Below are 72089 nucleotides of genomic sequence, written 5' to 3' on the forward strand. Positions count from 1 at the left end.
TCCCTTGCATAGTCTGTATTGCAGCTTGTCGCACTCTGATTACCAGAGTCTCGTACACATAACCTGTTGAGGATTTTTAACATTTAGAATATCAACATGGGTGCCAAGAATCGAGTCGTAGTGATGGCAGCCAACCGTTCAATCTGGGATGGAAGACGTCTTGATGGGGGGGAGTACTCTTCTTGATGTCCTTAATCCCCTAGTCAACGTCCCTGACGTCCTCATGAACTTTGTGCACACAGGTATTGCAAGACTTCTTGTCCTCGCGCAAGCTAACCAACAGATCGGACCAAACATTACGATGCTACCCGCCACCCTATCTTCTACATGCTGTCAACGTGGCAGTTGATCTTCCTAAATCAGATTGTCCTAGTGAGCTAACGGTGCCAGTGAAGATACTATTGAGGGGCGCAGTTCAAGGTGCTACCCGAGCCTTAATGGCATGCGCGATCAGGCCATTGACAATCGCTCTCAAGTCTTGCTCTTGCTCTCAAATGTTAGTCATTGGCATTTGCTGCATGCTCAATGGTGTTCGCTCACACATGTCGAGTTCTAGAAGAAGTACAAAATTAAGAATCATATTCAGGGGTTGGTCACAGACGTAGGAGTTGCTGCATCTTTGGTGCAGAGGTGCCTAGTCTTTTCATTTGCCAATGTAATAATCGAGCTCCATGATTCAGTTTCAGTTTTAAGGTCTCTTTCTTTGTAGTAGGTTTTTCCTAGTCTTTGTCTTACTCGATCACACCGAACCCCTTTATAAAGATGATGTATGTCGCAAAAAAAAAAAAAATCACACCCAATCCTTAGTCAGTCCTTCCTCGTCTTGTCCATTTCATTGGGATAGCGACCTAATGTTTGCACAAGCGAGATGTATGAGTTCCATGCCTTGATGATGATCGGCATGATGTCGAGTCTAGTCCCCCAAGCTCAGTTTCTTAGCCCCTAAGCCGTTGTATGATCACTCCCCCCGGATGAGGCGTTGGAGTTGATCCCTTCCTGTCGAGTCCCTTCCCAGTCCAAACTTGTAAAAAGATGTCCATCTTTTTTTCCCTAAGGGGGGAGGTGTGGTGTGTGGGTCTTGTAGGTGTGTCCGACCACCTAGTGTGGGAGGACACTAGTAGGTTCTTGGCATATGTAACCAACCTCTCTTGCTATAAGAGAGATGACGGATTAATGAAAGGGAGGTCTAGTTTTGGTCTAGTCTTTCTCCTGTAACAGTACGTTACAATAGCTTTTGATTTTTCGATCTTTGCAAAGTTTAAAATTCTTATAGAAAAACGTACAATTTCAATAATCGAAAGAAATATATAGCACTTCTCTTTTTATTTATGTATCATTGTAGATTCTCTACATATTCTAATAAGAGAATATGTAACTATGATGGTTCAGCTTTGCTTTCTATTTTGTAAAAAGCTACTTTATAGAACATTTGTCTTATCAATAAACCAACACTTCAAAAATCTTTTTTTACTCTAATATTAAACTTTGATGTAATAAATTTAATCACATATTTCAGTTAAATACGGATGCACAAACCATGTTGTATGGCTAGTAAATCATGCAAAAAACTGTTATAATCAGATGTACCTGATCTATGCACTGCCAGAATCCCTAAAGCATACAAGCTATTCTCTTAAAACAATCTTCCTCCTCCTATAAAGATATCCTCTAGTAAATAATAACAGCATATATTATAGATATAAAACTGTACAATCATCTCTAAACGCTTTTTTTTTTTTTTCAATTTTGTAAGAGACATTTTAAAACTTCTTTTACATATATTTCAAAATTTGTATCTATTTTCTCACCATGAAATCACTAAAATCCAAACCAAAAAGTTTTCTTCCCAATACTACCATATTAAAAAACAAATTACTTTGAAAATTCAATTGAGCTTCCTGAATATGTAAAAAAGTTATATATAATCACAAACCGTCGTTCCAAAGCACTCTAAAGATCTTGTCTCTGTCCACAAACTTATATTGCTAACTTATGTCCATATCAAAAAAACCATGGAAAATAAAGATGATGAAGTTTTCTCTTGCCTTAAAGATTGATGTACGTTTTCTTCAAAAGAATAACGGTATCCAAATACTCTTCTTTCAAGATCCAAAGAATAGCTTCAATCATTCCATATTGCATCACCGTCTGGAACCAAGAAATACAATTTTTATGAGCAGAGAAGCGATTTGAATTAGAATACATATAATGTTCATGAGAAAAGGCAACTTCGGTAGGGATCACGTTCTATAACTCTCAAATACAAATATCGAGAGAGAGAGAGAGAGAGAGAAGATCGCCTGAAATAATTGATCGTAGAGTGACACCTTATAAAATATCACAATTTGAGTGCCGACTCGTGGTAAGAGCCATCTTCAATTCTAAAGCATCTATCTTTTACTATGTCAGTATGTATCATGGTTGTTACTATGTGACGCATAACACTACAAAAACTATAATAACTCTTCAACGTTCATAAAAACGACAAAAGATTTCTATGTACTATAACACAAATCGCAATACTTATAACAAAGAAAATCACAGTACTTATAAAAAGTAACATTCTAGAGAAAGATTAAGGTAGGCTCGCGATATCCACCTCGAGAAATTACTCCTGAGAAAATATTTTCTAACCATTAGCTTCTCGTACATCAGATCCATGCTAAGCCGTTGCCGCTGCAATACATTGTCGATAGCTCGTCTAGCTCGATGGCCTTAATATCGTCGAGCATAAGAGGGTCCAAGATAGCCCGCTCACAAGCTACCAAAGGCCCTACCATTGGTTGACCAACATGAAATGTTGTTGTTGAGTGATGGGTTTTAAAGAGAGAGAGAGAGAGAGAGAGAGAGAGACGGTTTATAGATAGTAGTGATCTCTATCTTAGTAGTGGACTTTACATTGAGAGAGAGAGAGAGAGAGAGAGATGGTTTACAGATAGTAGTCATCTCTATCTCAGTAGTGGACATTACATTGAGAGAGAGAGAGAGAGGTAGATTCTGTGAGAGAGAGAGAGAGAGCTACTGCAGAGTCGAAGGCTCGCTCACTGATCAACCTTCTCTCGCAAGTAAAGTTGGGTTTACATCGGACGGCGGAAGGAATTGGAAAAGCTTGTAAATCAACAAGAAAGTGCTATGTGGACCTTTTTGTTCACATAGGGCGGCGAATAAGTGAGATGGAGAGTGCCACATTGTGGAAGAGAAAAAGGGGATTTGTTCCGACCTCCCCTCCCCCCCGGAAGCTCTTTCTTTCACCCTCCACCTTGGCAAAAAGTGCCAATGTTGGCACCAATCACATTAAACTAAACCTCCCACCCTTTTGTCCACACTTGCCTCCTCCTCTTTCTTCCGCCGCCGCCCGGCGTTCACATAAGACGGTGGTAGAAAATTGCCTCATATTTTCCTCCGCCATCAATGTGAAACATGGCCAGTGGAAGAGAACGTTTGTAAGCTTTTCCATCTGAAAGAGCTCATAAAGTGTCTTGTTTTCCGCTACCTCGATGTGAACCCAGCCTAAGTTTGCTTACTTTTAGAAAACACTATCTGGCCGCAACGGACCCTCATTGACAAAACAAAACATACATTAGACCAGAAAGGTGAATTATAGTAATAGAGAGAGAGAGGGAGGGAGGGAGAGAGGGTTTGGCAAATCACAACAGGCTGCATGCACTTTGTGCTAAAAAATCGTTCTTATACTTCCCATGTAACTTGAAAATGCGACCATCGATCCACGCTCCATCTCTCTTGCACCAAGTAAGCTCACGATAAGCATCTCTCTCTCTCTCTCTCTCTCTCTCTCTACACATACACACGCATATAAACAAACAAACAAACAAACTTGCACACAAGGTTAACTTGGAAATCGGTTTTTATAACAATGCTCATCTAGCCTATCCACGTGTTAGTCACTTTTATTATAGAAGCATAAGGCTATGAGAACCTTGTCTAGTCTCTTTTGTGATTAGCTATATTCAAAATTTCACAAGCATCCCCCTTGCATATATTTTTTTGGCCAAATTCATGACGGCATAAACGTAATGTCAAGAGAACATAATTCTTAAGAATTTCTCCTTGGCTTAAAACAAAGAACTTTGATACGTCAAGGAGATCAAAAATCAAGCTTACTTAAAGAAGTCTTCCTTATGGTAGAATCAACGAAAGAGATGATGATTCATAGCAAGTAGAAACATAAGGGTACCTTGTGCAAGAAAATTGTGTTTAAAGAGGAAGCGCTTGAAGCAAATTTAGATTCCAATGTAGCAAAAAAGTCTTGTATGCCCTATATGGTGAAGTGGAGAAGCCTGAGCAAGCTTGTAACAATGGAGAGAACATCAAAAACTCATGATGGGGCACTTGCTTGCCTTGTGTGCTAGAAAGAAATGGTCTGAGAACAATGGCTATAAACCAAATGTTTACTTCTAGCTATCCGCTGATAGCTGTTGAGCTACAAGAAATTGATGACACAAGCTTGGCAATGTTTGGTCATAAAGAGCTCCAAAATGCCTGAAAGCAGCACTTCAAATGCTCAAGTCCAAGTTTGGGTTAGAAAAGCTTTTGTCATATTCTTTCAGTGTTACTTCAGCATAGCCAGTCGGACAACACGGAAGGACCCTTTGCTTCATGAGTAGGATTTCCCTCTTGATAAGTGGGGGAGGCAAAGTCGTCATGTGATAGCCTTTGGTGGGCTCATCATACTTGATATATACAATGTTTGTTGAATGTAAAACCTGATATTATGACCCCTATGTACTCTTTCACCATCTCATCAATCTCTGCATAAATCTTCTCTCACGTCTTGCTCTTATCCGAGATTTTCTATTTTGCAGAGAGCTCCGTAATGATGTCTTTTTGAACAATGGAATTGCCACCATGTCAAGTTGTAAAGGAGGTATGGTTGTGTCTATGGGCATTCAAAAGAGACTCTTTGAATTTAGGTAGCACCCACATCTCTTTCGCCACCTCAGTTTTGCTATCTCATCTTATGATGTTGACTCTTTCTCATTAGCCACTTGCTCCTTCTTTTGCAACTACTGAGCCAAATTTGTGATCGTTTATTGTATGGTTTGTACTTGTTCATGAAGGGCCTTTACTTCTTCCTCATATAGTTTACTAGTGGATGACCTTGCTTCTTCTTGAGCTCCTTGAACATTCACAGACATATCACTGGGCTAGCAAATCATCAACCAATCTTATTGGTTAGGTGCATTTGGTAAATCATGTATCTTACCGAGAGCATAATAAGCTATCCTCGTGAAGGCTCCTCCACCATTCATGTACAATGTAGATCCGGCCTTCTTAGATCTAGCATATGTAATTGGATTATGCAATATTATTTCTAAAAAATCACATAAGTAAGACACATTTCTCCTCGCTTTTTTAGTCATAGCATGTGCAACCTTGCTATGTGGCATTGTATACATCTCAAGCTTTCCAAGAGCAAAGTGTTGTGAGTAGAGGTAGAGACTTAACTCGGTCTCCTTCTAGATGTCTTTGAATGTGCACTCTCGTCTCCTTAAAGAAAAACCATGGTTCACTTCTTCGCTAATATGTACTCGTCCCTTCTAGTGCAAAATGGAGCAAAGCACTTACATATGGCGTCCATTTGTCTAGAAATTGTCTATAATCATTGGTTGGTGGACTAGAAACAACCCAAGCTGGTCAAAATGGTCAAAAGACTAAGTCAAATTAGGAAAAGTTTGAGGTCAATCTTTTGCCCTATAAGAAATGGTAGAGAGAAAATGCTTTTTATTTCAAAAAGTGTAGAGAAAAAAATTGAAATCCCAAAATTTGAACAGAATCTCCACCTTTTTACCATTTGCACAGGATATCTCTTTTCAAGACCCCACATGAAGTGTCACTTTGAAATTTCTTGGAAATGGGTCTCTTTCTACTAAGGACAAATACTTCTCCTTCCCAATGCAATTGGTTCTTCCTTTTTGTTCAAAATTCAAATTTTCATTGTTCAACCTCACATCATCCTTGTCTGATAGGCACCTTCCTCTTCACCATATTCATTCGTATCATCTTATTCCCCATATCCAAGCTTGACCTTGCTATTGTAACTAAAAATCTTGCTAGAAGATGTCTCTTTCAACTTCATGATGATTTAAAAGATGAATATGCATTCCTTCAGGAAAAAAAAAAGGTTTGTTGAGCCCCTCCTTTTGCCATTCAAGAAATAAGATCATAGGGAAAAAAGAACATTGACTTATAGACAGGTGTTGGAGGTCGAACATTTTGCTTGACACCGAGTATGAAAGTCTTTTGTTGGCAGTGAGAGTTGACAGTATATGCCCAGATTCTATCTTTTGAGTTGGGTTTTATGCATTTTATGAGTCATGTGGGTTGATTTTTCACTCCCCAAAAAAAGGAGACTTTGTCGAATTTTTTTTTGCGAGTCCATTTATGTGTTTCATGCATCTTTGAGCACTCTTTTGGCTTGAGATTTAGTTCTCGTTACAAAGGGGATTCTGTCAAAATCTTGCTAGGTTTTCTCGCCATACATTTTGGCTTCATTTACATAGTGATCAGGTCTTACAAACATAGCATCTTATGCTGACAAGGACATTTACAATATTAGAAAGCTTCTATTCTCTGCAACACCTGCAAACTTTCTAGAGAGCTCATTTTTTAGCAAGAGAGAGTACACCCCCAACTTCGAGTAGCCATTTCTCTCTCATCTTTTATCTGTTTTTAGCCTATGGATACTCTACGGGCATCTACTCGAGACGAGCTACATCATTATGTCCTTGGTTTCACCTAATTTGAAGTGTGCTTCATGCTAAAAGGGTTCTTCATAAATCTTTATAGGTGCTTATCACAGGTGGTTTTGGTTGTGTAATAGTTCTTGTTTTCTACGGTGTGACTCGTGCAAGGCTATATAGGCACTCGTTTTCCTTGTCATTTGCACAGTAATATTGTTTTGGTGCCCCAACTCGAGGATCAAGTGCTCATGTGCTCCAATTCTAGTGAATTATGTCTATTCTATAGGCAGAGAATGTAAAGGGGATGTGGGTCCTTATGGACAACCACCTATGTATGTGCAAATTGTGGACAACACTTAAGTTGGTCGTGTAATTGGATTGCAACCTTTGGAGAATCGTAACGTTTTGTTGTTGGGGTATAAAGCCCAATGTGGTCGCCCAGGTAAGTTGGCGGGCCGCCAGGTATGTACACATATTCTTTTGTAAAAACCTAATAAGAACTCACTATGCTCTACACATTACAGTAGAGAGAGTTCACCATATCGTCGTGCTCTTCTTCTCGCACTCTCTCTCGCGTCGCACTTCCGCTCGTTCTCCTTCAACTGGTATCAGAGTTCAGATCGAGGCTCGGGGCAGCACTGTAGGAGGCTAGAGTCACCACCTCAGATTGGAGTGAAATTCGACAGGCAAAGATACGGCCCCAAATCTTGTGGGAAAGGCCGCAGGGCTTGGTGTGCTCAGAATTTCATTCTGAGGTCATGTCGGTCACCGTTCGGCTTCGACAAAGTTCTGCGCAAGCCATTTTCGACTACGTGGTCTCAACGGGTGCAGATCGGACTCTGCAAATTTGGGGTTTTCGGCCTACGACTGCAGGTGTTGAGGATATAGACACTCCCAAAGTGTTGATTTGTGGTTGTCTACACATCGAAGGACGACTCACAGTTCTTGGAGGCGTGTCACATACGACACGGGCGCATCTACACACAGACTGTAGGCGACATCCACTAGTTCATCAGGTAGCTTGTGTTTGCTGCTTGATATTCCAGATTTCATCCTGACATTGCAGGTACTTCCACATGGGATGTATTGTCAGAGATGATGTATGTCTGTTGAGGGTTTGCTGGCTGTGAGTCACGCAGCAAACAACCGTCGCAGTGGTTACAGCATACAGTGGGAAATTTGTGGATGTATGACTTTGTGGGAAGTCTATGTACTGTCAGATTTACTGCAGCCTTTGTTGAGGGTCGAGTGAGGTTTTATTGAGCTGGGGGATTCTCGAATGTTGAGATCCTTTCGGTGATACAGGTCTTGGAGCGATCCCTCGAGCACCCTTAGATAGGCAACTAGGATGTATTGACTGTGAGTTAGACAGTTGGGATTGCATCTTTGCTTTACTGCCGTTGAGGCATTGTCGCAGTCTATGCTTATAGGGCAGTGACAGGACAGTCAGAGACAGTACAAGTGCAGGATAGGTTTACCCATAGCTTACAGTGTTAGAGAGACAGTGGTTTTTTTTAGCTGTTTTTTGGTCTGTTTTTAGTACACGAGAGCCATTTTACAAAGGAGACTCTGCCAAAATTTCTGCAGAATCTGAAGCTTTCTTGGTTCATTTGACAGGTTGATATTGGTTCAGAGGTCAGTTTACAGGGGAAACTCTGCCGAATTTTTCCCATGAAAGTAAACTATTGTGAAGCATAGCTATGGCTGGATCACAGGACACTGCTCTTTACAATATCAAGAAGCTGGATGGAACCAATTTCCCATTGTGGAAGAAGCAGATTTGGCACTTGTTGGTACAAAAGAAGCAGATAAAACCTATAAAGCTCAAAGGGATAAAACCAGAAGATATGGACAAAGATGAATGGAGCGAAATGGATGAATTGGCACTTTCTACCATTATGCTGACTTTGGCAGAAAGCGTTTACTTCAATGTAGCAGACGAGATGTCGGCTTATCAAGCATGGTTAAAGCTGAGTGATCTTTATGAGAAGCAGAGTGCAGCTTCACAGGTATACTGGCTTAAGAAGCTTGTTGACTTGAAGATGAAAGAAGGGACACCTATGTCCAATCATCTGAATGAATTCAACACAATCTATAGTCAATTGTCAGCTCAAGGTGTCAAGTTTGATGAACCTGTTAGAGCTATGTTCCCGTTGATCACATTGCCGGAAAGTTGGGACACTTTTCGCACAGCTTTGAGTAATTCTGCACCTCCAGATGGTTTGAACATTGCAGGTGTAGAAGTAAGTCTGCTTACTGAAGAAACCAATAGAAAGACAATGGACAAAGGCAAAGGAACAGCCTTTGTTGTCAGGGGAAGGACCAAAGAAAAGTACAAAGGTGGAAAGAGGAATCAGTCTCGTAGCAAGTCCCGCAGTGCTAAAGGACAGAGTGGCATAGAATGCTACCATTGTGGCAAGAAGGGTCACATGAAAAGAGACTGCAGAGAATGGAAAGCAGAAAAAGGCAAAGAGAAAACTAAAGACCATGGTGAGAAGAACAAGTCCTCAGTGAAGATTCAAGAAATAAATGTGACAAACATTGTTGCAGAGGATGACAGTCTAGTGTCAGGAGACATCTACTTCTTGAAGAATACAATGGACTCAACTCTTCTTACAGCATCTGATGGAAATGCACTGAGTGACTGGATTATAGACTCAGGGGCATCACTTCATGTGTCTCCAAACAAGGAGTGGTTTACCTCTTATGTGACCACTAAAGATCATGTTCGGCTAGGCAACGGGCAGACATGTGAGATCTTAGGTGTTGGAGATGTTCAATTGAAGTTTCAGAATGGCTCATCTTTCACGCTGAAGAATGTGAGACATGTTCCCGCAATTACAAAGAGCTTGATCAGCACAGGTTTACTTGATGATGCTGGCTACGTCACCACTTTTGGACAGAACATGTGGAAGATATCCAAGGGTTCTATGACAGTAGCACATGGAGTAAAGTCTGGAGGACTTTACATGATTTATGTATCAAATGTCTCTAAAAATGTAATCAATGTAACCGAGCAGCCGAACGTTTCTTTGTGGCATAGCCGGTTAGGACATATGTCCAAGAAGGGAATGGAAATCTTGTCTCGTTCTGGTTATTTGCCTGGCTTTTCATTTAATGATTTTGAATTCTGTGAACATTGTCTGTATGGTAAGCAAACACAGCAGCCACATAAGCATAGAAGCAGTAGAAGAGATACACAGTTGGCACTTGTTCATAGTGATTTGTGTGGACCTATGCCTAACCTATCTCTAGGGGGAGCTTCTTACTTTATGACATTTATAGATGATTACTCGAGGAAAGTATGGGTTTACTTTCTCAAGCACAAGGATGAAGCGTTTAGTGTTTTCAAAACGTTTGTGACACTTGTGGAGAATCAGAGTGGCAAGAAGCTTAAATGCTTACGCACTGACAATGGTGGAGAGTATGTTTCAAAGGCCTTTCAGGACTTTTGTGAGTCAAAAGGTATAAAACGTGAACTTACTGCTCCTTACAATCCTCCTCAAAATGGTGTTGCTGAGAGGATGAATAGGACCATACAAGAGAAGGTCAGAAGTATGTTGTCTAATGCACAGCTGCCAAATGGGTTTTGGGCTGAAGCTGTATCAACAGCTGTTCATCTTGTAAATAGATCTCCTAGCAAGGTTTTGCAGAAGGATTCAGTGCCAGAGATGGTATGGTCAGGCAAAATGCCCTCATACAAGCATCTCAGAGTCTTTGGCTGTGAGGCATATACTCACGTTCCAAAGGAATTTAGGAACAAACTTGAGCCAAAGAGTAGAAAGTGCATCTTTCTAGGCTATGGTAATTCTGGTGAGATGGGGTACAGACTTTGGGATCCCGAATCCAGAAAGGTTGTCCGCAGCAATGATGTTCACTTTAATGAATCCAAATATCATTCTAAACCAGAGAGGGTTGAGGAGATTAGAAGAGTTGTCTTCCAAGAAGATGGACCTGCACGTGCAAGACAAAATGTCAGGGCTCAAGAGGAGCAAGGACAGGATAGAGTGGAACCACAGGTTGTGGCTGAGCCTGAGCCACCTATTGTGCGTAGATCTGGACGTGTCACGCGACCTCCTGATAGGTTTGTTCCATCTATGAACTATGTCATGTTGACTGATTGCAATGAGCCTTCATGTTACAAGGAAGCAGTGCAAATGAAGGACTCCGGGAATTGGCAATTGGCCATGCAGTCAGAGATGACAGCTCTGCATAAAAACAAGACATGGAAGCTAGTTAAATTACCACAGGGAAAAAAGGCTCTACCTTGTAAATGGGTTTACAGGTATAAGATCACCGCTCATGATAGTCAGCCAAAGTACAAAGCAAGGCTTGTTGCCAAGGGCTTTAAGCAAGAACAAGGCATTGACTTTGATGAAGTCTTCTCTCCGGTGGTCAAGATGACTACATTGAGATGCTTTCTTGCATTGGTTGCCATATTAGATTTGGTGTTGCACCAAATGGATGTCAAGACAGCGTTCTTGCATGGTGATTTAGATGTGGAAATTTACATGCAGCAGCCAGAAGGGTTTGTTGAGAAAGGCAAGGAAGATTGGGTATGCCAGTTGTTAAAGAGTCTTTATGGCTTAAAACAATCACCGAGGGCATGGTACCATAAATTCCACAAGTTTATGCTTTCTCAAGGCTACAAACGTAGTGAGTTCGATCACTGTCTATATACAAAGAAGGCTAAGGATGGTAGTTGGCTGATCCTTATTTTGTATGTGGATGACATGTTGATTGTTGGCAAGCACTTGGAAGAAATTTTAGCTTTGAAGTCAAAGATGGCAAAATCGTTTGACATGAAAGACATGGGTGAGGCAAGTCATATACTGGGTATGCGCATTGAGAGAGACAGATCAAAGAAGTTGATTTGGTTATCTCAAACAGAGTATATTGACAAGGTTTTGCAACGTTTCAATATGGAGAAGGGAAAGGCACTGAGTGTTCCATTTCCACCATATGTGAAACTTAGCAAACAAGATTGTCCTGTGTCTGAGGAAGAACAGACTGAAATGGATAAGATTCCATATGCGTCTGCAGTGGGTAGTTTGATGTATGCAATGATTGCTACTCGCCCAGACATTGCATTTGCAGTGGGAGTAGTTAGTAGATACATGTCAAACCCAGGCAAGAAACATTGGGCGGCAGTGAAAGGAATATTGAGATACCTGAAAGCTACAAAGAGTATGCGTATATGCTATGGGAGTTAGGAGCTAATTGTAAAGGGTTTTACAGACTCAGATTATGCAGGTGACTTAGACAACCGAAGGTCTACGTCAGGGTATGTCTTTACATTGGCTGGTGGAGCAGTATCATGGCGTTCTAGATTACAAGATTGTGTTACTCAGTCTACTACAGAGGCTGAATATGTTGCAGCATCAGAGGCATGCAAAGAATCAATTTGGCTTAATCGACTAGTAACAGATTTGGGAATCAAAGAAGAGATGCCTGTGTTATATTGTGATAGTCAAAGTGCTATACAATTGGCTCGCAATCCAGTTTATCACTCAAAGGCAAAGCATGTGGATGTGAAGTATCATTTCATCAGGGAAATGCTCGAGGATAAGCAACTTCAGCTTGTCAAAGTTCACACCACAGAAAATCCTGCTGATCTACTTACAAAAGGACTTCCCTCAGAGAGCTTTGCGCATTTTCGCAAGCAGATAGGTGTAGGGTAGTACATCACTTCTCTACATCTCTTGTATATTAGCTTTTATAGTAGCTTCTCTCACACTTAAAGTACCACATTGGACTTTAAGTGGGAGGTTGTTGGGGTATAAAGCCCAATGTGGTCGCCCAAGTAAGTGGGCGGGCCGCCAGGTATGTACACATATTCTTTTGTAAAAACCTAATAAGAACTCACTATGCTCTACACATTACAGTAGAGCGAGTTCACCATATCGGCGTGCTCTTCTTCTCGCACTCTCTCTCGCGTCGCACTTCCGCTCGTACTCCTTCATTTGTGAAGCCAAGCACTGGAGACCGGGTTACCCAGTATGAGATGGATTAGATATTGGAGAGATCCATCAACATCCCTTGAACTTACGACGTCACATGTAAGTGTTTTTGTGGCAATCGAACATGGCAGACAAGTTTTCACAGTTTCATGGATTGCCTAATGAGATTGCACGGACTTTTATTGAGAAACTGGAAGTCAATTGCTTACTGTGAAATATATAAGATCCAGCTATATTATTGCGGTTGCTGCAAATACAATTTACAGGATGAGGCAAAAGTTTGGTTACAAAATTATGAAGAGGTAGTGTAGACACAAACTCCAGGGGTGGTTTTGGATTACAATCATGTGAAGCAAGCTTTTTTTGGCACATTATAGATCCATTGAAGTACGTAATGAAGTTTGACATGAAATTCAAGGGTACACTCAGAAGGCTAATCAAAGTGTTGATGATTTTGTCATGCAGTTCACCCGTTTATGGGATAAATGGGCCCGAGCTTTGGGAAATGAAATCCCTCCAGCCATGTTAAAAAAGGACCGTTTTGTGGCAAACTTAAGAAAAGTTTGAAGTTCAAAGTTGAGCTGAAAAGGCCCGCTACCTTCGAGGAAGCAGTCACTATCACCAGGGAGAAAGAATGGAAAGCTCGAAGAATCGATGAGTATGGGAAAGTCGTCCATGAACAAGGTAATGGTGGCCAAAATGAGAAAAATCAGGCAAAGGCTGAAGCCCAACCTGCTCAAAGGGTTGCAAACACTGAATAGTTAAAGTGAAATATGCAAGACATGATGACCATGATGCAAGAATTGCGACTCAGTGTTCTTGGAGGTGGTAGTGGTCGTGGTGGTCGTGATCGTGGTAGAGGAATGGCCCAGCCATATGAAGCTCGGCCTAATGCTAATGTGGGTTGAACAAGGTGTCTTTGAGCCGCAAAGGAGGTTCATCCCTACCTGTTATAATTGTGGTGAACTTGGTCATATCAACACTTATTGTCCAAAGCCAACAAGGATGGGAGGTGATATGTTTCCTCTATCTTAGTAGATTCCTATCATGGCTAATGATTATGTAGTGGATATGTGGGGAGATCAAGGTGTTGAACAAGAAAATCAGGCATCAATCTCTGGTGGTCATGTGGGTATTGTGTGGGTTGAAAAGAAAGAAGAAGATATGATGCCCATAGGCAAAAGAGAGGGGGAAGGCTATGTCGCTCCAAGTCCCAGTAAGAAGAAAGGGAAAGAGAAAGAGGGTGAAGATGCAAAGTTAAGAGGGAGAGAAAACCTCGTAGACGGTTTGAAGTAGCATATTTGCTTTGGGAGAAGGCCAAACAACTTATAGTTTACAGGAAGACCTGATTGGGAGGAAAGTAGATTGTACTTTTGGACAGCTGATGAATATGGTGTCCAAAAATAAGAGGCAGTGGAAGTCATTAGCGAATCCAGAGAAAGAGCCAAAGCATGGACAAGTCAGAGTGTTGACTATGGGAGAGTTACCCGACATTTGTCCTGTGGTGAACAGTTGGCACAAAGGTGTGGGCATGGGAGAGACATACATTGATGGAGGTGCTCAAGTTTTTGTGATCACAAAGTCATGTGTCGAGAGACTGGGTCTCATTACATGCGGAAGCTCTGGGTTCATGATTCCACTAGCAAACCATGACAAAGTGAAGTGTTTGGGGTTGATTAAGAATTTAAAAGTTGAAGTCTTTAACGTGAAAGTTATAGTAAAATTTCATGTTATGCTAGCTGGCTTGGAAGCTTTTCCTCTCATTTTGGGGCGACCTTGGTTGAGAGCTGTTGGTGATGTGCAAGATTGGGGCAAGGGCACAATTTGTGTGTATGGCAAGAAGGGTGAAAAGAGGGGGTTTGATATGACTACCAAGCAACCTTTGGCACTAGAAGATGTGAGCGAAAATAATGAATCCATTGTCACCAGTGAAGACAGTTTTGAAGATTCAGGAAGTAGCACTACTTCTAATTCTAGTGATGAGGGTGAAGTGTCATTCTTGTTGTTGAACAAGGAGAAGAGAGAAATTGGTGAAGTATTGAAAGTGTGAAGGGATATAAATGCTTCAAGCCATTTAGAACAACTTGAGGAGTTGATGCAGCGTAAACAAGAATTGGCAGTGAAGAAGGAGTTGATTCAAAACATATTTAGTACTGATTTGACTCAAGGAGAAAGAAGGGAGTACTTAACAATGTTGGACAGGTTTTCGAATCTTTTCATCACTTCATACCAAGAAATAAGGGGTTTTGTTGAAGATCATGTGAAGATTGAAGCAGTTGAAGGGGCAAAGCCAATAAGACAAAAATTAAGAAGGACGGGTAAGGAGCAAATGAATGTTTTAAAGGAATAAGTGGATAAAATTTTGGAGCAAGGTTCATTGTGCCAATTGATAATGTTGAATGGGTGAGCCTTGTAGTGGTCATTCCAAAGAAAGATGGGTGTTGGAGAGTTTGTGTTGATTATAAGCCATTAAATGCACCAACTTTTGGATGCTCTAGCTGTCTTTGAAAGATACAGTGCCTGTGATGGCTATTCAGGGTATTTCAAACTTATCCTTGCTCCTGAAGATCCGAAAAAGACTACTTTTATCACTCTATGGGGGTGTTTCTGCTTTTGTTACCTTCCTTTTGGGTTAACAAATAGACCTGGAGCTTTTGAAAGAAAAGTGGTTTGGGTCCTTACCCCGTTCCTTGGGAAGTTTGTCAAAGGGTTCATAGATGATTTTAGTGTATACAGTTCAAGGAAAGAGCATGTTCAGAAGCTTAAAATCTTTCATTGAAAAATATTTGGATAGCTCCTCTTTTAGTTCTTTGATATTCTACATGTAAGAACTTGCTATTAGCATGTCATCAACATACAACATTAGGATGATGAACTTTCCATCTCCCAAATTCTTCATGTAGGGGTAATGATCTGAGTTGCATCTTTTGAATCCATGATCTAGCATCCATCGATTGAACTTCAAGTACCACTGTCTTGATGCTTGCTTTAGACCGTACAAGCTCTTCTTTAATCTGCAAACCATTTTCTCCTTACCCTTTACTTCATATCCCTTTGGTTGAAGCATGTAAATTTCCTCCTCCAAGTCACCATGAGGGAACACTGTATTTACATCCATTTGCTCAACATTTAAGTCATGTAATGGATATTGCCTATGAAATTTGGAAGTAGCAGAATTAGGAAATTAGGTGAAGCACTTTTAAGAGATTACTTTGTGAGCATAGCGGGCGAACTTAGTTGATGGTAGCAACATAAACATGATACTTAGTTAACTTGGCATGAACAATACTTTTGCAAGAGAGAGAGAGAGAGAGTTTAGAGAACATGACAATAGTTGAGGACCGGATTCATATGGAGCCGGTCCCCCCCTCCAATAGGCATTTGTATTATAGTTTCTCCCATCAAGAGAGACTTGGTACAATACAATCTTTGTGTCCCTTGTGACCTAGGTGATGCAATGAAGATGGAAAGCCTCATGCATCACAAACATAACATAAACTTGAAAAAAGAATTAACTATCCCAAGCCTCAGTCCCAAGGCCTCAAACACCTTCGAAGGTGGAGAGAGCTACCGGGGAATGAGGATAGGGAAGAGGAAGAAGAAACATTCCATAGGAGAAAGAAGTAGTTCCTCACTTATCATTACTCTTCTTGCTAGCATATATAATAGTATAGTAATGGAGATGGAGAAGATGGCAAGCTAAGCATTGAAGCATGACTCTTGGTTGGATTTGCATTCCATAGCCAAGAGTGTTGGTGTAGGCTTTCACTCTCACAAGCTTGGAGAAGGAGGTGGTGTTCCCCCCCCCCCCCCCCCCCCCCCCCCCCCCCCCCCCCCCTCCTTGATTTGGGCAAAAATTCTACTTGCTACAAGCTCATTGGACCCCTCTCCCCTTAGCCAATCACATGCAGCCTGCAGTCAAGCACATGGGTAGTCTTTTGACAAGTGTCCTCCTTACCCCTTAGAGAGAGAGAGCTTGAAAATATCTAGATATTTGTTAGGTGGAAGTAAAATCTCATTGGACCCCTCTTTAGCCCAACCAATAGCATTCAGACACCCATGTGGTTAAAGCTTAGTGAGAGTCTGACATGTGTCCCATGTGCTCTTTTAGAATTCCCCTAACTTTGAGATTTTTATGCATAGGAAGTTTCTCAAGCAACTTCCTCATTAAGTGAGTAGGTTCTCTTTTTGACTCAAGCATCTTACCCCCCATGCATAGGAAGCTTCTCAAGCAACTTTCTCATTAAATGTGACAAGTACCTCAAGTACCTTAGTCATCAAGTATGACAAGCACCTTAGGTGGGGTTTCCACCTCAAGCACAGCCCTAGCTTGTCTAAGTTTAGGTCGGGTTCCCACCTCAAGCACAGCCCTAGCTTCCTAAGTTTAGATCGGGTTCCCACCTCAAGCACAGCCCTAGCTTTCCTAAGGTTCTCACCTCAAGCACAACCCTAGCTTGCTTAAGGTCAAAAGGACTTTTAACACTAACCATTGGAGGTCTTTAATGAAGATAACCCTAAAGTCTTTTAAGCTTCATTAGTTAACCTTGCTCTTTGACAGACCATCTCTCATTTAGGCCCCTTTACCATTGGCCCCGTGTTGAGATAGATCCATAAGCACATGTCTATATTCTAACCCTTGTTCTCGTTTATTATCCCATATTAAATGATCAGTTTAATACGAGAAAATCATTTGGGTTGGTTAGATATTAGATATTTGATGACAAGTCATGAGCAGCCACAAGGCTTAAGACAAGCCTAATTGAGTTTATTTTTACAACTGGAGAATATATTTCTTTGAAATCAATACCTTTCTTTTGAGAAAACCCTTTTACCACAAGTTGGACTTGTACCTTTTCTTCCCACCTTCTTCTTCCTTCAGCTTGTACACCCATTTATTATGTAGCGACCGCTTACCTTTACGAAACTCAACCAACTCCCATGTCTGGTTGCGATGTAATGAGTCCATCTCCACTTGCATGCTCTTCATACATTCTTCTTTGAATTCGTGTTGCATACCTTCTTCATATGATTTCGGCTCTCCAGAATCTGAGACCAAGAGATGGTTGAAGGAAAAAATGAACCTTTCTGGAGGTCTACTTGCTCTCGTAGATCTTTGAGGCATAGGTTGAGGCTCTTCATTTGGTTGACATTGTTGCACGTTGTCACCGCTTGCACTCCTTAAGCCTTCACCGTCCTCAAGCTCCATGTACTCATCACTTGTATCTTTTGTTTGTTTTTTTCCAAGTAATCTTTGTACATATTTTGTCGTTGAAAATTACATTCCTACTTCTAAAGATTTTACCATCTTATGGATTCCATAGGTGATACCCAAAGTCAGCTTCTCCATAGCCAATGAAGAAACACTTTTTGGACTTTTCATCTAGCTTTGATCTTAGGCTTCTATATATGTGCATAAATTCTTCACATCCAAACACTTTGAGAAATGCATAATTCACCGGTTTACCTGTCCATGCCTCTTTTGGAACCCTCCCAATCTAATTTCGTTGAGGGTGATCGGTTCATTAAGTACATAGACGTACTTACTGCTTCCGCCTAAAGCTCAAGCGATAGGCCTGTATGTAGCCTCATGCTTCGTGCTTGCTCCATGATTGTTATGTTCATCCTTTCCAAAATGTCATTTTGTTGAGGTGTCCTTGGGGTTATCCTTTTCCTTCGAATACCATTGCTAGCACAAAATCTTGTAAAATCTTGGCTGCAATATTTTCCTCCATTGTTGGATCTGAGGCATTTAAGCTTGGTACCTGCTTCACTCTCCACAAAGGCTTTCCACCTTTGAAATATGGAAAACACATCAGATTTATTATTCCTTACATAAACCCATGTTTTCCTAGTTGCATCGTCTATAAATGTTACATAGTACAACGAGCCATCAAGGGATGGTGGACCTGCAGGACCCCTTCAAGTTTTTTTTTCATTTCCTGTCTTTTGAAATTTTACCCTCTTTTGTTTACCGTTGACACAATCTTTAAAGAACTCGGAGTCCACTTATTTCAAACTTGGTAGAAGCTTTTTTTATTGAAGGATTTATATTCCTTTGGCACTCATATGCCCAAGCCGGTAGTGCCACACCGCACTATCGACTTTTGTAGCAATTGCACACGTTGAAGATTGCATGCTGACAGTGCACAAGTAAAGTGTACCAACCTTTTATCCTTTGGCAACCACCAAAGATCCCTTTGAGATCTTTCAATGTTTGTTTCCGAATGCAATTTTGTGACCTTCATCGTCCAATTGTCCTATAGAGATTAAATTTTTACGAAGAGAAGAAATATGCCTAACATCTTTAAGCTTCCATTCATTTTCATTAGCAGTTTTGACACAAATTATACCTTTGTTGACAATTTCACAAGCTTCATCATCTTCCAAGTATACATACCCAAAATTACCTTTGGTGTAATCTTGAAAATGCTACTTGTGCGATGTCGCATGAAATGAAGCTCTGAAATCTACTATCTAAGAATTAGAGACATTGTCTAATGAGAGAATTAGAGGAGCTTGCTCTACTTTACCTGCCACATTGGCCTCCAATGTTGGCTTGTTGTCTTGAGACTCCAACTCCTTCTTCTTCTTGGACCAACAATCCTTCTTGACATGGCTCTTCTTGTCACAATTCCAACATTCAAGAACTGACTTTGTGTGCAACTTGCTCGGCCTTGATCGATCATGACCCTTTTGGTTTTTGAACCTCTCCTTCAATCTTCCTCTCGTTTTCGCTAAGAGTGTAGAACTTGATGATTCACATGTGCCTCTCCATCGCATTTTCTCACTTAGGAGAACACCCATAAAATCATCAAACTTAAGAGTCTTTGTGTTACAGAGACAGAGCTAGTTACAACCATCACAAGGTTGTCCCAGCTATCCGATAAAGACGACAGTATAAGGAGAGCTCACACTTCGTCGTCAAAATTGACCTTCACCGATTGAAGTTGACTTATGTTGGTGTTAAAGTCATTTAGATGTTTTGAAATTGAACCACTCTCTACCATTTTTAAATTGAACAAGCGCTTCATGAGAAATACCTTATTGGATGCCGATGGTTTCTCGTAGAGACCGTCAAGTTACTTCATTAAGTCCTCTGTGGTCTTCATCTCGTGTGTGTGTGTGTGTGTGTGTGTGTGTGTGTGTGTGTGTGTGTGTGTGTGTGTGTATATATATATATATATATATATATATATATATATAGAGAGAGAGAGAGAGAGAGAGAGATACATGGTTCATCCATGTGGGCTACGTCCATGGGAAAACAGCCACTGGCTTTAGTACTTCAAACTAGAAGTAGGCTACAAAGGGATTATACCCTTAATGGAGCTCTCACTTTGCTTCACTCTCACCACCTCACATACACCTCGTTTCATCAACTTTACAATGCATTTTGTGTGTAGAAGAGGCCTCCTTTTATAGGCCAAAAGGGATGCCCTCTCTTATGAGAAACAACCGTATGTAGCTGCCCTTGTGTAGACAACTCCAAGTTGGGGACTCTCCCATGCGCCCATGTGTGGCCGCTCTTGAGAAGAAAAGTCTGCCTAAAAACCGGTCAACGACCATTGACTACCTCAATGGCCGATGGCCAGTTTCTAGGAGAACTTGTCTTCTCAAGGACGGTCACATATGGGCGCATGGGAGAGTCCAACTTGGACTTTCCTACACAAGGGAGGCTACACACGGTTGTCTTTCATAAGAGAGGGCATCCCCTTTGGCCTATAAAAGGAGGCCTCTTCTACACAAAAAAATGCATGGTAAAGTTGATGAAACAAGGTGTATGTGAGGTGGTGAGAGTGAAGCAAGGCAAAAGCTCCATTAAGGGAATAATCCCTTTGTAATTTACTTCTATTTTGAAGTACTAAATCCATTGAGTGGTTGCTTTCCGGTGGACATAGCCCACATTGGGTGAACCATGTATATTGTGTGTGCTCTCTCTTTCTCTCTACTCTATAATCTCTCATATGTGAAAATTATCTCTCTCCATTAAGTAAACTACTCTAATATCTACTTAGCTATGCACTATTTCCTAATAATTCCCAAATTAGTTTCCTTCTCTCTTTTAAAGCACAAGTGGCCTATTTCTATGATGACAATAGCTTACAAGATTATTTCCAAGGTTTTAGGTTGGCTCCCATCCTAAACAAGAAGATCACCCCCATCAACATGGGTTCAACAAGGGAAGATCAGTCTATGACAACATTCTAGCAGCAATGATCGGGATAGAGTATGCATTTAACTTTGATAAGCAAGAATTTATCCTCCTTTTGTTGGACATTGACAAGGAATATCACAAAATCTCGTCATCATTCCTTGACAATGTCATGAAGGTGTTGGGTTTTGGACCTAGGGGAGTTGCTTGGAACCCCTCGTCAACAATAGGCTGGTGCGACCAATTGAGGTGAAGAGGTCAATCAAAGAGGTCCATCAAACAAGGCTCCCCGCTCCTCTTTTCTATTGGTTCACATCCACATGACCTGACTAGAGGGCAGTGTTTTGAAAGGGAAAATTCAGGGATTTTCCCTGTAAGGGGTTAAATCTTTTAACCCCGCATAGTTGTTTCGGGAAATTTTCTCCAAAGGAAAAGTGTTCAAACACCTCAAGGAACCTCTAGGGGTTGACATCTCACACAAGCAAAGATTTGGTTGGATTGTGAACTAAATCAACAATAAAATGGGAATACTCACTCCTCCCTCCCCACAACAAAGTGACTGTAATCAACTTTTTCATGCTTCCTTTTATTTCCTTTGTCTCATCTATCTTGAAAATGGCCAAATGCAATTGGAAGAATTTTTAAAACCCATCAAATGGTTCCTATGGAAAAATAACACAAAAAACACAACTCCATGGCAATGGGTAAAATGAAAATGGGTGGGAAGACCCAAAAACCAAGCGGGCATTGAGATCTTTGACCGAATAATACATGCATAAGCCATGTAAGCAAAGCTAATAGTATCCTTAAAAAATCAAAGGCAAGATTGGGTGGTCATGGCTTAGAATATGATTGACAAAGCAAAGATATACTTGCAAGGATGCCCATGGAACCAGGCTAAGGTGCATGTTAAAATTCTAGCTCCAAACTAGTTTTTTTAAAAGCTAGAGGGCTATAGGGGATATTCTAAAAAACTACAGCAAGGCGGCTACGTTTTTGGAGCGGGGGAGGCCTTTCAGTACTTCAAATGCTGCATCTTACACTAGTCCTCTTGGCTCTCCAAGATTGGAGGAGGATACTTGAATTCCTTTTGGTGAAAACTCTCCAAAAAGGTAAATAACAAAGGAATCTAGGACATCGTCAACTTTTACTGGAAGGATGTGGACCAGTTGTTGGTGCTACTTAATTTGACTCTAAATGAAAGGCTACTTATTAGTAGAGTTTAGAAGTGTTATGTTGTAGCCTGCACACCAACCCCCTACATTAGGGTGCTTTTCCACATGAAATAGTATCAATTATACCCGGTTTAGCTCATGTTCACACAAGTCAATGCAGCAAAGGATCCATGAATTGATGCTTCACAAAAACCCTTGCGCTTCTTTAATTGAAATGGATTCTATTATCCTCTATGGATATGATACCCTAATCATTGTAAAATTACATAAGGGCTAGACACTTCTCGTGAGTCAAGTAAGACCTTCCTCGCACATTTCTATGAGCGCACCGTCTTGTTACACACACATTCATTTGCGGTGCACTATGGGCAAGAAAAATCTCACTATCTTTGATGGTCAACGTTCGAGACTTGGAAAATCAAGACAAAGGGTTATTTAATAAAGAAGCAATTATGGTATGCACATTTAAACCATTGAGAGAGGGTGAGAGGATAGAGATTAGGCAGTCTCAAGCACAATTCAAAGCGAGAGATGAGCAAGCACTGGTTTTCGACAGTAGTAGGGGACAACTATATCCACTATCTGGATGGTCGTACTACTCCCTATCATGCATGAATCACATTAGAAACTTTGGAGCCACAGTCAAACACTCCAAAATGCATTTAAAGATTTAGCTATATGGTATGACCATGAAACTAGGAGAGGATCTTCTTTCTCTTATGAATTAAATGAAGAGCATTTGCGCCCAATTGGCCAAATTCCATTGGAAAATGAAGACCAAGTCGCTTGTTCTACTCAAAGAGGTACTTGATGTAGAATACAGTCAAATTGTCACCATAATCAAAGAAAATGATCCTATACCCAAGATCAAGGACGCCATCAACTCGCTCAAGGATCACAAGAAGAAAATCAAGGATATAAGGACCTCAAGAGGAGCTTTTGTTGCTACATCATCAAGGAGCCCAACAAAGAAGAGATGCAAACACTGCAACCGCACCAATTACTCATCTAACAAATGTTGCAAAAGTAATTCTTGTGTGCATTGTGGTAAAAATAACCCATGGCTCTAAGTGGTATTTTCACAAAGATAAAAACAAAGGGGAAATCAACATAGTTGAAGAATCAAATGATGAAGGCAACGGAGCAGTATGATTTTTAGATGTACTCTGAGACACACACTCTATTTTGTTTGCTCTTACATCCTACTCTCAAGGGAAGGAATCTTTTGGCCTACACCCTACTATCACAACTCAATTGGGGAGGAAGTCATTTTGTATAACTTTTTAAAAGGGAGATTAAGACTCCACTAGAAGGCTTTTGACCTTTGGTTTTCTCAAACAAAAAAAGGGGGGATTGTTCGGTTTTGTGCTTAGCTCACACCGTGGAGCTCTCCTCTTAGCACACTTGATTTGCCTACAGTTAATTAACAACGACAGGTTTGGCGCCACGCCATTAGGAACTGCCATAAATGCAACTTGTGTACCACTTTTAGTAGATACTTACATTAACTTCCCATGTCACACACACACACACACACACACACACACACACACACACACACACACACACACACACACACACACCCATGGGGAAGTATGGATTACCACGAAGGCTTATGGGATGATCCCTACTCACTTTCATCACGTATGATCTCATTTGCATCTTCCTCTAGTTGTATGTATAATGGCTCACTATGACTAGTATTTTGTTTCAATAATCAATCCGGTGTGTTCATGTCTATTGTGTATTGAGTCTCCTAAATGTGCTTATCTTGGCTTCACTTTGATGCTCTCCATATCATCATGAATACAAGCCTAATCTACTCTCCATAATCCCCTTAACATAATGCTCTATGGAAGTTGTGGTTCAAGCCTCTCTATCAATTGTGATGGTCCAAGGATTGGGACAACGTACAGTACAATGGTATGCTTTTGTGCAAAATGAGTTCCCGAAATGCACTTGAACTCCTTGATTTTGATTTTGGTCTCTAAAATCACGTATCTGATGTTCCTCCACTTCAAATTTGGAATTTTCTCCATCTATTGCAATGAATGGATGACATGTAACACGGATCACAAACATAACTCCCTAAAATGCTCAAATCTCACATCAAAACACTTGCAAACTTTTTTCTTGTTTTATGGTTCCATAGTTTTGAGGGTCTTTTTTCTTGTCTCTATGGTTCCATAGTTTTGAGGGTCTTTTGGCCTCTTGAAAGCCCAAATGATATCCAAATCACATGAAATACTAGACACTCTTTCCAGATTTCCTCTTTTTATAAGATTTTCATGTTAAAAATTTGTCATTTAGCAATTTGTATTGTAGTTTTTCCCAAATTTTAGAGTTATATTTTTGGGTCGAAATTATGGCTTAAGACCTTCCTTAACACCTCAAATTTTTTTTGTGTGTGTGCTTGAGAGCATTTAATGCTCAAAGCACCTTTTGATGAGGGAAAACAAGTCTTCAAGTCTTCAAAGGAGCCTTTAAAGAACTAAGAGGAGACTGATAGGTCTTTAAATTTTGAAAAAGGGCACAAGGGCCACTGGCCTAATTCTGGGGACTTGAAGGAGATGGTAAATCACTTTGAAGAGTTCATCTCAAGTCCGCTACCATCAACGGCTTGAATTGGCTTCCCCAAACTGTTACCCATTCTGTCATCGCGTAGCTACTAACCCTCTCTGTCAAAACATCCTCGCAGCTCAGCACAGAGTCGGCCCGTCCCATCGACATTTCACCTCGCGCGCGTCAAGCTTGCCACCTGCCGTTTATTGGCGACCTGTCCGTTGAAGCTCGTACCATTGGTGTACCAAGCATTACCATATCAGCTTACATCTAAACCTTTTCAATCTGCTCGCAGCCCAGGCCTGGCGCTTCTTCCCCCCTTTTTCGCACGCTCAAATGCTTCAATCTTGTCCTACAAGCCTATCTCCGCTTGTATGAAGGGGTAGGGAATGGTCTGTCAGAGACCATTCCCAAGAATGTAGGCGACCACATGGCGATCGGCGGGGAGCCGGGAGCCATGGTGGGAGCCTCATTCTTGGGGAATGGTCTCTGACAGACCATTCCCGGCCGTCACAGTCGGGGGGAAGGGGGCCAAGGCAGCAGCTGATTTGGCGAGAGCTGATTCGTTTTAATGCAACGAGATTATGTGTGCTGACGTGGCGAAATCTATCTGGCTGCAGGGTGCATTAAAAAAAATTACAAGCGCTGACTTTGCAGACAATCATTGGGCAATTGCTCTCATATTCCGGACGCTGAGCTGTCATACATCGAACGGCTGCATGCAGGCATTCTTGTTCAGAAAGTCCCCCTGATGGACGGTCAAGAGTTTCTGCCCTTTGACCCCCGACTGTGACGAGGAGTTCACAGCACACCCCAAAACTGTGATCGAACGCGGGCAGATGAATATGAGAATTCATAAGTTCTGCCGTAGCCATTACACCCCTAGGCTGTTAGAGGAGTTGCATTTTATAAAGAAAAAAAGAACACTCTTTCAGCCCCTCACTCGTGCTGCATAATTCCATCGCACGCCAGGTTTCGCCCTCATGATCCTCATGCCATTGCCATCCCTTGCTGCTGCATAATATTGTCATCGGACGCCAGTTGCATCTGCACTCCCTGCTCGCCAACCAGGATTCTCAAAGGATCTTCATAGATTCGCATTTCAGACGATCGTGAGCACATACTTCATCTGTTGTTTAGCTAGGGCTCTCATCATCCCTCGTGGGCTGCCCACTACGATGATCCAAGTTTCCCTTGGTCACAGCATCATCATCGTCTACAGCCCTACGGTCCCCCTTGTGATTATTTGACACCTCTTTGATATAGCACACTCTCCTTTTGAGGTGGGATCAATGGTCCCTATTAATTGAGGATGGCGGGATTGGTTTTGTGGCATCAGAGAGCAGATTAATCCCCAAGTGATCACAATTAAAGTGATCCCCAAGTAAACTGAATGTGAACATCAAGTGATTGCCAAGTGATCCTCGTGTGAATCCGAATCAGTATGTGATCACCATGTGAATCCACCTATTTAAAAGTGATCATTGTGTGACTCACTGTCCCAAAACGATCTTCAAGTGAACACCATTTGATCCCCACCGAGTCACTTTTGCAATATTATTTTACATTCACACCTCGATTTCAAGTGATTCGCTATAGCTTTATGGGAGAGTCACAGCCTCTAGTGTGGTAGGTGGTGGGTTCAAGTCGTGGGGCACAAAATGGTTGGAATCTTTTTATTATTGAGAATAAATGGACGGTCCACATCATCCAAAGATTGTGGATCGTCGATCCCACCTGACAAGGGAGGTGTCCTCTCTACCAACACCTTGTAGTGCTCGTCATGTTTTGAATGGACCAACTCATTGTCAAGCTATATATATAGATATAAATTTAAGATCAAATTTTTTTGAAGCAGTATTCCATGGTTCACCTTGTTCCCACTCCCTTAAGACCCCTTTTCCATGAACTGAGAGGAAGAAATTTTTCTCGAGTCCAGTCATTTGTGGTTTAGGAGTGGTCGTTCACGAGTTTTGATCAAAAATTATACTCGAGCCTTAGTTTGTTTAAATTCAAAGGTCTCGGTCTTCAAGGTAGTACCCACGCTCAAGGGGGAGTGTCCCACTGGCCACAACCCTCTAGGATTTGAGGCTAAGTCTGGAATGGTCAAGGAAGCTCTCCAGAGAGCTGTTTTCCACGATCAAGTCTTCACAACGCCTAAGCACAAAGATATGAATGTATTATCCAATCTCAAGATTGCCAAAAAATTGTAGTAGCACCAAGCCATGCATTCGAAGGAATTATTTTTGCATATTGTACAAACTTGCATCCACTTTTGCACTTATCCAAGGCAAGATAACCTTTGGCTCAATATCGTCCATGAATGTATGGGGATTTCAAACAATGTCAAATTTTGGTATGACCGCCCCATATTATTTGCACAACATAAGTCCTAAGGTGAAGAAAACGAGAAAAGTATTTGCACAACCATGACATACTCACAATGAATGCACAAATGATATACTACTCTAGAATCGAATCTAGGTGATGATGTAAATGGCCGCATTGTGAACCACGAGCTAATGAATCCATTGAGAATCGCCTCGATGTATCCAATTTAAAATGTGAAGTGTTAAATCCAGTGAAAACTAGCCATGGTGTATCAATGGACCATAGGAAGCCTATATAGATCACTAGAGAGTACCATCACTAGTCTTAGGGGAGACATTGTTGGGAAACCCTAGCCATGGGTAACGGTTCCTCTCTTATGAATATAACCTATGGGAAAAGCCCCTAGTCTACTAGATGCCCTTGTGGCATACCATGTGACCCCGTGTGACTCCACGTGACATTTTACACCTAGGACAAATGACCTAGAGGATGATGTATCATTGCCCAATGAGCCTGCATGTTAGGCATTATATTCATTCATTAGAAGTTTGATAATCAAGAGCATTTTCAAGTCTACATTGTGTTGATCTCTCTACTCTATTACCCTCACCACCCCTCCCTCCCCCCCCACCCTGAATGCTGCACTTATTTATCCACCCTAATCTCTACATCCCAAAACTAAAAGTTTTCTTTTTAGATTGGTTTCTTGATATCCAAGCAAGAAGATTCAAGGTTGTGGCTCTTCAATTTGGGATGAAGGTGAGGAAATCTTGCCCCACCTTTCCATTCAAATGCTTATTACTCGTTCACAGTAATTCAATATATATTTACAGGAGACTTAGACTATCTTCTGGTCCAAAAGGATGTCCTCTCTCTCTCTCTCTCTCTCTCTCTCTCTCTCTCTCTCTCTCTCTCTCAATGTGATTTATTTCAACTATTTAGTGTAATGATATTGTGGTGAGCTCTTGTTTTGTGACACCCAAACGATGCATAGCTATAACCAATAATGAAGCCAAGCGCGAAGCAAATGCACTAGATAAAAAGAATTTATTCGTAAACAAATAGATAATGATAGAGTAGTCACACAACTAAAGATTAAAAAAATATTATATTCATTTAGTTACAACTTTGACAAAAAACCTCTCAATATAGAATCTCTACTGGTGTATATACACTTGCATGATTCAAGAAAAAGCCAACATTCACTTGTCAAGAATAGTAAATTCATGGAAATGTAGTAGTCACAGGGAAACATGGCTACAAACAACTTCATCTATAGTTTTGTCTAATACTATCACACCCCCTCTGATAGTGGAAGTAGAAATAGGTACCAATATATGCTCTTTACACAAAACTCCATGGGTATGCACACACAAACATACATACTAGTTTGAAAGTACTTGATCACTGATAATAATCAAGAAATTACACAAACGTGTACATCTTTGTTCTTACACGAGTGTTTTGCCAAGGCAATCAAGAATAGAGGCAACAAGCCATAGATGCAAAGAACCTTTTGTAATATATATTGCATTGCTTGTCTCAACATGTTAATAACAATAACAAATCAATTTCAAACATGCTTGCTTGAGGTTGCCGTTGTGCTATATTATTGCAACATTCCTTAAAACCCATAAGTCTTGAGATAAACTTGTCTAGCAGGACCATGGATTGAATGCACTCATAGTGCACTTACAAAGTTCTAAACACAATTGTTAGACAACGCCACCACATGGCAATCGATGGAGGCTACGAGCCATGGTGGGAGCAACTATACAAGGGAAAGGACACTACATGTCCTTTCTCGGCCGTCAAGAGTCCCCGCCCGCGGAGGGCGGGGGGGGGGGGGGGGGGGGGGGGGGGGGGGGAGGGGAGGCTGAGAATCAATTCCAATTGTTGAGGTGTCCTCTTTTCATTGATATGCGATAGTTTTATAGTGTGTAAGTGTGAATGGCATTCAAGGCATTGCGTTGTGCGCATTTCAAGGGTGTGTGATTGTCTTAGTGTGACAAGGTGAAAGCCTAAGATTCCACGTGTTGAGTTGTCAAGCTTACATTGGTTGCTCGTATTCCCTCTGTTGTCTTGTCATCAATTCAAAGTAGTTGTGCGAACATTACTGGCTTTAATAATTAGCAAATGGAGGGCAAGGATGTGTCACCCCACTTCCCTGGATTTTGACAAAAAGGGGAGGCACCTGGATAAGTGTCCTAAGAGGCATTCTGATCAATCTACCAAATTGGTCATGAATTTTATGCAATAGCCAAGAGAGCTCTGCTAAGGAATCTTTAAACCATCAGAAGGCACCTCATCCACTAAGAATTGAGACTTCTACCACAATGCAAAGTTGTAAATAAGATAGCAGGTAAAGAAATACGTTGAATCATTTTTAACTACAAGACAGCTGTCACGGAGAATGTTTTCCCTCCTCTTACTCCTCTTGAGGTAATTCAACTTGGACAATCAAGGAATTGTTTGCAAGGCACACCCCTCTTTAGGGATGCGAACATACCAATTGGACATCGATATCCATTTTCTCAAAAGAGAGATAGTCATTTATTACCTCCTTCATTAATCCACCTTGAAAAGACCACCACCTTGGCAATGCAAACATTAGTAGTGAACATAGATGTCTTTACGGCATTCTAGAAAAAGTCTTAAGAGGAGAAGAGTTTGGCGGGGACATTTGAAACTCTATTATTTCGAGAACTTATTGGACCTACCTGCTCATATGAATGATTGAAACCTTCTTTTGTTTAGTTTTTCAATGGGCCATTTCATTTCACACAACTTCGAATGACAACTTTCCTTTGCCAAAGTGAACCTTCACCTTGTCTTCATGAGGGATGAAGTTCTTTTGAAGATTAGATTCATCCTTAGAAAGGTGTCTTGAAGATTGTTCAATAGAGAACATCTAAAACCGTCCTCACAGAGTTGAAAGAGCAAAAGCCCATACACAAAGTAAACTTGACTCATCACAAAGTGACTGCCACAGATGAATTCTAAACTACTGCATAATCCAGGTAACACTGGGGCAAAGTTGCGAAAGGCAAAGCCTGAATACAAGTAACAAACTCACATACATAACTTGTAGAAGCAACACCACTGTTACAAACAAAACAAGGTACACTCTGCATCTGCGAAAAAAGATATCAATTTCAGCTCATTACAAAATTTTGTTTCCAATACAGAAGTACTCCCCGAGCACATTGCTCCTGCGATTTACAAAAGCCCTACAGGTTTCAAAAAGGGTATCTGTTTGCTGTGAGGCAGATGTAGCCAACCCGTTTCTCTGGCACAAACAGAAATCATCACCTGATTCTAATCACCACCTCGAATGGCTTGATATCCACCTGCCTCTAGCTGCTTAGCAAGAGAAGCATCACCTGTCTTTACTATCTGACCTTGCTCCTGATAACCATACCACAATTAAAACACATTAGTTGAACAAGCTTGTGAATATATAGGAAGCTAGTGAGCTCGTGTAGGCATTTACCATAATGTGGACAAAATCAGGTTTTATGTAATCCAAAAGCCTCTGATAGTGAGTGATCATTAAAATAGCATTACTGGACTTCCGTAACCCATTCACAGCATTGGCCACATCGCGAAGAGCATCTACATCAAGCCCAGAATCAATCTCATCCAAGATGGCAAGATCAGCCTCAAGCACCTGCAAATGGCAATCATTGACGCAAATCTACTTCTAACAAGATCTTAGATCATTCGAATTCTAATTAAATTCACTCAAAAACTTATAGACTGTTGGTAGTAAAACACACATTTAAATAAGCATCACGGTTCACCTAAACCATGCATGGTATTGCTGAAATTCAGGATATTATCAAAGTGTCGCACAACACAAACAACAGGGTGGTGAGGACAGGGTAGGACACTGAGCATGAACAGTTGTGGGTGCAGCAATAGGTTGTTGACTGGTTGTCCAGCCTCCTTTGCCCAATGGGTTGCTCATTGGAACACCCCCCCCCAAATCCCCCCGGCCCCAATATTTTAAAAGAGAAAAAAAACCTTTTTTCCTATTGCTTGCAACTGCCAATAGGAGACCAGGGTGAATGGGTTGCTTGTTGGAGCCACCAAGTATGCACAAGGCAATAGCCAACCAAAAGGTTTCGGCCAGCTCTAAAGCCCATCTTAATGGGCCCATATGCCACTCAAGGTTGGGCAGTGGCTATGGTTGTATTGCCTGCAGAAATGGTAGCAGCCCCATTGCCTTGGAGTTCTTGCTCATCTACTGCCCATCACTTGCGATATCATCTGCTGCATTTTTCATCCTTGCATCGCGATAGATTTGTTGCGTTTCGAGTGTTGCAGATCTGCCTTTTTTCAGCCAGCATTCAGCCCTTAAATCCTCTCACATTGGGTGCCCCCTTTTAAGAATTCTAGTTACTAATCCTTAATCAAGTACTTAAACTCATGATTAAGACTTAAGAAACTTGAACTTGACTCAGAGATAAAACTCTAAAGACTTTGTGTTTGATTGATTGAATGCCTGATTGAAATGTGTTACAAAAGCGTTCTTATATAGAAACTGAAAAGACACGATGAAGAGACGTGACCATAGGTCAAAAGACATGACTCTAGGCCAATAGTCGTGTCTCTCTGCTGTAGAGTCGTCACCCTTCGGCCTAAAGGTACAGCCATTCGCTGAAGAGGCATGACTACTCGCCGAACAGGTGCGACTCTTGGGCGAAGAGACGCATCCTTTGGAGAATCGAGGTCTCAGATCTTGTGCCTCTTCGTATCTGCAAAAGAATCAAGCAAGAAGGTAATACCAAGACAAAGAATACGTCACAATCGTAACATTCCCTCCCATTTAAAATAAAACCCAGGGTAGTAGAAGAAACTCCGAGAGAAGACTAATGTATTCTGCTTGCTCCTGCATCCAAAGCTCTTTCTGTTAAGTCCCACGTCATGGCACTGTTATTGACCATAACTATTTTGCCAAACTGAAAACGGATCATATCTGCAACTTGTCTCATCTTTGTCAAAAGTATCAGTATCACCTGCAACTTGATTTGGTAAACTGACTTTAGTTTTCTGTTGAGTGATGACCACTAGTTGGAAATCTGCAAGGTATTCCATTGGTTTGTCTGGAACAAAAAAATCCTCCTGAAGGGATGTCATAGACTGAGACAGAATAGTGTTTGGAGGTATATCCATTTGTAAAGGTTTATCACTAGAACAACTTGTGTCCAAAGATTCAATTGCAGTGACTGAAGTCGTGCTCCAAGACTCTGTATCTGTTTTATCCTTTGCCCCACTGAAGGCAAGGACTAGAGTCTTCAAGTTGTCCGATGAGGCCTAAGTGACCTAAAGGCATTAAAAAAAAGCAAGACCACACGCACTCAATCTCTTGAGCAAAAGATGATGACGTGGCAATTGTACGGACGCTCGGAATTTGCATTGGCAATGCCACGTGGCAGCCTGTACGGATTTCCGTGTTTTACGTTGATGACGTGGCAGCCTGTACGGGATTCCATGATCAACATTAAAGCTGCTTTCTAGAGGCCAAGTGCTTTTGAGATTGAAGCTTTTCATGTAAACTGCTTTTCATAGGCCAAGGGCTTTTAAATATGTGCAGAGGGCTCAAACTCTGGCACTCTTCCAGGTGAAGGTGTAGAGCACGAGTACCGGCATTGTACTGAGTTCAAGCAATATAAAGAAATATTGAAAGGGGCGCCAAGGTTTGGGGTCAGCGCTCTCTCGGGGTGGAACTCCGCCACTCCCCGTCTCATGTCATGCATCTCTTTCAGTTTAATTGTTATTTGAAGTGCTTAAGGTTGTTCGGTCTATTCTTTTCCGTTGGCACGTGGTGCTCGTCTTCTCGTGAAACCACTTAATGTCCAAGATAACATCACATCCACTTAGTAACCACAAATTGACGAGTAAATCGAACTTGTTGAATGTCAAGATCTACATTGTGACATACAAGAGAGAGAGAAGAATTAATGCCCTCCGAGAACCCCATCATTGGGTAGGTGGGAGTAGGAGTAGACGAGAGACGGACATGTGTCATGTCGCGTGTGCTACCAGAATCAAATAACACAACTTTTTGACCTTTAACATGTTCATAGCAGTATATGAGTTCCTCATCATCAAAAGTCCCCTCCTGCTTAGCTTCTTGCTCTACCATGCTCGTAGGATTCACTTGAGGGGTAGGGTTAGCAGTTGAAGCAATAGCGGGTTCATTTTTTATTCTTTCTTTTTCATGTGACCTACTATGTGACAACGAAAACACCTACGCTCCTTTGCATACAATGCCTGTTCTTCTTTACTTAATTGACCACCTACAATTCCATGAGCAACTTTCTCATCAAGTGTGAGTTTAGGCTGATCAGATTTTCTTTTACCCTTATATACCTAGATGAATCCAGGATAAGCCCAGATTCACCCTTGAAGGAAAGTGCAAGGTATAGACCCATGGTAGTCACCCACAAGACAATATAACCATCAGCTCCATCATGCATAGTATTGACTAAATACCACGACATCCACACGCACACACACATGAGCATACATCAACACAAAGTTCAGTGTATTGAGTTTCTGTCATCACTCCAGAGATCAAGGGCAGACTCGGCCATAATGAAGCATCAAATCGGAAAAATTAGCATAAAAAATAGGTAGTTGATAGGGCATACGCACCACAAAAGAACGAACTTTTTTTTTCCTTTTCCTTTAGCGAGCCGGGTGGCTGGGCCGGGCCTACTCTCGCAAGGTGAAGTTTTGTCATTGATTTCAGTTCCAAGATGAGACCTTAGACACCGCCTTGCGGATGGAGAGCCCGTTCAATCTTTTAGAACTTGCACGCTTGTCAGTTTATCCAAGGGATCCCTGGCGGAAACCGTTAGGGGAGTGACAGCGCCCAAGAGTCCCGTAGGGCCCCAGAGACTGCGGGACTTAGTTTCCCTCACCCGCCAAAACCTTGAATTACCCCAGCGGGTTTTCGAGAAGAAATTGCCATACCCAACTTGGGCGTCGGTGGAGTCCCGATCCGGCGATAATTAGAGTCTCCAACACTCCTCTTGCCCATTGATGAGGCAACCCATGTATTAGAATCTTAAAGTCGTATTCGTGTTTAGCACATAGTTTTTGCTATTAAGGAGAATTTCATCCTTTCCCCCCTTCTAGACGTGGGAGGGATATGAGTTATCTACGAATAATCCAATCGGCCTGCTAGGTCAACAACCTAGCGTTTAATGCTCTTTGATACTGTGGAATTGCCTCACCAAGGAAAGCTGCTACAAGGTGGTGCCCTGCAACCGCTCCCCTTGAATGCGGATGCGGGTTAACTCAGAAGGTCAACCTAACTCCGCGAGCCTCCCCACCAAGGAGGATAATGGTAACTTCGCTGTTGCTAAAAGCGACACCCGCCGGGTCATGAAGGTCACGAATGGTATACAGCAACCCGCCGAGACGATCAGCTCAAGCTCAGGTCAGGGCCAGGCAATTCATCAAAATGTGCTCAATTGATTGCCTACCCTGCAAGTCATTGCAAAGGGGGCATGCACTCCCTCTCGCTAACACTTTATCTCCAAGTCTTAATCCTCCTACTCAGGCGAGCAGTAAGAGGCGCTCACTGTCATGCTTCATGTTCTGAGATAAGTTGCACCGGAAAAGGTACTTGCGTAAGATATCCATCCCACGAAGCTTGTAGTTGGTCAGAGAGGCACAAACAACTCTTGAGTCCCATTTGTCCCATATCAGGTCCCTGGCCGTCGCCGCTGGACAATGCTGACGGAACCATCGGTCCATCCTAGTTGTCCATGACCACCCCTTCTAAGACTTTGGGGTGGTCGCCACCAAGTCCTTAATAAGCGTGCTCAGCGAGCCAAACTTTTCAAAGGCATGCTTTCTCTAGCCACCACAGAAGGTGACGACAGGTGGGATGTTCAGTTCGTGATGCACGGTCGACGTTGCGACTGACGTCGACTTTGCCGCTTTCCCCACTAGCCACCTCATCCCTGTGGCCACGAGGCGCTGGAGCGACAATAATTGCTTTTGGTCATGTGCCTCCATGATCTCTGCTACGTAGGTAAAGGGTAAACGCAAGCCTTGAAAATGCTAAGCCTTGTCCATAGAGGGAGAGCACGAGAGGTGAGGACGTGCTTGGCCGCAAAGAGGCATCCCTGCCCTTTTGTCGTCCTATCTTGGATAATGGTCTCCAAGCTGAAATCGGAATCAACGATGATCCCCAGGTACCTGTAACTTTCAATCACCTCCACGCGTTCCCCGTCTAACGAGAACAAACCATTCTTCTTCAGATCCTCAAGGTCCCTGAAGAAGACTGTGGCCTGGCACTTGCTTATACCGAACTTCATTCCCCAAGATTGAGCCCACATCGTAAGTCGATCCAGTGCAGTCTGGAGCTCGGTCGGGGAGTCCGCTAAAAGGACTAGGTCGTCGGCGAAGAGTAAACCTTGAATTTTCTGCGTTATCCAGGAATGTCCACTTCGAAGTCTGCGGCCTCATTTATAACATCATTGATAAAGATGTTAAAGAGGGTGGGTGACCTAGGACACCCTTGTCTGACCCCACTTTCGATCTTGATGGGCTCAGAGAGACAGTCACCAACTTGATGCAGACTTGAGAGTGGCTATAGAGGGCTTTTATAAAGCGTAAGGCTTTCCCTCCCACCCCGGCGGCCTCGAGTTTATAGAAAAGGGCTTTGTGCGGAACAGTCATACGCCTTTCGGAAATCGACAAATACTGCACACATGGGTCTTCCATTATTCTTTCGTCGAATGACAATTTCCTTCAAGCATGCGACTTGTCCAATGCACTCCTCACAAAATCCGAAGCCCGCTTGGCCCTTATTCTCGGCCACATCCTGATAGCCTTTCCTTCCCAAGCCTTGGGATCGAGGCTTGTACCGGTCTCATCCGAGAATACCTTGGTGTAATGCCCTTTCCAGATTTCAAGGGTTTCCTCTTCGCCCGCCTGTAAGACTCCCGCACTATAGGGGCTGCACTAGCTGGCACTTTGGAACTTTTCCCAACATTCGCTGATTTAAGTTCTACCATTTCTTGTGCTCCCTTTGCCGCAAGAGGCGGGAGCCTTTCTTCGCTAGTTGTTCCTTAACTTGGCACTGTGAATCCTTCTCGACGGTGCGAGCCTGGCCTCGCGCCTGAACGTAAGCGTCCCAAGCATCTCTACCTTGGGCCGACTTAGGGTCCAGATCTCTAACCCTAAGGAATGCCTTACGCTTTTTATTGATTGCGCGTCTAGCCCTAGAATCTAGCCTAGTTCGCTTGGTCAGCGACTCTGGGTGCCGTCTCCCAAAGACTCCGGCCTCCTTTGCTATGGCTTTGACGTTAGCCTCGAAACCCTGGAGATGTAGATGGAGAATAATATTAAGAACAACTTGAAGAGCTCCTTTTATTGCTACCATTCCCATAAGAATTTTTGTCCTTGTCTTTGGAGGAGTCATGAGAGGAAGAGTTACCGTTACCGTAGGCTGCCTTGAGCTTACCCTTGTTGTGCTTCATTTCTTGAAGTTGAGCCAAGGGTGTCAACTTTCTAATGTCTTTGGATCACTAGCTTCCGCATCAAACTTGATCAAGTGGTCTAATCCAAAAAAGAAAGGCCTCCAAACTTTCCTCATCCAAATTTTTCAATTGTTAGCATAGACATCACTTTTTTACCTCGTTGAGACAAAGCCCGAAAATCCTTCTTCAGTCGCTTTAGGTATTGTAGAGGCAAGAAGCAAGTCTTTAGATCCTCCTTGAACTCCTCCCAACTAAGCTCGAGAGGGGAACGAGGAGAGACTCGGCATGGGCCGCCTTGTGGGCATCCTCCTCCTTCTCTATCCACTCATCCTTCCACCTGATAGCGTCACCCGTGAGATGCATGAAAGCAAGAAAACTCCGTTATTATCAACAACGACAAAACAAGAAGTAAATTGATGCAACCAAGAATAGATGACAATCACATCCATCTTACCATCATACTTATTGAACGTAATCTTTTGGGGATTTGGTTCATTGACGGTTTGTGTAGCATTGGTCACCTCCACGATGGTCTTGGCAAGCCTCTCATAATCGTGCGTGGCTGCTCATGTGATGAGATAACGCATGGCTGCTCTTCTTGCCTACGAGCCTCGGCTTCGGCTGCCAATCAACGTTCCTCTCGCTCCGCCGCTTTCACATGCTCTTGTCGTCATGCCTCCTCTTGCCGCATCATCATTTCCATCATCATCCACATCATGGAATCTATGGAATTGGGTGGCAAGAATGGATGGGTAGGGGGTGTTAAAGTTGTGGCATTGCAAGTGAATGGCCCAATGTGACTCCAAGATTTATTTTGTCTTTAGGTATTTATTTTACTTGTCAAACTTTAGGTAGGGCAATTTGCTAAGGTGAGTATATAAGCACACCTAGCCCCCATTGTATAATCACTAATTCATTGCCCAATTGGTTGGTCTCTCTCTCTCTCTCTCTCTCTCTCTCTCTCTCTCTCTCTCTCTCTCTCTCTCTCTCTCTCTCTCTCTCTCTCTCTCTCTCTCTCTCTCTCTCTCTCTCCATTGCTCTACGCTTCTGCATCATTGACTTTGACATGGTATGAGAGCTTTGTGATCGGTGACTTAGGGGAGGACGAGCACGTCGAGATGGAGACCGGCGTTTTCTTGGTGGCGTTTCTGCTAGCGTTTTGATTGGCGGTGCTTTTGGCTTGAGGATCGACAACTTTCCTTCCTATGCGTTTTGAAAACGTAGGCGCGCAGTGGCTGTGTCGGCACCTCTCAATAGTGCAGGGTTTTGAAAAGCTGCAGCGGGGAACTTCTCCACAGACTACCTCTTGAAAGGCAAGTTGAGAGGCATAGGCAAGTGGATTCCGTGGGGGGCTTTGTTGAGCGTTTGGAGAAGTAGTGACTTTTAAAAAAAACGCCTTTTACTGCTAGTGTTTTGAAACGATTCCCTAAGAGTCTCCTTCTTTGCATTGTGTGTACTTGGAATATCAAGTTGGCTTCCAAGGGGTCCTTTGATGAGGAGAATTGCCTCAATTAGGTTAAGGGTCTTGGGGCTTCCCATAGAACTCATGGAGCCAGGCGATAGCCTGTGGACATTCCCGCGGTGGCCTCAAGGGATTTTTTTGGTCCAACACCAACCCAAGGCTATGGATAGGGCATCGACCAGTACCCAGTTAGCAGCCCATGCACAGGGGAAGTTCTCAAGGAAGCCGTCAATTTGTTTGGCTCAGGATTGTGAAGCCAAAAGCAAATGCACAAGTTTGCTAGAGGACAGGGGCAAAGACAAGCTTGACAAGGACGGCAGGCCAAGTTGTCACAAACTGTTGACGTGTTCTGTGTGTGTGTGGGTGCTTTATTTTTAGGCCCCATCGGACAGGGTCCCATAAGTTAGCTAGAGGTTAGGATTTTAATCCTAACCCTTCTTTAATAATTGGGCCACTCGGCGAGGATGTGTAAGTTGGTAAAGACTTCTTCTTCTTCTACTTTTGCTAAGGTTTAGGCCCCTCTGCCGAGATCTGTAGGTTGGCTAGGGTTAGGCTCGCGGAGGCCTAACCGTGTTGGTCTTCACAATGTGTAGCCAGTTGATGATGTGGCAAGTTGTACAAACCTTTTGCAATTCGCGCTGACATGCTGACGTGGCAGTGTACAGACGCCCGAAAATTGCGATGGCTGTTGACGTGCCAGTTGTACGGATTTTCGTATTTTGTGCTGGCAGCTTTTGAGAGGCATCTTTTGGACCACATGCTTTTGGTCTTGATGCTTTTCATGTAAACTGCTTTTAGATGGCCTAGGGGCCTTTAAATATGAATTGTGGGCTCACTCTCTGGCATTCTACCACGTGAAAATGCAGTGCAGAGCCACAGGTTTTGCAACGTGTTGAAGAAATATAAAGAAATACTGAAAGGGGCGCCATTGTTTGGGGCCAGTGCTCTCTTCGCATGGAACTCCGCCACTCTGTGTCTCGTGTCCCGTGCATCTCTTTCAGTTCAGTTGTTTTGAAGCGTCTAAAGTCTGTTCAGTGTTCTTTTCCGTTGGCACGTGGTGCCCTTCCGTTACACAAGTGCTCAGCTAGCTGCCTCGGTACCCACGAGGTCTGATGTCACAAAGTGATGATGTGGCATGACCTAAGAGATAGACTCCCGACAGGAAGAGGTCAAAGCCCCACTGAAAGATGGAGAAGAAGTGGTACCAACTTGCAAAACCAAGTCGAGAAGCCAAAAATGTAAGGACTTTCAATTTTATAAGTTGTACCAACTTACAGGTCGCAGTCCAAAGGTACTAAAGGCTAAAAAGGAGCATAAAAAGGGTTGATGACATGCCAGATGTACGGACCCGCAGTTCGCACTACTGACATGGCACGTCGAACTTCCGCAATTTACACTGCTGACGTGGCACCTGTATGGATTTTCGTGATTTGCGTTGGCAGCTCTAGCACTAGCTTTTGGGACCTAGATGCTTTTAGACTTGAAGCTTTTCATGTACACTGCTTTACTATGTGAAGCAATTAAAAAAAAAAAATACCGAAAAGGGACACCAATCTTTGGGGCCAATCTCTCTGAGCGCAGAACTACGTCGTGTCGTGTCATCTCTCTCTCTCGATTAAGTTCAGTTCCGTTCTTTCAGTTTGCTCTCGTGTGTTGTGGTAGATTCTCGGCTTGGAGTGTCCAAGTCTGTTACAGTGGTATCAGAGCTCAATCGATTCTTCTTCTACGAAGGATCCAATCCCTTTACTCACATCACACATGGATTCAGTCTACGAATCCCACCAAGAAGAAGCTGTGGCACCCGACCATTCCAGCTCGGGCGAGAACAATGAAAATTCCAATGGGCATCATCCATCTTTTGAAGATTCGGAATAGTACGGACCATCTCCACCTACTGAGTATGAAAGGATGGAGATGAAAACGGCAAGAGCAGGTTGACGCTTGTGCCCAACAGATGCTTGGGTACTCCAAGGATCCTCAATATGCAAAATTTATACCCGCTTGACAAGATGCATTCCAGATGGCGCTCCGCCATCAAATCACCTCTGAAGTCCGCATTTGAAGAAGCCAACCACACCTAGGACTCTTGCTCAGAAGGTGTACTCAGAGGATGAGATTGAAGAAGCAGTAGAACGACGAGTCAGCAGACACATGAAGACCAAGAAGTGGCCCCGAAAGCAGAGTCGAGCAGCAGACTATCCAGGCTACTTAGGTCGGAGATCTACTTTTGAAAACGCCAAGAAGACAAGAAACAAGTGAGATTCAAGGATGTTTCCAATTTGTCCTCATCTTCTTCTAATAGCTCTGATAGTTTTTCTACCTCCGGGCCTAGTGACGAGGGAAGAAAGAGTAAGAAGAGGAGAAAGATCCAGAGACACATTAGAGGTAAGAAGAAGGCAAGGAAGAAAGAGCAAGAAGAGGAGAAAGATCCAGAGACACATTAGAGGTAAGAAGAAGGCAAGGAAGAAAGAGCAAGAAGAGTCGATCCCATAGAAGATCTCATAAGTAAGAAGAAGAGTCGATCCCATAGAAGATCTCAGAAGTAATTCGACGGTTCAGACAAGGATTCCTCTTCCTTGAACAGTTCAGAGTCTGATGAGCTGATGTTTACAAAGAGAAGCATTTTTACAAAGCCAACCAGTATGATTTTCTCGAGGACAGGAAGAAGGAGCCCAAAGATTTTAAGGAGGGTCGGCAAGCAATAAAGTTTGATACTTTTTCTGACTTTAAGGATACTCACAAGACCCTCGCTTTTATTCAACAGTTTGATATTGCGTACTCTGGAGGACGCTATTCAGAGTATTCCAAAGTCCGGAGGGTAGCTTCGTACCTCAAGGGGAACGCACAAACTTGATGGTCTACCCTGCTTCTACGAAGGGAGGCACCAACAAAGTGGCTCCTATTTAAAAAACTATTTATTTCCTCATGGCTCACTCAAGAATACGAACGTGATGTGATTACAGCTTGGAATCATCTAAGGATGACCAAGGAAGACACACTAGATACTTTTTGTCAGAGATTTTGGAACACTTTCTTACCAGCCTCTTCTTTCAAGAAAATCGCATCATTTCCAGTCTAAGTCTTTGGGAGATCCATAATAAAATCCATGGCAATACTCTCCCAAGTTTGATCAAGCACGGGCAAAGGTTGGAGTAACCCAGGCATCTTATGCAAATCATACTTTCCTTTTTGGCAAACCAAACATTCCCGACATATTGATCAATGTCTGCTTTAAGGCTTGGCCAAAAGAAATACCTTTCCAATGCCAAAGTCGTAGAGAGAATTCTCCGATGACCCACATAAGGTGAAGCATGTGCTTCTTCCATGATTTTCAACCTCAATTGTACTGCCACGCAAATTGCTTGGTGGTGATAGAGGTAACCATCCCGAATGGATTAGGGATATTCATTCTCTCCGTTCTGTAACTTACTCCAAATGGAGCAGAAGTCTGGGTCGTTTGGATACAGCTCTGGAAGTGACACAATTCTTGATGATACACAGAAGTAGCTTCATTCACCCTACGCCGTCTAGACAATGCGTCTGCAGCAGCCACATTCTTACTCTCAGCAGTATGAAGGATCTGGAAGTGAAACATGGACAAAAAATTGGCCCATCGCATCTGCTTCTCAAATAATTTCCGTTGCGTAAGGAAATATCGCAAACTCTGATTGTCACGTGCACATCTAACCCTATATGTACATGGACAAGCTACTTCATGACAAGGGTTCAGTTCACTTCAGTTAGTCTAGCTTAGGAAGTGTTCTAGCACTTTTGTGAGTATATTCACAGGCAGTGCATGTCCGGCACTTAGAGAAGATGCATATCCTCTGGTTGCACACAACATGATCATCAGATTACCATCAGAACCCATCAAGAGCATTTTTACAGTGCATAGACCTATTTTCCCTATTTTTGCCAATTTTCACTTATTATTTTTAGTGACTTTTGTTGGGAAACTGGGTAGGGAAATTTGGCCAAGAATCTATATAAGAAAAGCCAGCGCTAGTGTATTCTGGCAAAAGAGGTAGCAGGGACCTGACATCCAACAAAGCACCTTCTCAACAAGACACCGCCCCCCCCCCCCCCCCCCGCCCCCCTCGGGGCAAATAACTTAGCGTTTTCAACCAAAGACCAAAGAACAAGCCCAGCGTTTTGCAGTTGCAGCAGCCTGACGACAACGGACACAGCAGATCCCCCAGTGTTTTGCATCAGACTCAGGTTCAGCCCTAGCATTTTTGAGAGCAGCGGAACCCTTAGCGTTTTTGCATATTCCCGGTGGTAGAACACCCCTTGCATCAGCATTTTGCATTTGCAGCAGTCAGACTCCGCACCACAAGTCCCAAACCTCGCAGATCTCACCTTCCCGCAACAGATCCTCGCCGCACGGTCAGATCAGCCACCGTTTGAAGATTCAGCACAGAAGACGCAGATTTCAGCAACTGCGTTTTCAGCGCATCGTCATCATCGCTATCGTCACATAGAGTCAGAATTCAGCAAATAAAGATTTGCAGATTTCAGCCATTAGCGATTTCAGATTTCAGCACGTCTCGTCGTCATCCTCATCGTTGTCGACATCGTCGGCAAGTCCATTGCATTGTAGAGATTTGTGCAATCAATAGTAGACCACTTCCGCCATAGAGAGTGGGGCCTTCGAAGGAGGGTTTGACAACATTCTGGTGTCGTATTCTTCTCTCTCTATCTCTCAGTCTCAACATCTTCATTCACAATGTTTACTCACTTGTTTGTGATCATTTGCACTCTCTCACTAAAGGAACGGAAGGCTCTCCCTTCGTAAGTAAAAGGAACCTTGAGCACAGTTCGGAGCACTCACCTTGACCAAAGTTCAACATTCATTTCCGTTGCACCTTACATTGGTATCAGAGCTTTGGCAGTGTTCTGTATCACTCAAGGAAAGAACCATAAGATTTTTTTTTGCTTGTTGCGATCGCATGTAACCCAAGTCCACTTGGGAGTGTCGATTCCTAATCGTGTTTTTGAAGAGTGACAGGAAACCCAAGAAAGAAGGGCTTGTCCAGCCTCCCTTGTGCTTCTTTTCACTCATTGAGAGCGGAACGTGCACTTAGCGGCCGGTCAATCGACGTGAGGTGGGAAAAAGCAACCTTGGTGTGAGCGCAAGGCCGCCAAGGGGTGCGCCCGCGGAAAAGAGAAGAGCTCGGGTAAGAGAAGATCCTTCTCTAACACAGATTGCAAGCGAAAGAAGAACCTCAAGACTTCAAAACCTCAAGACTCAAGAACCCAAGAACCCAAGACCCACAAGAACCCAAGTTCCTCGTGAACTTAAGAACCCAAGACTTCAGTGTATGGTCATTTCCCAAAGCAAAATAGATACTTCGCATGGAGGTGATAAGCATGGCAGTGGGGAAGAAGAATTTTCCCCACTAGGAGGGTTTTCTGACCCTCCCCCTTCCCCATCTACGCCAAGGATTGCACCAAATCCTATGGAGGCTTTGGTCAAGTCGATGATGGACATGATGTTACACCAAGAAGCGCAACGCGTTACCTTGGATCGCGAAGCGCGCTTGGATCCAAGTGCTTCCGATGTTCCTACTCAGTCTTTGAAAAGACGAGTACGTCATCAAAGACCACTCCTGTAAAAGCTCGATGTGGGCTGAACTTGATCCATCATTCGATTGAATGCAGCAGGAGCATTGGTCAAGCCAAAAGGCATTACCAAAAATTCATTAAGTCCAAAGGTTGTGTGAAAGGCAGTCTTATGGACATCCTCAAGGGCTATGCGTATAAGTCAATGCGACTAAAGATGCTGGCACCCTGCAATTTATCGAGAATATCATCAATCCGAGGAATCGGAAAGCGATTCTTGATAGCGATCTTGTTTAGAGATCGATAGTCTATGCACATTCAAAACGTGCCATCTTTCTTCTGCACCAATAAAAGTGGAAAGCAAAAGGGAGAAGTACTTGGTCGTACTATACCTTGTTGCAAAAGCTTGCTCACTTGTGTCACAAACTGCTAACGTGTCAAAGCCTAAAGAATGGAGCCAACTTGCAGATGCTGACCGAGGGGCCTAAACCCTAAGAAGAACAAGTAGCAAAAGAAGAAGAAATCCTACCAACTTATGGGGACCCCGTCCGATGGGGCCCCACTGACATAAAGGAATTAAAATAAAGCAAGACACACACACACACTCACGCAAAGCTGATGACGTGGCAGCTTTACGGAGATTTTCAAAAATTGAGTTGACAAGATGACGTGGCAGGCTGTACGGACTTCCGCGTTTTGCGCTGGCTGATGACGTGGCACGCTGTACGGATTTTCATAAATTACGTTGGCAGCTTTTTGGCTTTGCTTTTGGACCAAAAGCTTTTGAGTTTTGAAGGCTTTTCACTATAACTGCTTTTCAAGCCAAGGGCCTTTAAATATGAGGTTAGGGCTCATTCTCTGGCATGCTTCTTGGTGAAGGTGTAGAGTCTAGAGTAATGGCTTGTACTATGTTGATACAATATAAAGAAACACTGAAAGGGGCGCCAAGGTTTGGGGCCAATACTCTCTGGGGTGGAATTCCGCCACTCCGTATAGCGTGTCGTCTCTCTCAGTTCTGTTTTTATTGAAGTGCTAAAAGTTTGTTCGGTCTGCTCTTTTCTATTGCCACGTGGTGCCTGTTTTGTGACAACTTGCTTCAAAATTTCCTCTTGTTGAGCAAGACTTACCCTGTAAGGGGATTGGTTTGGGGGAGAGCTTCCCGGTATGAGATCCATACGATGATCTTCCAGACGTTCCGAAGGTAGCTTGTCTGGTAGTGTATCGAATTGGATGATAAGGTTGTCAAATGTATTTTTGTTGGTTATAGTGTTGAAAGCAAAGGTTACATGTTGTATCATCCACAAACAAAGTATATCTTGGTCTCACGGGATGTTGTGTTTGTGGAAGATTCTGTTCGGCCCTTGTTGTCATGTACTAGAGACAGTAATGTAAGCTCATGGGACATTTATGACACTTTGTTGCCTCTTATCAGTGATGGAAGTTCGAATGTAAATTACAATGAGGTAAATGTACAGCCTATGGGGGTTTTTGAAATGTTACAGATCAGCCTATTACTAATGCAAATGTACATGATGTACTTGATGAGGAAAGGGTTGAGAACGAGCAGGCTAGAGGTATGTCAAAATAGCTGGTGCATACTTTGCGTGACTGGTAAATTGGATGCACCTTTGTCTAGTCGTACTCGTTCAAGTTCTCACCATGCATCTTATGCATCAAATTGTTATGCTTTGGCTGTGTCTAGCTTATGTGATGTTGAGGTACCTCTGTCTTTTGATGAAGCGCAGAATTCAGAAAATATGATGGCTGCCATGCAATCTGAATATGATGCACTTACAGAAAATGACACATGGACTTTATGTAATTTGCCTCCTGGCAAAAAGGCCATTGTAACAAACTGCTGACGTGTCAAAACCCTGAAGAATGGAGTCAACTTGCAGATGCCGGCCGAGGGGCCTCAACCCTAAGAAGAACAAGTAACACAAGAAGAAGTCCTACCAACTTATGGGGACCCCGTCCGATGGGGCCCCAAGTGACAAAGGATTAAAATAAAGCACGACCCGCACACGCGTAAAAATTGATGACGTGGCATATTTCCGAAAATTGCGCTGGCATGATGACGTGGCAAACTGTACGGATTTCCGTGTTTTACGTTGGCTGATGACGTGGCAGGCTGTACGGATTTCCGTGATTTACACTGCCAGCTTTTTGGCTTTGCTTTTGGACCAGATGCTTTTAAATTTGAAGGCTTTTTACTGTAAACTGCTTTTTAGGCCAAGGGCCTTTAAATATGAGGGCTCATTCTCTGGCATGCTTCCTGGAGAAGGTGCAGAGTCTCGAGTACCGGCTTGTACTGTGTTGATGCAATATAAAGAAATACCGAAAGGGACGCCAAGGTTTGGAGCCAATACTCTCTGGGGTGGAATTATGCCACTCCGTGTCATGTGTCGTCTCTTTCTCTCAATTCAATTGTTATTGAAGTGCTAAAAGTCTGTTCAATCTGCTCTTTTCTATTGGCACGTGGTGCCCGTCTTGTGACAACCCTTGGTACAAAGTGGGTTTACAAGTTGAAACGCAAGCTGGATGGTGAGATTGATCGCTATAAGGCTCAACTTGTTGCAAAGGGTTATGCACAGCAAAAAGGCAAAGATTATGAAGAGACCTTTGCTCCCACTTGTCGTATGACTACTGTGCGTTTTCTATAAGCATTGGCAGCTCATTTTGGTTGGGATGTACATCAGTCAGACATTGTTACTACTACTTGAATGGAGACATATTTGAGGAAGTTTATGTAACGCAGCCTCGCGGTTTTGTCAAGGAAGGACAAGAGGATAAAGTGTGCAAATGTAAGAAAGCTTTGTATAGGTTGAAGCAATCTCCTCGTGCTTGGTATAAAAAGGCTTACACTCATTTGGTCAAACGAGGCTTTTCGTAACAGTCCAACAGAAATCACATGTATGTAAAGCGTGATGGTGATGTACTTCTCATTGTGGTTCTCTATGTGGATGATTTGTTGATCAGTGGACCAAATGAGAGACATATTTGTTGAATTTAAGGCTGATTTCAATGTTACTTTCAAGATGAAAGTTTAGGGCTATTGCATCATTATTTGGGTATACAGTTCATGCACTGTGATGGTGGTGTTGCCTTATGTCAGACAAGTTACATAGATACATTGCTATGTAAGTTTGGACTTGAGGATTGCAAACCTATTGCCACTGTTGCTAAATTGGCTTTATCTGACAGAAAAATAATTCTAAACGAAGTATTGGATTTATAAGTGAGAGGGTTTTCTCGCTTGGTACACCAAGGAAAAATAATTCTAAATGAATTATTGGAATTTTAAGTGAGAGGGTTTTTCTCACTGGAGACATCCGAGTACAGAGTATTCCTAGTGCATCATTCAAAGTAATGACGAGAGCACTCTGAACGGGAATATCTGTAAGGCCACTAGGAACGGGTACTTCTGATGCGTCACATCGGATGGGTGACAAGGAGCATCGGGAAGAAGTATCCGACCATCCAGGAACGGACATCTCTGATGCGTCATAGGATGGGTGATATAGAGCATCGTGCAGGGGATTGTACTGTAAGTTCGGTAGGAAAGGACTAGGTGATGGGTATTCCTGATGCGTCAAAGGTGGGTGACGGGTGCATCGGAAAGGGGATATCCATAGTCGAGAGGAAATCCGAACTAGAAAAGAGGAATACGCGTAAAGACGCAAGCACAAGAATAAAGATGGGTTTTAAGAAGCTTTTCTGAAAAAGCAGGAAATTTTAACAAGTATTCCAGGAAGAGCAAACGCTTTCCCGCGAGGAATCTATGTCTACATTGCATTTGTGTCCAGGGATGCCTGGGAAGTGTTGTGAAAAGCATTGTTTTAAATTTTTAAGGTTTTATTGAATTTTTGGGCAGGTTCAAACCGATTTTAAAATATGCCAGCCGCCCACTTATCCACTTAGAAAATAAAGCAACAAAACCAGCCAGTGAATTCTCTCTCCCTATTTCAAGTAGAACAGCTATAAAAATAAAAATAAATGGCCGCGATCTCTACGCGAGCAGCTATTCGTACCGTGGCCAAGGAGCTATAAAAGAACCACATGCCCTCACTGAAAGGGGGTTACCAACGTCAGCAAGAGAAGACTCTACCGCCAGATAACGCAAGAGATCGCGAGACTACAAAGCAAGGAAGTCGCTTTTCCCGCGCAAGAGCAACAGGTATCTATTGTGGATTCGCCATACGAATTGTTGTTGCGTGTTTGCGTGTGTGTTTGCAGGTACTTCATCGCGAAGGAGAAGCGAGAAGGCTTCGGCCTACGCTTGGAAATTCCGGGAACAGAATTCGGAAATTGTCTGCAGAGTCTCGACTTCGAGTACAGATGGAAAAAGGATTGAAAGCTCGTCTCTCGGATTTCCCTTACCAAAAGGAACGACCATCGAGTCAGAGAATTAGAACGGAGGGGTTTTCTCCGGTTCTTGTGCTTGTAAAAAGATTCTCCCTAATAAAGGATTCTCTTTAAGGGGGGGGACCAACCCATCTTCTGGTCCGAGTACTGTGTTGATCTTCTCACTCTCTCTCTCTCTCTCTCTCTCTCTCTCTCTCTCTCTCTCTCTCTCTCTCTCTCTCTCTCTCTCTCTCTCTCTATTTATTTCTCTCTATATCCTTTGGCTTCAATATTAAGTGATAAATTCTATTTATCCGAGTATAGTTTATATTGTTATGCGTTCCCGTTTGTGACAGGGTATCAGAGCATGGTCTCCTCTCTTTTTCTGTAAAGGAGGACGACTCTAGGAAGATACGGGAAGAAGCCATGACAAGCCAAGAGAGAAGTAAGCAGGCGAAACCCTAAGCCCTGTAGGAAAAGCCTGCAGAGTTGGGAAATTTTTTTTCTCTCTGCAAGAAGTCGACACAAGACTTGGGATTCTCTAAGAAGGCGACAAGAGCATGATGCTCAAGAACCTAGAGAATCCAAGGAGCGGAATGCTCAAGATCCTTCAGAATCCAGAAAATATCCATGAACATCAATCCAAAACCATAGCCAAGAAATCCCGTCATTCCGAGAAGGATATGAAGAAGGTCTTAGACCTCAGAATACTCCGGTTAAGTTTGATACTTTTGACGCAAGGGAAGATGTCCCCAAAGCTACAACTTTCATTCAACAGTTTGAAGTTGCCTCTGAGAAGTGTCGAAGGTGAGGCATGTGACCAAACACCTCAAGGGGGATTGCAAGTACTTGGTGGTATACCAAAGCTTTGCAAGGAACTTACAACAAGACTTGGATTCAATTCAAGGCTGAATTTTCGGACAAAATTTTTTTTCCTCTACACTTTGAGGAAGGCATCTAAGAAGATTGGGATTGTTTTGCCCAATAGGAACACGAGCGAGTCAAAGCAAGTAGTGGAAAACACTGCTGGTGGCAATAACTTGGAAGAGGAAAGGATTGGAAAGAAGTGCCGCCGTGCACAAGGAATCTTCTGATTAGAACCGTCTGACTACGTTGAGCGACGGCCCAAACCAAGAACCTTCTTTAGCAAACTCTGTTTATGAAAGAAAGACATCGAGCTTAATGCTCTATGACTTGGGCATTCCCTATGTGGGAGGACACAAGAGGTTTAATACCCTCTGGACTAACAGCGCAAGATTATGCACAAGAACAGATACCTAGATTGATTTCTAGGAGGAATATTCTTCTCGAGGTTGAGAAGGCGAAAGTGAGTTAACAGATTCTCGGAAAGACCTGAATAATGAGTTCTTACGTGGCTCGTAAGTTAATGATTGGTGAAGGATATCCTCGAGGTACTGGATGAAGGACATGAATCGGTAAGGTAAGTATTGAATTATTGAATTTTTGTTTAATTTAATTTCTAAGTTCTCTTTTGAGAAAGGACTAGCTCAACTCACCATTGAGCAAGATTAGAAATTTTCCGGTTTCTCCCCGGCAGTTCGGTTGGACCTCTACAGTTGAGGACAACTATTTATAAGTGAGGGATGTTGCTAAATTGGCTTTATCTGACAGAAAAATAATTCTAAATGAATTATTGGACTTATAAGTGAGAGGGTTTTCTTGCTTGGAACACCAAGGAAAAATAATTCTAAATGAATTATTGGAATTTTAAGTGAGAGGGTTTTTCTCACTGGAGACATCCGAGTACAGAATATTCCTAGTGCGTCATTCAAAAAGTAACGACGACGGGAGCACTGTGAACGGGAATATCTGTAAGGCCACCAGGAACGGGTACTTCTGATGCGTCACATCGGATGAGTGACAGGGAGCATCGGGAAGAAGTATCCGACCATCCAGGAACGGACATCTCTGATGCGTCACAAGATGGGTGACATAGAGCATCGTGCAGGGGATGGTACCGTAAGTTCGGTAGGAAAGGACTAGGTGATGGGTATTCCTGATGCGTCAAAGGTGGGTGACGGGTGCATCGGAAAGGGGATATCCATAGTCGAGAGGAAATCCGAACTGGAAAAGAGGAATACGCGTAAAGACGCAAGCACAAGAATAAAGATGGGTTTTGAGAAGCTTTTTTTAAAAAGTGGAAAGTTTTAACGAGTTTTCCGACAAGAGCAAGCGCTTTCCCGCGAGGAATCTATGTCTGCATTGCATTTGTGCATGTGGTTGCATCCAGGGACGCCTGGGAAGTATTGTGAAAAGCATTGTTTTAAATTTATAAGGTTTTATTGAGTTTTTGGACAGGTTCATACCAATTTTAAAATATGCAGGCCGCTCACTTAATAAGTGGGCAACCACTTAGAAAATAAAGCAACAAAACCAACCAGCGAATTCTCTCTCCCTATTTCGGGTAGAACAGCCAAAAAAAAAAAAAAAACGACCGCGATATCTACGCGAGCAACTATTCGTGCCGTGGCCAAGGAGCTATAAAAGCACCACATGCCCTCATTGAAAGGGGGTTACCAACGTCAGCAAGAGAAGACTCTACCGCTAGATAACGCAAGAGATCGCGAGACTACGAAGCACGGAAGTCACTTTTCCCGCGCAAGAGCGACAGGTATCTATTGTGGATTCGCCATACGAATTGTTGTCGCGTGTTTTCGTGTGTGTTTGCAGGTACTTCATCGCGAAGGAGAAGCAAGAAGGCTTCGCTACGCTTGGGAATTCCAGGAACGCAATTCGAAAATTGTCTGCGGAGTCTCGACTCCGAGTACAGACAGAAAAAGGATTGAGAGCTCGTCTCTCGGATTTCCCTTACGGGAAGGAACGAGCATCGAGTCAGAGAATTAGAACGGACGGGTTTTCTCCGGTTCTTGTGCTTGTAAAAAGATTCTCCCTAATAAAGGATTCTCTATAAGGGGAGGGACCACCCATCTTCTGGTCCCCAGTACTGTGTCGATCTTCTCTCTCTCTCTCTCTCTCTCTCTCTCTCTCTCTCTCTCTCTCTCTCTCTCTCTCTCTCTCTCTCTCTCTCTCTCTCTCTCTATTTATTTCTCTCTATATCCTTTGGCTTCAGTATTAAGTGATAAATTCTATTTATCCGAGTATATTTTATATTGTTATGCGCTCCCGTTTGTGATAGCCACTCCCATGGAAACAGGTTCGAAATTGAGTCTTCATGATGCTGGTGATCTTGTCGATGTCACTCTATCAAATTGCTGTTAGCTGCCTTATTTATGTATGCAACAAAATGTCGGATATTCAGTTTGCAGTCTCACAAGTTGGCAGATTCATGCATAGCCCAGAGTCTAAGCATTGGCAGGCTCTCAAGAGGATTTTTCACTACTTGAGTGGCACTTTACATCTTGGCTTGTTTTATCCCAAGGGGTCATTGCCACCAGACTTACATGCTTTTTCGGACTCAGATTGGGCTGGTTGTTTTGACACGCGAGTGTCCACCAGTGGTCTTTGTTTCATGCTCGGCTGTTCATGTATATCATGGTTGAGCAAGAAGCAACCTACTATGGCCACTTCTAGTTGTGAGGCTGAGTACACGGCAGTCTTCACAGGTACGATTGAGTGTGTATGGCTCAGATGCCTTATGGCTGATTTGGGTGTCTACACTGACAATCAAAGCGCATTGGCAGTTGCGAGGAACACAGTTTTTCATGCTCGCACAAAGCACATTGAGGTGCATTACCACTATGTCAGGGAGAGGCTCTCAACAGAAGAGATCAGCTTGGCTTATGTGCCAGCACAAAACAACCTTGCAGATCTTTTCACAAAGGCATTGTCTCGTGAGAAGTTTGAAGCTTTCCGCAAAGCTTTAAGCGTACTCCCCTTTGTGGACTGATCATGTCCTCGGGGCATGGCACTTCCCTATACTCTATGTGTCAGCTCTCGTTCACCGCATCACTCCCAGGGGGGGATTTGTTACAATATACATGTGGTAGTGATGTGTGTGGACACACTTAGGAACACCGAGGCATTTTTTCCCTCACTAGGAGGTTTTTTTCCCGTGCATTGTATATACGCCCATCACTCTAGGGCTATCTATCTTTCCATTGCACACTAAATAATACACTCTTTGTTGTGTGCCTTGAGCTTCCTTCGTCTTCTCCAAGCTGTGTGTTTTCCTACAACCCTAATTCCAACACAAACACTTTAGCCAAATAATCTGGCTTAACCGTCTTCTTGACCGGAATAAAGTGTGCTTGCTAAATCTGTCGATGACTGTCCAAATGCCATCGTGCCCACTCTAAGTCTTGGGAAGATCAAAATTAAAATCCATTGCTATACTTTCCCAAGGCATAGTCACAAGGGACGCCTTCCCGTCCCCACTTGCCGTCCCGTCTTCTTTTTTACACAAAAAATCTATTTGAGCCTCGTCCCCACTCCTCTGGACGCGTCCCTTGTGGCTGTCCCAAGGTCGGCTAGGTATAGGTAAAGGTTGCAAAAGACCTGGTGCCTTATGCCTGTCAAAGTTGACCTTCTAGCATATCAAAAAACTGCGAACAAACTCATCCATATCCTTTTTGAGCCTCGGCCAATAGAAAAACCGTTCCATATCTTGCAAGGTGGTATCTATGCTACGGTGGTCCGGAAAAGGTGAACAGTGGCACTCTATCAAAACCTTATTTCTCAGTGCTTGTGTAACACACAAGTTCTTCCACATCAAATAGCCTTCCTTGAGCAAATAGCCCGCAACTACTTCCCCACTCTGCAATCGGTCAAAGATGCCTACAAAATCTGGATCCGTGGCGTACTTATCCTCGAAGCTGTGGTGATGAACTGCTGACATAGTCAAAACCAAAGGCTTACAAGACAATGCATCTGTCATCGCATTCTTCTACCCCTGAACATGCACAATTTGAAAGTGAAATTGTGACAAAATGTTTGTCCACTACATCTGCTTGTCTGCAAGCTGTTTCTGAGACAAGAAATAGCGTAAACTCTGGTGATCAATGAACACTGTAAAATCGGCTTCGAATAGAAAGTGTCACCATTGAGTAAGAGCATGGATAACCACCAACAGCTCCTCATAAATCTGTGCAACCCGTTCTGCTCTAGAAAAACTTCGGCTCTCATAGGCTACAAAACATGGGCCTTCCTCCATCAAGACCGCTCCCAAACTGCGGCCATAGGCATGATAGTATACCTCAAATGGCTTTTGCAAGTCTAGCGAAACCAACGCTGGCAGTCAGAAACTTGTCCTTGAGAGTCTTGAAGGCTGCAATCTCGGGTGATCCACAAGTGAACGGAACCCCTTTTTTCTGTCAAAGCATGCAAAGGAGAAGCAATCTCCGCGACCTTTCAAATGAACATCTGATAGTAAGAACACAAACCCGAAAAGCTGCAAACCTCGAGAACATTCTTCAAATCTGGCCAATCTCTAATGGTCTCAACCTTGGCCGGGTTACCCTCCGCATAGACGATGTGTCCCAAAAAGTGGATCTCTGGTAAGAAAAACTCACTCTTCTTCCCAATCGTCAACTTGTCCTTGAGAGTCTTGAAGGGTGCAATCTCGGGTGGTCCCCTTGATGTCATGGGATAATACAGAAAGATTTAGTTAAGCATTGACAGGTGTGAACTCAAAAGCTTTTTCACTTGAAAGAACTGAGTGAACACATCTACAACAAATGTGAGAAATATACCCAGATAAGATTAGCAACAAGAAACAACATGCACAATGGCAGCTAACACAAAGATATTAGAGAAGCAATAAACACACCATCTAGACAAGATATCCAAATGCCATTCCATCCCTTGTTCCAACCAGATGCCAATAGTAAACATTGTGTTGGAAGTTGGCATAAGTGTATGTATGTGTGAAGAGATATGCTTGCAGCATGCAAGACAGTGCAAGTTCGGCAGTGGCATCAACCATAAGACATGACCCAAAGTTACAGCACGTGCACTATGCAGTTCTCTCTTTTAAGAAACAAAACTATGTAGCCCTTCATGTAATACATAAAACAAGGAGCTTGACGTGTAATGCTATAAAATAGAAAAATCATACCGCAAGCTGCAAAATTTCGTTTCTCTTCTTTTCACCCCCACTGAAACCTTCATTCACATTGCGGTCTAAGAATGTTGGAGCCATGTTGAGTGCTGCAAGCTTTGGGGAAAGAAACCCATAGAACTATCCAAACAGCAACAGCTGTGTTACTGATCAAAATGTATGTAGTGGAGTACTCCGTCAGAGTCTCACGAGATAGACAGAGCAAATTTTATACTTAGACTCTACACAGTACCAAATTATAAGGACTAAAAACAACCTCAAGAGGGCCTAGCTCGGGTTGACCTTGTGCAGCTCGTCTGGCATTGCAAGACATTCGTAGGAAGTCCATGTTGCTAACACCAGGAACTTCAACTGGAGACTGGAAACTCATGAAAAGGCCGGCATGGCTTCTCTCTTCAGGCTCTTTCTCCAAAAGGTTTTCCCCCTTGAAAATTGCTGCGCCACCTGTCACCTGATAATCTGGATGTCCCACAAGAACCTATAAAAGATAAGACAGCATGCTTAGATGTTTGATGACATTCTTGAATCAACCGTCACAATGAGCCATATACTCCGAGGCGTCAATTTTCCGCTCATCATAGCATTCAAAAAATATACATATGCACAGACACAAGCTAGCATGTGCTGACCAACAATGAACAAGGCAAAAAATCTACACTTCACCTTTGAGAAAGTGCTCTTTCCGGATCCATTCTTACCCATGATGGCATGAACCTATACAGAAACGACAGAAGTGTCAAATAATGCCACGACGCAGCAGAAGCAAATTTGTCGGGCACGCAAGGAGCTACCTCCCCTTCCCGGATGGTAAGGTCTATGCCTTTCAGAATTTCCGTATTAGAGTCTGCCACGCTAGCTGTAAGTCCCTGCACTTGAAGGAGAATTTTGGGCGACACATCACGAGAGGAGGATTCTTGTTGGGTAGCAGTAGCCGCAACGTTGCGTATACAAAGTGAGTAAGAGCGCTTCGAGCTCTGCAATGGCAATGGCCTTACTGCCAATCTAGTCGAATACGCAGACGCTGCTTGAAAGCAAGCCATGGCATCCATGTAAAGGATTACAGAATTTGAAAGAAGTTGACAACACATGAAAGAAAGTCTAGTTTTCTAAGAGAGTGCAATGTTTAACCTTTAATTGATTTGCTTTTCTCCCAATGCTCCCATCTATTGCCCTACTCGCTCACCCTAAATGAAAATACAATAGCCAAGAATATCCCCCCAAACTTTTCACTCCCACCTTGGTCATCTCCTGATCCCTCTTGCCGTCACTTGTGTGGACGGGCCTCCCACATACAACATCCCTCCCCCATCGAGCGACCCTCCGCATTGCATCCCTAAGCTATATTTTCCTCCTCCTTCAACATGCCCCTACTGCTATATTGAGCACGAGCACAAGCGGGTCTGCAAGACATCCCCAACATCACTATACAAGAGAGGAGAGAGAGGTGCGTACCTAACGCCGCACAACATGCCCATAGCCCTTGGCACTGCTCGCTTTTTCATCTATCACCTTTTGTGTGTGTGTGCACGCACGCCCGAGAGAGAGAGAGAGAGAGAGAGAGAGAGAGAGAGAGAGAGATAGAGAGAGAGAGTCGTGACAGTGCAGTTTCTCCCTCATGCAAACTACAATTCACCTTTCAACATTCCTATTCTTCCACCCTTCAAAAGCTTTCTCCAAGAATCTAGGCAAGATTCTCACTAAGGATGTTTTTCAAAATGTGTATCACCTACTGCTCTATGTGGCAAAAAACACAGGTCCATCAAGTCTTGACTTTCTAAAATCTTGACTGAAGGGACGTCGGGCACTCCCTCTCCACGTGTTTCTCTCTCAATTTTCCCTCTCTCTATGATCGTGCGGACGGGCTGCTGATTCTTCAACTCCTCGACCATTTTCTCTATGTGCGTTTATTTTCTATGATCGTGTCTAGAAAAAGTTGTGATGGCTCTCAATGACCTGCTCACATCCAATATAGGCAATCCTCTCTCGAACTATGGCTGCTACGTGGGTGTGAGCACTACACACTAGCATCAAGATTTGCATACATGGCACCATGGCCATGTTGCTAGGGTGGTACCATACATCCCCTACCTTTGCTTCTCTCTGTGCAACACGTATACCAATTACATTGTTGCTAAATCAGTATTTTTGCCAATATTTGATTTTGAATTTTGAGAGCTTCCATGGCCGTTCCATTTCTGTTACCATTCAGCCATGTTGAAGCAATGTGAGCTCTCTCTTCTTTCCATCGTTTGAAACCTCCACGAGAGATGGTGCAATAGCCATCTTCTTGCAAGGCTTGAGTATATTGTTTGTGGAGCAAGTGCTTGCCATATTGGACACCAAGTTGCACGCCTTCAGTATCTCCCTCAACACCACGATGAGTGTAGTGAATATCCTGTGTTGGGTTGCCTACCATATTTTCATAAAACAAGTCTTGCTACCATTGCAAAGGTAGTTGACAATACTAATATTAAGCATGGTGTGTGTTTCCATGCTCAAATATGAGCCACCGCTTGCATTTAAGTGCTCTTGGCAAGCATCTCAACATTCTATCTATGTCAAACCCCAATGAGTTAAATCCCATAATCTAGATTGAATCATTTGTTTATTGGGTCCAATTGGCATAATTAGTGGTACTCATTAGAGCTACCATGGCATTTGTAGTGGTGGGTCGAATCAATTTGTTTATAGTGAGGCACCTCACTCCTTACGTGACGTCCCAAGCTTGCTATTGTTGACCAACATGGTCATCGGAAGGTACGCCAACATGGTCATCATCTCCCTCGTGGTGCACATCTCCATCAGATTTTGGAAAATACATGGCTTTGGATGCAAATGTGGCAGAGGATCTGAAGGCATAGAAAGAAAAGGATGCGAAAGAAATAGATGCTCTCCCTTCCTACTGATATAGTGAATCCATCTCCACGATTTTTCCCAACATAGGATCAATTATTGCTTGAGAGCATCTATGGAGGCTAGAATGGCCATGCTCACTATTTTGATGGTGATAGCTATTACGAGTTGTAATGCTAGTAGTTGCTATGGTTAATGTTGATTGGTGACATGTAGGTCTCAAAAAGCTACCAGATCCCCTTCAAATTTGAGTGAAAATAGTATAAGTATGGAGAAATACATAGTTGATTTTGTAGAACTTGAGTGAAAATAGTGAAAATATGGAGAAATATATGGCCAATTTTGTAAAATTTCCTACTAATAATTTATTTTAAGGGATAAAATGTGTATGTTCCCAAAAAAGAATCGTTAACAGTGTGGTGGCTCTTAAGTGAATCAGAGGTCCTTTCAAGTGTTTTCGTGTGAGAGAGAGAGAGAGAGAGAGAGAGAGAGAGAGAGAGAGAGAGAGAGAGAGAGAGAGAGATCCCTTGGGGCAATCATGAGACCACTAGCAAGCTTTCTCTCTACCAAACCTTTACCTTTGGTCTCATGGGTCATTTTGGCCTTTAAATGGAGAACATATATTTTCATGACATCATCTCTCTCTTTTGTTGTGTACATGGAGATGTTTTGACGAAAAAGAGTCTCCCACCTCAGCTAGGCTTGCCACACCCCTGTATGCAAGCATTAGATTATCAACGGTTGTATCATAATGGAGTACCCCCCCCCCCCCCCCCCCCCTTCATTATGTTCCCTTGAATGTAGAGATCATGTTCAACAAGGGGGAAGAGATGAGAGTGCATATGAGCCTTGCAAAGGCTGTCAATGGCTGATGTGGAGCATTTTGCTTATGCATGTAGCCTGCACCAAAGTCATCATGACTACGTGAGCTCCAAGCTATCATCAATCCTTCACCATCTATCAACTTCATGTGTGCAAACACACGATTAGTGTGAGGAGTGTTTTTCATGCCACCAGATGCAGGTCAAACACATCATATGCTCTCTCTCTCTCTCTCTCTCTCTCTCTCTCTCTCTCTCTCTCTCTCTCTCTCTCTCTCTCTCTCTCTCTCTCTCTCTCTCTCTCTCTCTCTCTCTCTCCGTTTGATTATGCTCACTTGAAAATTATGCCAGCTCTTCAACCAAGGCTTGAGCCTTAAAGGCTAAGCAGAAAGCCAGATACAAAGCTCAAACATGTCACCTTGAGTGCAACCTACCATTTGCAAAGTTTCAAACCTCCTCCTAGGGAATGCAAGCAAGCTTTCTCTGACCAACCTACAATTAAAGTGCCATTTTATGCCTATCTATTGGCCTCTATGGTGGTTGCCATAGCTACATTTGGGTCTATCTTTGTGTACTTTGATGAGAAGGATATTCATACGTTGATACCCTTTTTGCTTTCATAAACATCCACTCCACTAAAGATGGAGGGAGTCTTTCTTTTGCATAATACTACATACTCACTCCACGTACCATTTCTTTATTAGATTCTATGCAGATTCATTGGGCCTACATCTCCACGTCCCCGCTTCTCTTCCACCTCCTGCTCCTCCCCTTCTGCACCCACCCCTCCACTTTCTCCTTCTCTTTCCTCCTCACTTTTCTCTTGCCTCTCATCAATCCTCCTCGATCTCTCTATGCACTCTTAATGCTTGGTTCTTCTCTTGCCCTGCATGCCAATCTCATCGTGAATTCACACAACAATTCCACACGCAACCAAGATGCAAGCCTAGGTGATCAATTTTTATTTGAATTGAGGACTTTGATTCCTTGCCTTGATGGACATGACCTACAGAGCTTCTTTGTATGTGACAAGGGCATGGCCACAATTGGCATCCAAGTCAACCAAAGTACCACTAAGCAGCAGAGTCATGGAGAGAGAGAGAGAGAGAGAGAGAGAGAGAGAGAGAGAGAGAGAGAGAGAGCATTGACCAAGTGTTTGGCGACGCTCAGAAAACATGAAGGTGCACAAAATAGCGATTTTCATGCAGTGGCCGCTAGCGTCAAGCTTTTATTTTTATAGACTCTAGAATCTCTAAAGATTCGCCTTCATAAGATTTTCATTGAATCACGGGCACATATTTTCAAAAACAACCTAAAAGATAATAACCCTTGCACTGTGAGTGCCAAGGGTGTCATAGAACATGTAACAAACCACCATTGAACCTAAAGCAAACTGTCTTGCTTTACATGGAGCCACCCATCAACCAATGCAAGCATACAAAATCATCTGGATTTACAAGGAGCCACCCGTCACTATACAAGCATGAGTAAACTTGAAAAAATGTTCAATTGTAAGGTTGCCACCATGAGATGCATGCTCCATCAAGCCATACCATGCCTCCACAAAGAACATAAGAGAACAAAGACATACCCAAAAAGGAGGAACGCAACACTGATTGATTTGGCTCTTACGGCATTGCTGGTTGTGGTATATGGGGAAGACCAACATTATTTTGTTTGTTCATGTATATTTATTTGATATAAGGCAAATTCATCAAAAGATAGTTCAATACGACACAACATTGTTTATTCAACATACACATAGCAATATAGAGACTTGCTTGACTGTCAAAATTAAAGCACATACATATCAAATACGTAGGCTTCCATCAAGGTCACAAACATCACTTATCAATTATGCCACTTGAAAGCTACACATCCTATATATGAAGAGAGAAACATCTCACATACTTAATTTACATGAGTCATTAGACCATGAAACATCTCACATACTTAATTTACATGAGTTATTAGACCATGAAAAGGATGATTGTGAGAAACAAACACACAAGGAGATAAAAACAAGGCAATTTTGCATAGCAAGTACAAAAGTTGCAGGGTGGCATCACGAACATCAAAATTGGTCTCCTCACATATATTTTCAATGTGGGTATTGGGTTTTTGGGTTGGGGGGGGGGGGGGGGGGGGGGGGGGGGGGGGGGGGGGGGGGAGAGAGAGAGAGAGAGAGAGAGAGAGAGAGAGAGAATGCAAATGAAAAGCCAAAAAGATGGGCTTTGCAAAAGGTTCTTAAATTTTTTTGAGAATCTTGAAACAATTAGGTCCCACCATTCAAAGATTGAAAAACCTTGCAAAACATCTAAAATGAAAAAGTGTAAAGTCATGGTGCAGGAGATGAAAGCCTTAAGTATGGAAGCCAAAAGACGTTGTATTCTCCAAAATGAAGTGGGCATGCTTCATTTCTTTACCTCAGATTGTCTTTTCTTCTCCTTAAGGTTTCTTTACCTTTCTTATTATTTTTTTCTCTTTAGAACATAATGTTTCATTGCACTCCACCACTCTGCATGTATGTAGGCCTATCTAATTTATTTATTTTGAATCCATTAGGGAGAACATCCTTAATATGGAGACAACATTTTGGAGAGTTGTAATGGACACCTGCACAAAAGTATTGTATTACCCCTCATTTCAGCAATCCTTGCATATATATATCTCATCCAAATTCGATTGTGTGTCTCTATAGATACCTCCAATCAACCAAACGCATTTAGGGTACATATCTATGTCACTATTTCTCTTTGATTCAAGGTTGTCCTCATGTTGCATTTTTGTTTTGTAGCACATCAATTTTGGACGCTCTTAATGAAAATCTTATGGTGGATAGACAAAAGAACCATTCATATTGAAATAAATATAATGATTCTATGAGACTTGGAGAGAGGAGACTACATGCTTTGCATAGTGGCATTTATAGGCTCAAAAAAGGAAGGTGTTGTTAAATGTTGAAGAGTGCTATTCGTCACATCTGGGGGAAGATCAAGCAGCATGTGGCTATACCAAATAGCATCTGACTATAAATAAGCAAGTGTTTAGGGAAGTCTTTGTAGAGGGATGCATGCATGCACATAAGGGTGCATGCTTGGCATGCTTGGGTTTAGGGGTTGGTCACATATCGATTGTAAGTTAAAGGCTTACCCCAACAGACACCCACATAAGCTGAAGCTTACACGAAGTGCATGGATTCTAATCGAGGATGATAATATGAGTTACTTTTAGGGTAATTGCATATGGCTCATAATGTGAATCTAATGCAAAAGAGGGTAGGTCTTACCTCTAGACTTTAGGTTTGGAGCAGTGTGTAAAACCCATTACAATGCATCCTCATAATAGATAGTGTTGGCATCCCCTTTTTCTTATGTCCGAGCATGGATAATGAAAATTGATTAGTGGTGCTTATTAGAGAGATTGTGGATGAGTGATTAAGAGGTATTAATCACCATGCAAGCTCTAATACCAGTTGAAAAGCTTATGGTGGATAGACAAAAGAACCATTCATATTGAAATAAACATAATGATTGTGTTAGACTTGGAAAGAGGAGCTTACATGCTTTGCATAGTGGCCATTTATAGGCTCAAAAAAGGAAGGTGGCATTAAATGATAGAAAGTGATATTCAACACATGTGTGGGAAAGGGAGGGGAAAGGTCAAGCATCATGTGGCTATACTGAATACCACGTGACTATAAAGAAGCATGTGTTTAGGGAAGTCTTTGTAGTGGGATGCATGCATGCACATAAGGGTGGATGCTTGGATTTATGGGTTGGTCACGTATCGGGTGTAAGCTAAAGGCTTACCCCAACACTAACATATTCTAAATCAAATTTCCCTAAGAAATGTGCCAGGATCTATGGTGGGTGCCAGTGTGTGCCATTCATGGTGTGTGTGTGTGTGTGTGTGTGATGGAAAGAGCAATGGAAACAACGTAGACTCAAATGATAACTAGCCTCTTATATAGGCTTCATAGAGAGTGACATCATGCCTTTGTCACGGGGTAATACATCACCATTTGCATCACCTATCCTAGATGGAAAGCTACACATGCTATCACATGGATTGTCACATGGTTCTACCACGTAGGCATTGATTGGACTAAGGGTGTTGCACACCATGGAGGCTGGTATAGGCCAGACACCAAATACCCAAAAAACGTCCCCTTGGACTTTGGACTCATGTTTGAAAATTTGTAATGAGACTCAATGCCACACATGCTAGTAGTCAGAGAGGCTAAAGTAGTCACACATACTGTAGTCACTAAGACTTACAGGTGGTCTCAACCGATTTGGTGCCACTCAAAGTATATTATCCTTCCTTCAAATAAAGAAGACAGAAGACCATCCATATCCCCTAAAGCTGTCAGTTGTCCACTCGTAGTAGCACCTCCCCTTGCTCATAGTCTTCTTCTTCATCTGTAATAGTTTGCTACTGTTGCCACTGCAACTCGTCCATGCTCTATCGACAATAGCTCCACGTTTGAAGTTCTCTAAGAAGATATTTGGCATACATAATATCGTACAAATGGTAATGTGCATGGTATGGGCGTAGAAGCTCCTGAGGAAAGTCTTACCACTAATTTTTATTGGGGAAAGTCTAGTCCTCTCACATAGACCACATATAATCCATACATGATATGTAGCACATACATTTCGTTGTGATCTTGATGAATATCATCTCTATACACTGACGAAAAAATGTGTGTGTGTGTAGAGAAGCTCCATGACATTTTCTACATACATATCAATTCTCTTTTAATATGTGACTATGCAAAAACCTTGAGACACACTGAGCTCTATACTAGTGTGTGAAGGGCTTCTTTGTGCGAAAAGCGTGTGAAAGGACCATTGGATTAGAACATGTTCAAGTGTGTACAACACTTGAATTCTGCCAATCAATTTGTGTGTGAATGATCTCTTGAGTTTGAAGCCCATCATTTGGTGTGAAAGGCTTCTAAACACGTGAGATTTTTGTAGACATATAAGGCACTTGCAAAATTAATGTGTCTGTGTTGGTAAGCTGTATCAACCTGCAAATAGGTAGGCTCCAAGATTCCAAGACGTTCTCCTTGAATAGCATCAAGGATGCCGGCAAGCTTGCCTTCTTTATGATGTCTTAAATGTATGTTAACTTTTGAGATGTGGATCTTGGAAGGGGTGCTTCACATTGACAGTGTTAGATCCTATGCTTTAGCTCTTAATAACCTATGTTGACAGTAGCAAGTTAATCTAGCTGCCTGACACAGAGGCTTCTAGATTCAACATGATGGCCAAATCTTTTTTTTTGAGGGAAAGTAGAAAATTGAATTGTTGAAATAACGAAAAATACAATGGACCTTCAAGTAGGGGGAAGGTGCCCCCAAAAGTCAAAACTTAAAGCTAGCTACAAATTTTTTTGCTCCATCAGAAAAAAAAGTTGGTTCCAAACTTTTAATGACGCAATGTGTCAACTTAAATGCAACCCTCAAATGGTGCTATGTGTGGTCGATTCAGCTGATTAATGATCTACTATACACTACAACAGTTGTTGTTGTTGGCCGAACTTGTGTCTCCAAGTTACAGGTCTGTAAAAATGGATGTGTTGACTTTGCTGCTACAATAGAATGGAAGTGCTTATAAGAGCATGGAATATGATGTGAGGTCTTTCTAACAAGGATGTTCAAGAACAACTCTCTGGCAATAAGATCTTGTTGGGTATGTGGTTGTTGGCTTATGCCAACTCCCATGATGTGCATGTGTAGCTTTCCACCTAAGATAGGTGATGCAGACGATGATGTATTACCCCATGACATAGCCATGATGTCACTCTCTATGTAGTCTATGTAAGAGGATTTTATTTCCATTTTCATTAAGTTAATTTAGTTATCGTTTGAGTCTACATTGTGTCCATTTCTCTTTTTCCATTAGACACACACACACACACACACACACACACACACACACACACACACACACACACACACACACACACACACACACACACACGCATGCACACACCATGAATGGTACACTCTTGCACCCACCATAGATCTTAACAACTGGTATCAAAGCATGAAGAGAATATGTGATTAGTGCTAATCACACTCTGTATATTAGCGCTTCCCAATCTCTAAGTGGTCTCCAATCATTTAGAGTGGGCATGTTCTCGAGTTCAACTCTTGAGACACTATCCTCCTATTTGATTAGGATCAATTACTTTTGCGTATTTAGGGTTCCTCAATAAGCTTGCTAGTTAGGCATTTCATAATCTCTCTCTCTCTCTCTCTCTCTCTCTCTCTCTCTCTCTCTCTCTCTCCATGATGAGGATGGTGACTGATGCACGAGAGGCAAGAAATCTGCAGGACAGTTTCTTGGTGCAACACAAACAAACAAACGGGCTCTCCTAGGGCCTAGATTCTACATCAAGTTCTCCATCATCCAATGTTCTAAGTGTTGCAACACACATTAGGGACAATTGAGAGAGCCATTTTCTCTAACATCTGTCATACATTATCTGAGTTGAAGACACCCCATTCAAATAATGAGTTATTTTTAAAGCGGGCTACTGTCATGGCATGCCTCAATGGTGCATGTGGTGGCAAAAATGAAATGAGCAGTAGAGATGTTGCCAAAGCTTTAGGCCTCCATCTGGAGGAATGTCTATGCTGCCAATGTTCGACTGTGTCATGAAGCATGTTTTGAGGGTCTAAAGCCATACTTTGTACACAAGTTGAAGGACTAAAACACTTGTTGTTGTGAATACCATGTGTGGCTTGTATACTTCGAGGAAGCTCTCAATCAATTACACCATGGAAGATATAGGCTATATGGCTAGTCATGCAGTTTGCAGTCCCCATGATGGAATGGCACAGTTCATTGAAATAGATTGAATCTCTTTGTTGTCCATTTTGTGTTTCAAAATTTTCCCAAATTTTTTGCGATTAGCCCCGTTATCCCCACCTTCTCTAGAGTTTTCTGTAGATCATTCCATAAATATGGTCTGAGTTTTAACAGTTCTCCCAAAGTAAGAGTGCATTGGATGGGTGTAGACATGATTGAATGAATGTTGTCTACTTCTAGGGTCTATTCCGCTCTTTTTACTTGAGTGGTCTTACACACTATGGATTCATCTTTGTTATCTCCCAAGTAAGAGGGTAATGTTTTCAAGATTAATGGTTTAGACATTCCTGAAGCTTTAGATCCGCAATCCCCATACAAGGATTGTACATCCATGTCCATATCAGGAGGTAATTTGTCTAACCAAACTTCCTCTATAGGAGCTGACTTTAGAGTTAGGCTCCCATCATTTATCTCTCTAACTTGAAATTTTTCAGGTTTCCTAATTCCAACCTTTTAGGGTACCCAAAACTAGTTTCCAAAGACCAAAAGAGTCACAAGTTCCTGACTTTTGAGAGACCCGATCAGGGGCAAAAAGGGAGAAACCGCACTAAGCCAAGGAGGGCTTGTGAAGGACTAACTTGAGAGTTTTGAATGAGCCTTTTATTATGACAAATCATCCATCACCAGGGTTTTCTACTCCACTCAGAGACATGAAAAATGCAAGAAACGTTGTCGTGCCGCTTTGCGAACACGGGGTGAAAGATGCAGATCTGCATACATATTCAAGGTTTTGCCAAATTTATGAACAATTTTGGTAGTTGTTATGTCAGCAAGAGGACTAAAATGTATTCAAAATGTTCGGTGTCTAGAAAGGAAGATTGGTGCTTACAAGCCGAGCTGTAGTGATGCTACCAGAATGTGATTTTATAAGACAAAATTGTAGTGTTTGACATGCTCTCCATTCCTATCTTTACGGCTTGTCAATCGGAGCTACGGTAAAGAAGTTATGGTAGTTTGAAGTCGAGATGGTTTCCAGATCTGAGCCGGATTGGGTAGTTGCTGATGAAGGGTCAAAGTTGATATGAATGCATGGGGCTGAAGTAATCATTTTATGGAGCCTGTCACTCTTTTCAGATTGGCAATCAGAGTTTTGGTTGGTAAGATATTAACAGTTTACGTTTCCCTGGGGGCCAATTCCGTACAAGTTTGGTCGTCCCGGTTAGTGTGCCATTTGGTAGTTTTCATGCTTCAACCAGGTACTCGTATATGGTGCACTTAATGGGGCAACGATTGCTCAACTTATGAATGGATCAATTTTTGTATGCATTCTCAGATTTCCATGAATAGTGAAAATTAACACCAAAGCAGTTAAGGTTGTGTAGTTGATATTTGCAGAACAATTTGCTGTTGGGATTGCCTCAACTATTAGTATGCTGTATATAACGCTTTTACAAAAGCAAATAAAGTTTTGGATAGGGTACCTCTTTGCAATGTCGTTATTTGGAATGCATAGAGTGAGGGTGTGGTCGGGAAAATTTTGGGGAAAGATGCCATGCCTAGCAGTGCTTGGTCGACCTTGTATGTTGGCAGAGCTATTGGCATGTTAGGCAATGCCTTGGCCCAGACGAAAGCACAAAAAATTCTTGATGAGCTCTTTGTCCAAAAAGGCGTCTCCTAAAGCGTGCTGATTGCAGGATTTACCCAACATGACTGTGGGTGAGAGAATTCATGATGAGATTGCTTGACAAGTGTTGCTAGAGAAAGATGTTGTGCTTGGCAATGCTTTGGTCGATATGTATGCCAAATGTGGTGTCCCTTGAGAGGAACTGGCCGCCCAAAAGGCTTAAGGCCGCCCATAAACTTGAAATGGCCGCCCAAGGCCAAATGGTTGCCCAAAGCCCAAAAGAGGTGGCCACCCATTGAATGAAAATGGGGCATATCGTGTGTGAAGGGAAGAAGGAAACATGGCGTGTAGCGAGCAACAATGAGGAGGGGGGAATGATGCGCTTGAGCTGAGCGATATAGGGCTTAGGTGAGGAGGCCGAAGAAGCGAAAAATGCGCAGCATCTCATGGCGCCCCTATGCGGTACATGATTCGCCAATTTTGGTGTTGGTCTAGATATGGCATGCCATGTCATTGGCACCGTTCACATGTCACGTCAATGACGACATCGTTGGTGTTAAAAAAGAGGAGGGACTATTTTTAGCGGGAGAGAGGGGAATGAAACTCAAGGAGGGATAGCGTGAGGAGGTAACGAGGGGGGGCTTTGCATGAAGGATGAGAAAGAATGGGAGGGGAAGGAACGAGGGGGAAGGAAGAAGAAGGGCTCCAATCTCTCTCTCTCTCTCTCTCTCTCTCTCTCTCTCTCTCTCTCTCTCTCTCTCTCTCTCTCTCTCTCTCTCTCTCTCTCTCTCGGGACTTGATGCAACAAAGGGGAGCAAGGAGGTGAAAAGAAAGGAAGGCGTCAGAAGCTCTCTTGAGCTCACAAGGAAGAAGGGTAACGAGAGAAGGAAGCAAGAGAAGGATTAAGGAAGAGGAGAATGGAGAGGGAAGGAGCCAAGCTCACTTCAGAGTCTCTCTCGGCTCACAAAGAAGAAGGGCTCCAATCTCTCTCTCTCTCTCTCTCTCTCTCTCTCTCTCTCTCTCACACACACACACACACACACACACACACACACACACACACACACACACACACACACACACACACTTGGAACCCGTCGACAGAGCGATTGAGGAAGCAAAAATAAAAAATGAGAGGGGATTCACTCTTGACGAAGCTTTAAGACCTTAAGGTGATGCATAGCTACAAAAATCGAGCAGTACGAAACTCCCTCGACAAATTAGGGCAAGCAAGGAGGGTCTGACTGTCACATATTTAGCATTGGTTCACCGAGCAAAGAAAACAATTATTTTTCTACCATAAAGCAAGACAGGAGGAGGAATTGAGACCAATTATGAAGGGTGTGCAAAAGGGATGTGCTCTGCAAGATTGAGAGCAGGCCAAAATTTGACCAGGTAGAGGGCAAAAGGGAAATTTTTCGAACTGATGAGTAGGGAAGCTATACAGAGTGGGGTTTGCCTGTCAATTACACATTGCTTCCGAGGGTTGGGGATTCTGATTATGGGTTTGCAAATCAACAGGCATACTGATGATGGCGTATGCAGGGTTTCAGATATCAATTTATTGGAAGCATTTGTTGATTGCCAGTGTCAATTAAGTGTTGATATCTTGTCTAAGTTAAGTTTTAGCCATTAATTATGTTCCAATCTTATATTCTTTCACAATTGCTCCCTAAGTGTCATTGTAACTTCTTATTAACACTAAATCGGCCCTAACCGCATTGGTTTCCCTTGGTTTGAGGCTACACTGACTATTCGTCTACAGCCAGAAGCCTGACGCTTTCCCGGTCAACCCTGGAGAGACGTGCACTCCGACAACACTGCAATGCCTTCAACAATGGGATTGGGAGAATCCATAGAGAAGAGACATCCTATGATCAATAAACCGAACATGAGCTTCATCAAAACAAACAAATACATGAAAGTGCTTACGGATTACGTTCATGAGGACTTGTATAGGTTCACAAACGGGGATTCACATATATTCTACAAGTGTGTATAACCCAAGCGAGACGGTTGACCACCCACAAGAAGCTCTATGCATTTACATATATGGATGCCCACGGAGTGTAAGTTTTGATGGTAGATAAGTATGGAAGAGAGTACAAACTTGTTGATCCAATCGACCTAGAGAGATATACGTACAAGGATACTCCGATCTCTACTTACTTTTAGCCAAAAACATGCCAAAGCGCGATTCAGAGAGGATCCACTTGGATTTTCTCCAAGACGAGAGGAGAGCACAAGAGACGTCTTTCCAAGAGACCACAAACTGGTTATATTGGTGACTGGACCACAACAATTAAGACCATATCAAGTGGCTCAATCATGTGCCAAGACAAAGTACAACGGGTCAAGGGATCCATATGCTCATGTCTCACTTTTTAAACTAGTATTGAGAGTTGAATAGATTGCAAATTTCCATACTCACTACGAGGGATTTGGGTTGACATTAGAAGGAACAACCTTGACTTGGTTACAACCACTAAATAGAAATGATTTTCTCCAATAGCACAAATCTTGCAAGAATTCATAGAGGAGTTCTTGAAAAGGAAAATCACGCACAACATGCTTCACTTCAAACAGTACATCGATAGATGTCCTATGAGAGAGTTACCACAAGATGAGAGATTATCAGTTCTCTTTATAGAGGACTTGAGGAATTAAACTCTCAAAAAGGACCTAGATTTGAAAGGATGCATGACATTCGAGCAAGTCACTAGAGAAGCTCTATATCTAGTTGACAATTGCAAGGCCTACAGAGAGATGACGGAAGATACAAACAACGTGACTAGTAGTGCCTCATCTCCGAAGAGAGAATCACCAACTATGAAACAAGAAGGTCCATGTTATGAATGTGGAGGTGACCATTGGGCACGAGGTTGTCCAAACAAGGGTCCACAAATAGAATTATTTGGATTCAGTGAGACGGATGTGGGAGAGACCATCTACTCCAACACTGTGCTAGATAATAAGGGGAAAGCAACAATGAAGGTTGTAGACATGATGCCTTCTTCAAGAAGATCCAAGATAGAACCCACGATTCCTTTAAAAGTAATGACTCAAGCTCAAGCTTAAGAAGCTGCCACAAACAAACTGGCCAAGGAACCTACATTGCCCATCTCAAACAGAGATCAAAAACTTATAAGTGAGAACAGGAAGAAGATCATGGAAAGCCAAAAGGGAGCAAAGAGCTTGAAGGAGAAAATAGCCGTAGAAACAAAATTGTACCAAACAAAAGAACAACTTACACATGAGCAAAAAATTAAGAAAAACATAAAGGGACTTGAAAAGTCGAAGATTGACTCAGGCGGTTCAGTCTTGGTGGACAAAGCCTTTGAACCTTTAGATGCAATTTTGAAGGTCTATGAAGCTAGACTAAAATCCAATCAAACCCAAGAGCATAAATGGCTGACGTATCCTTATTCATGATATGAAAAATAGAGGTTGCAAATGTGCAAGGAGCTCATCCAGACGGCCCAAGCTCTTATGGAACCACATGTTCTAGATGCTCCAAAAATGGAGGTTCTAATCCACAAAAGAATCTAGGAAATGAAGAACCAAGGTATTGTAAATAGAGGCAAGGAAGAGTCGGAAGTTGAGGCACCTTTAGATACAAGGGAAGTAGCCAATACCACAGATGGGGTGGACTCACAAGAAGTGATGCCGATTCCGGAGGTAGAAGATCCATGGCCACAATCCTTATGGGAATTGATTAGAAACCAAAAAGATGGTAGTGATAATTTACAGTCAGCACCTATCCCTGAGATAAACATGGATCACAAATTTTTCCCAGGAGATATGCGATCTCTATATGGGGATGCCGGGCCTGTCGCATCTGAAGAGAGCAAACCACACTCTCTACAAACTTTGCCATCTTTCATAGGAGAATTCAAAACAAAATCTGAGGTTAGAGTGGTACCTTCTCAGTGGAAAGCCACACCAAAAATGATGGATACCAAGAGCTTGCACGAATTGATGTCTTCTCCTGTACAATGCACACTTTCTCTCTCAGAGTTACTAAAAATTAGACCGCATCTAAAATTGTAGTACATCCACCTTGTGAACCAAAACCTGAGCCCTTGACACATATGCAGCTATTCAGCTAATCTCCCATTGGAAACTAGTGGACATAATATCCTATAAGACCATTGAATTTAACCACGGTGGGGGCTATCATTGTGAAATCTTTGCTTTTGATTCCAGTAGAAAGACCGTTAGCTTTTAGTGCTTTTAGGAAGTACTTAGCACTTGGGAGCGGAGTTCCATTAGAGCTAGATCCTTTTATGATAAAGGAGCATAAGGACATCCTAGAGCGATAGGAGAAGGCAGTGGTTGATTGGCTTCTTTAGAAGCCATCAAGCCGAAAGAGTATGCTTGGGGACCTAGAAGCTAACATAGAGTGGCTCGAAGAATACAAAGATTAGGACTTTAACCCCATAACATTGAGGTGACTAACTCTAGAGAATTACTAGATCAACCACAATTGGAACATAAGAGAAATGCTTGCTGTTGATATTGTTGTCGGGTTTCGTATCCACAGTGTGTGATTGGAATTCCAAGTGCAACAATTATTGTAAGCGAGCTAACTTAAGACAAACAATTGGTAAATTGGCATACATGAGTAAGATAAAACCTTATCTATGGCCTTTAGTAACTCAATTACTTCAGTCCCTTAGGGAGACTAAAGAAGATAGTATTAAGATTAAGCGAGAAATCTTATCGGTGGTAAACACCGCATTAAAAGATTAGTCTTAACAAAGGCTACCCGAGTGTGAGTGTTGTATGAGTGGAGTGGATTCCAGTAGAAGAGACAATCAAACTAGGGCTAGAGAAGCACGTAGGAAGAGACGAGAAGAACTAATTGCTCAAGACCTCGCAAATCAGCTTGAACGAATTAACGAGCTGATTCTAGAGCACTCACAGGAAGTCATTGTTGAAGAATTGAGTGAGGGCAGATTAGTGGGGCAACCTACACCAGTAAGAGAAGTGGTAGAACGACCCTTTAATCTTAGTTGTTGTGGAGATCTAGGCTTAATGAGGTTGTTTGCTAGACCTAGACCACGAGTACTAAATTTTTGGGAGGACCCAAATTTGAAAACTCGTTAGAGAAAATGACAATACCAGTAGCAAGAGTGACAATACGCTTAGCAGACTTGACGCAGGTTGTAGGGCTTTGGGATGAAGACCCTGATACTCACCTACAAAAAATTGAAGTGAAATGAATAGCCAATGAAATTGTAGATAATGATAAAAAACTGCATAGTTTTCCAACAACCTTCAAAGATGAGACTGCAAGCTGGTACAGGAATTTACATGCAGCAGATAGAGTCACTTACCTGAGCTTACAACTGCATTTTTAGCAAAGTTTCACCGTCAAGGATTCCAAGATAGACTCACTCAAGAGTTAGCTTATCTTCAGCAAAAAGGAAGTTATGAGAGTATTGATCATTACATCCAAACGATGGAAACCATAGTATGAAAGATGGGGAATGCTACACCCAATGAGGATACTCAAAAGCATAGGCTTGTAGATGGATTGCAAGAACCAAATGATCAACAATATGTGGGTTTAAGAATACCAACAGACTTAGCAGCCGCCAAACAAGAAGCCCGTAATTGGGAGGAAGTGTAGTTAAGTCAATAGAGAAGAAGAGATCTTTTTAGTGGGTCTAGTTTGATGACTCCCTCTATACCAGAAACACAAACTCAGGACCCTGTGCCTGCTTATGGAGTAATGCCACCTCAAGTAGTGGTGAACACAAGTCAAACCCCTTATCTATCTCCAAATCCACATATGACAGTTCCAACATACATGCTGCAAACTAGTACACCACTACTACCAGCTCTCATGGAAGAGAGGGTAGTGCAATTAATGGGAGTTACAATTGGGAAGCTAAAGGAAGAGATATTGAGTGCTCTAAAGCTTCAGTTGAAAGAAGTCTAGGCTGTAGCCCACCAAACAAGTAGTAGGACCATCTATGAGTGTACCTTCAATGATGTCAAATGTCTGGTGTGGGAAGTGTAATGGTTACAGCCATTTAGCAATTGGTGTGCAACTACATCGAGGGTAGTACCGATCAAGTTCGTGCATTATTTTGTACCTACTGCTTAAAGAATGATCACCTAGAAGAAAATTGCTTTGTAAAGCAAGCCCATGAGCGCCGTCAAG

The 72089-nt window shown here is 42.6% G+C and overlaps 1 protein-coding gene across 2 annotated transcripts; it reads right to left on the reverse strand.

Moving 5' to 3' along the window:
• Positions 1–30016: 30016 nt before the first annotated feature.
• LOC147462187 (putative ATP-dependent transporter ycf16) lies at positions 30017–54894 on the reverse strand. Of its 2 annotated transcripts, XM_086509589.1 has the most exons (6): positions 54584–54890; positions 54456–54506; positions 54049–54270; positions 53790–53912; positions 30375–30551; positions 30017–30289 (listed from the first exon to the last, which is right to left on the reverse strand). In XM_086509589.1, exons 1-6 carry the CDS (start codon positions 54878–54880, stop codon positions 30200–30202), a joined length of 960 nt encoding a protein of 319 aa, XP_086365715.1. In that variant the 5' UTR covers positions 54881–54890; the 3' UTR covers positions 30017–30199. The 2 variants fall into 2 exon arrangements, with proteins under 2 accessions (XP_086365715.1, XP_086365716.1); XM_086509590.1 differs by lacking the exons at positions 30017–30289; positions 30375–30551 and adding an exon at positions 31416–31641 and having other exon boundaries at positions 54584–54894.
• Positions 54895–72089: the final 17195 nt, after the last annotated feature.

Source organism: Adiantum capillus-veneris, chromosome 3 (assembly GCF_014529385.1).
Source record: "Adiantum capillus-veneris isolate H3 chromosome 3, ASM1452938v2, whole genome shotgun sequence".
Taxonomy (NCBI): Eukaryota; Viridiplantae; Streptophyta; class Polypodiopsida; order Polypodiales; family Pteridaceae; genus Adiantum; species Adiantum capillus-veneris.

Bases quoted from the DNA above. Each gene is read 5' to 3' on its own strand.
- LOC147462187 (XM_086509589.1), bottom strand. From the start codon at position 54,880: ATGTGTTGTCAACTTCTTTCAAATTCTGTAATCCTTTACATGGATGCC. The intron at 54,507-54,583 runs GTAGCTCCTTGC...GTTTCTGTATAG, and splicing joins TTACCATCCGGGAAGGGGAG to GTTCATGCCATCATGGGTAA. The intron at 53,913-54,048 runs GTTGTTTTTAGT...CTGTTTGGATAG, and splicing joins CCGAGCTAGGCCCTCTTGAG to TTCTATGGGTTTCTTTCCCC.